Consider the following 70,304-nt stretch of genomic DNA (forward strand, 5'->3'; position numbering starts at 1 on the left):
TCTGCACTTTCCTTTGAACCCCGGATTTATTTTTTCTCTTTATCCTGTTTTCCCTTTGGTTTGAGATGCTAGGAAATTGAACTCCAGTGATCTACAGTGGTAACCTAAGGTGGTACTTGTCAAATATGATTTGGTAGGTGAGAAACCAAGAACAAAAGCAAAAAAAAAAACTTTAGTAGAAAGAGCAATGAACCAGAGGGCAGGTGACCTAAACACCAGATATAACCAGTAACTAACTGTGGGTTTTAAGAATAATCTTTTATTCTCACCATGCTGTAAGAATTTTACCCCCAGGTAGTCCCCACATTCTGAAAGACTTGTATTCCAAAAGTTTATTTTGTCAGTGTGCATTCAAGAGCACAAACACATTTTCCCATAGCAACACCAGTCCTCAAGGAAGCTGGCAGTGTCTTAGATATGTGTATTTTTTCTTGGAGCCACCTGATTGTATTATGTGTATTTTAGGAATTGCCTTCTATTCTGTTAAGTCGGTGATGGCAAGTAAGTATCAAGCTAGCTAGAATGTGATTAACTTTACCAATATACACCTATTTATAAGGATGTGTGCCAACACATACGCACAGAATGAGTTATCTTACACCAATTTTGGAAAAAGGCAGACTCAGAATTTTCATTAGTAAATCAATGACACTCTTAGAGACTTTACCAAATGCTTTAATCAGCATAACATATAATCTACATAACCTCCCTATAACCGATGTAAAGTGAAAAAATAAGGATTATGCTTACTGAGGACAGCAAGAGAGATGCTTTTTAACGAAAACATATTCTCCAAGACCTAAATGCAATAAGAAATATCTAAAGTATTTTTTTTTTCACAGTGATGTCGATAATCAGGTGATTTAGTACATTTTTATAGACACTCGGGAAGTCAGAAAATATAGAGCCAGCTTAGTATAAACTACAGACCCTTTCTACTTCCTTTCCCATGAGATTCCCCATCTGTGTACTAACTTTGATCTGAAGTCACAAACAAAGACTATCTGTTTATTCAAGAGATCAAATGTTACTTTTGGTATAGACCCTGGGGAAGCTCAGAAGAGGGACATAAGCTTTGGGAATACATTGATTTTCAAAGTGTTGATCTGAATAATCCATGACATATTTAGTTCCTTCCCTGTTAGAAGATATAAACAAAGGTGACGAACTCACAGGGCTTTGTTCTCTGAGAGTAAATCCCCTCTTTCCATTTGCAGTAGTCTTTTTTATGTTAACACAGAAAATACTCTAAGTGGAAAAGTCTGAGTTATACATCTTCTTGCCACTAATCTGGTAAATGTTCCTAGAGTTTTTCTGATTTCTCTTTTTTAGATTACCGCCCCCCCCCCCAAAATTAGATATGTATCCTTAGATAGTTGCTTATCCTTGTATGCCATGCTTCGAGCTAATTCTCTTCCAAAGGTTCTTAATAAAATGCACTTATTTTTTAAACAAGCTTTATTTTTTTTAGAGATGATTCAGATTTTCAGAACCATTAAGCAGAAAGTTCAGAGTTCTCATAATCCCTCTCTCTCTTATACAGTTTTCCCTATCATTAATTTTTTTTTTGCATTTGCATGGTACATCTATTATAATTGATGAACAAATATTGATACATTATTATTAAATAAAGCTCATAGTTTATATGAAGTTTCACTCTTTGTATTTCTATGAGTTTGGACAAATGCATAATGTCATGTACTCAACATTATAGTATGTAGAATAGTTTCACTGCACTAAAAATTCTTGGTACTTCACCTATTCATCCCTCATTCCCCTCCTTTGAATCCCCCTGGCAACCACTGGTCTTTTTACTGTCTTTATCATTTTTCCTTTTTCCAAAATATAATATAATTGGAATCATATAATAAATAGATAGCCATTTTAGACAGGTTTCCATAGCTTAGCAATATGCATTTAAGTTTTTCTATGTATTTTTGTATCTTGAGAGCTCATTTATTTTTTCTCTAAATAATATTTCATTGTATGGATGCATCATAGTTTGCTAACCATTCATCTTCATCTTGGTAACTTCAAGTTTAAGGAAATTATGAATATATTTGCTATAAACAATCTGTGTGCAGGTTTTTGTGTGGACATAAGTTTACAGCCTATTTGGGTAAATACCTAGGACTACAGTTACTGGGCTGTATGGTAAAACTATGTCTAGCTCTGTAAGAAATTGTCAAACCATCCTCCAAAATGGCTGTACCATTTCGCATTCCCACCAGGAATGAATGAGAGTTCATGTTGCTCCACATCCTGGCCAGAATTTAGTGTTCTCACAGTTTTGGATTTTATCAGATATGCATCTTGAAAATTTTTTCTCCAGGTCTGTAATTTGTCTTTTCAATCTCTTAATAGTATCATTTGCAGGACAAAAGTTTTCATTATAGCAAAGTCCAAGTTAATATTTTCTCTCAAGAATCACCACCATGTATCTAAAAAAATCATAACCAAGCATGAAGGCACCTAGATTTTCTCCTATCTAATCTTCTAGAAGTTTTATACTTTTACATTTATATTAGGCCTGTGCAGCCATTTTGAATTAAATTTTGTGAAAGATGTAAGGTCTGTGTCCAGGTTAATTTTTTTTTACATGTGGATGTCCCGTTGCCCCAAAACAATTTGTTGAAAAGACGATCATTTCTTCATTTAATTACTTTTTATTCCTATGCCAAGGATCAGTTAACTATATATGTATAGTTCTATTTCTATTTCTGGACCCTTTATTTTGCCACATTTATCTATGTGCCTATTTTTTCAACAATACTATACCATACTGTCTTGATCATTGTAGTTCATAGTAAGTTTTGAGGTAGTTTGTAGTAAGTTTGTAGTAGTGTCAATCCTCAGACTTTGTTCTTTTTCTTTAATAATATTGGCAATGCTGGGTCTTTTATTCTTCTATATAAACATTAGAATCAGTTTATCACTATCAACAAAATAACTTTCTGGGATTTTGATTTGAATCATGTTGACTTTATGAATTGACTTGGAACATCCTAACAATATTGAGTCTTTTTACCATAAACACGGACTAGCTTTCCATTACTTAGATTTTACTTTTTTAATATTTTAAATCAGAATATTATAGTTTTCCTCATATAGAGCATGTACATATTTTGTTGAATTTATGCTTAAGTAAAGTTTTTATTATTAATTATTTTGTTTTCTTTTGATGCTAATGAAAATTATACATATTATTCCTTAGTCCTTTGATTTTTATAAGTTATGGATTTATTTAGTCTTAATAACATAAAAATTAAGAGAGTTTTGCTTGTTTGCTTGTTCGTTTACTTACTGTAAATGAGTTAAAGACTGTCAGTTTTCTTTTGTGTCTTGAACTTGTATTTTATCAATTCTGTATCTGTTCAAATCTGCATTTATGACAATTTCTGCCTGAAAAGCTGAATTTACTTATGTGTAATGAGAATGTCCTCTTCAGCTTTGTCTTGTGACAGTGTAGGATAGTAAAGATAGATTATTTAATAAATTATTTTATTTTAGTGAATTTCCAAACCTTAAACACTTTGAAAGATTTTTTGTAATATTTAACCTAAGTGTAGTCTTTGCCATTATTTGAGTCAATAGAATTGGATCCTTATCAAAATATCTATACTCATAGAGTTATGTTAAAAGTAGCTTATCAGAGATAGAAGAAACCTGAAAAATGATTGATATTTAGATAAATACGACTGAGAAACTAGAACTAGAAATTAAAGGATTGTTACACAGCCACATATAAAGTCATGCTGTGGAATGGTATAGAACTCAGTTTTCTTCTAAACGCATTGTCTCTTCACAACACAGTGATACCCTCACATTTTTCATATTTTCTTGTCCCTTTGCTCAGGAACTAATTCAAAATCTTTCTGGGTTGCTGAGAAAGCTATCTCTGAAAAATAATCACCACACTTTCTATATGCCTTTTGGAGTAACTTTTCATCTCCCATTGACTCTGTTTCAAATACTCTGTGATTTGCATTTGCATATATAGTTTAAAAATACAAGAATATAAATTTAATGTAAAAGTAGTAAGTAGACATTATAATTATACACTCTTCATTTTGGTATCTTTGAGATTACAAATGGTTGTTCTTCTTAACATATCTGAAAACAATTTATGAGGACTTTGTCATATATTTATTTAGAGCTTTCATTTATTCTGTACAATCTCCTTAAATAAATTAATTCGTGGGAGTAACTAATTAGGTAGAAGGACTCAGAACAAGAACTTAAACTAAAAATATTGAAGTCTCAGACTCTGTCAGTGAATACAGAAGTACCTATTCCCATTGGAAAGAGGTTCTGGTTTAATCCTAGAGAACTGACTTACTAGAATACGACGTGGGCGTCAGTCATATTATACCATTAGATCTATTGTTAGGGATTCGCACTTTACATATCTGGCAGCACATGCATTGCATAAATTACTAGGTTTTGAGATGACTTCTCTATTTGCTTTTGTGGTGTTTTGAAATACTGTGCTAATTTAATACACTGCTTTGTCTGTTCAGCTCTGTTTAAAGCTTTATTTGATCAGATTCTGAGAGAAATGCCTTGCGTGAAATCATGTGTGTGTCTCCCAAGTAAAGTGCTTACATTTGTACCTGCACATTTCTTATTCACTTCTTTTTGTATGTCATTGACATACTTCAGAAAAAGAGAGTTTATAGTGTATTTGATTACACAGTTAGGCATAATAGTTTAGCACAATATGTTGTAATCAAGACTACTCAGAAAATCAATTTAGTTCTGATCTTTTCCAATTAAGTGTGTATTGAATATAAAACTTACCCTCACCCAAAAGAGCTATTCTGAAGCAGTAGTGTGCAAAATACAACCACTTGTTGTCATTTTCTTTTAAGGACTAGACTGGTGGAATCAATTTGAACTGTCATGGAACTAATCTTTCAATAATCTATTTTTTTTTGTGAGAATATAGAGAGGGTGAGTTTTGTGGGCAAAATTATCAAAGGAAGATGAAATAAATTTGAAATAAAACAAGTAGGAATAACAGAGATACTGTATAAAAATAGACAGTTATGTGTTGAGCAGGGAGAAATATTAAAGGAATAAAAGGCAGAACAATCATTGAGAAGAAGACACCCACATCCTTTGCTTATCAGGTGCTGCCGTATAAATGACAGCTGTTCTAACATTTGAGCTCATATATATCTGTGTTCTCAAAAGTAGAGCTTATCTTCTTTGAGCTTCATGTAGGACTTTCAGGGGATACCTGATCTGTGAATTCCATCTCTCAATGAAATAATCTGGCTATGATTACAGGTAGCTTTGGATATTTGTGCATTGGATTGACTGTGTGAGTTTCAACTGGGTTTCTCTTTTTTTTCCTATTATTTTTTCTGTTACTACTTCTTAATAATGACAGATGATAAAAAATAAAGTGTTTACTGGGTAGTCTGTTTCTGAAATCATGTCAGAAGTTTCTTGGGGAAGAAGCGAATAACAATGTACTTAGGGATTTTTCAATTCAAGCTAAATTAATTTTGGCAATCACTAATATTTCCAAGAGTGTGGGGAAACAGGCATTCTAATATAATATTAAAAGATGTATAAAAAAGTGTGAAGTTTATTGAGGATAATTTATCAATATGTACCCAAACTGAAAAATATATCAACCCCTCAATAAAACAGCCACATGAAATTTACTTAAAAATAAACTTCTAAATATTTGCTGAATATATGTACAAGGATACTCATTATCAATACTGCTTAAAATAATACAAAAATAATAAGCAATTTGATACAACCAAACCATCTATCAAGTGTGTATCGATTAATTATGGCACATTACTCTGCTATTTTCAGAATAAATTAGGTAGATCTATAAGAGCTGTTAGGAAAATTATCTTAAAATACATTATTCAGTGAAAAACAAAGGCACAATTTAATGTGAAAAGTTATTTTTTTATAATTATGTGGCATCTCTTTAGGGATGTCTTGATAATAATCATATCTGAGTTTTAATCATATATTTCAACTTTATCTGGTATCTTGCCAAAAATCATAATTCAATATGCTAAGTTTAATCTGTTTATTTTCATAAATATGTAAATAGATCAATAGATATACTGCAAAAAACATCAAATAGCTGAGGAGAAGCCTGAACAATGCATAATCTGTAAATTGTTCAGTCTGTCCACAGATTGTAGAGACGTAATTATAGGAATTGGGAAGTACAATTTCTTTTGTTCTATATCAAACCCTAATATAAGGTACATGTCTTATTCCAACTGAGAAAATTTAACATCTGTTAATCAGTGGTAAAATCTTCTACAAAACTTTGTGTATTATTTGCCTAGAAAGTTTTTCTTGTTATTAGAAATCAAAATAGTCATTTTTTTTTCTTGGTAATAAAATCAATGCTATTTTGAAAAGAGTAGATATAGAGAGTAGGATAACCCATGTGGGTCCCAAATGTATACCATGCCTCTTGATAATAAAATAATAATCACTTTTAGCGTTTTTATCTTATATTTATAAATGTAAGAGCTTCATCTTCTCTCCTAGACAGGAAGATTCTCTAGGGCAGAACATATGTCTCTTTTCTTTGCAGCTGTGATATCACTTTGAACATTATTGAATCTCAATAAATATTTTGAGAAAGAATATTTTGATGATTGAAAATAATGCCCTGTGCAATTGAAGGGCAAATAACTCTCAGAATAATCAACTATTAGTTTGTGTTTTAGAAATTCTTGCCTAATATAAATATGTTACAAACCTATTTGTTCAAAGATTTAAATTAAATTGTGTTGCTTGCAGTATTGAAAAATTCTCAATATATTCTATGTAATATTTCCTATCATTATAAGTGAGTGACTCTTTTCAAATTTGACTCTTTGGAGTCACCTGAGCCTGGCTGAACTTAAATATCTTTCATTTTCATCATGTTCCTGAAAGTAACTGTTGCCCTGTATCAACAAGTTACTGCATAGCCCATGCGAGAACCTCCATCTGATTTCTGTCCTTAGTTCTATACACATACTTGCACATCTTGTCTTCATGGAGTTAAATGGCATTCTGCTTTCTTTGGCAGAGATGTATATTTACTATTTGTATGGAGACTCCAGGTAGCCTACCATGAATTCCCTCAGCTCCTACCAAGGAGAGATAGTACTGAGTCAATGGCAAGTAATAATGTTCCATGAAATATGCTATTCGTTCTCAAAGTCAGCCTCTCAGCAGTAAGCAATTTTTGGAGAGCAAGTTGGACTATTTTAGAAGCTGCATAAACTATTTCAGGTGACAAAGGGACCATTTGGTGCACTGAAATAGTAATTTGCTAGTAGCCTAAAAGAATTAATGAAGCTTTCAAAGGCATATGACACTTGAAAGGATTATGTACCAAAAAATTGTTTTAACATAAATGAAAACATCAACTAAAAAAGACATATGGTCTGTTCAGGGGATGCAAATTAAAAGAAAAAATCCCAATGGGTAAGAAGAGACTTGAGAAGAAATGAAAACACAAAAAACAAACTTATAAAGATTAGCAGAATTGATATGCAAATTATATAATAAATAATATAATACGTAATATAACAACATAATATAAATGTACATATATCATACATATTAAATTCACATAAATTCATTGACATATGTGAGGAAATAAGAGTGTGGCATAAGTTATTTAAATTTAATGTAAGGTTTCAATTAAATTTACATTACAAATTTTAGAAATCATGGCAAACTGTCATTTTTAATACTGTGTAGATGTTATCACTATATATAATAGAGCTAAATTATGGCACATAGAATTATATATGTAACAAGATATTTTTCCTAACTAAATGAATTCATTTAGTCAGTAGTCAAGTTAATATTATTCGAAAGTTGTCAAAACACGTAAAAGTGATATGCTGCACAGAAACACTATTTCTAGTATATTAAAAAGAATATTCCTATTTAAGTTAAAAGAGAGAGGTTTTCTGCGTACAGGGATTTCTTGCAATATAGATCTGCGGCTTCACTCTTTTCCCAGCTCTGTGCCTGACAGTGCGATATGATGGGTAAAGTCCACAGCCGCCTTCACTTTTTGTATCCAGCAGAAGACCCAAGGAAGGGAGAGTCAGGTCAAGGGGTTTAACATTGCTTCTTCCTCCCTGTGCAATTGACTCTTTCCATGAAGGTGACCCTCTCTATTCAGGGAACCCTCTCCGCTCAGGGTGCCCTCTCCCCAGAGCAAACTCTCTCTACACATTCTGTCTTTCTGGGTTCTGGTAAACACTTGGCCCCTTGCCCACCCTCTTCAGATTCGACACAGTCGCTGCAACAATTTCACCAGATCACAAGCACAGCATTCTTCTTTGTTGTATGCTTTTATCTTGCTTATACTTTAAAAGATAGTTTTATTTGTTAATCTCTTTAAATAATAGTCTTTTGAATATGCCATTTATTTTCCTCCAGGACCCTTACTGATATGTTTCTATTAACCCTTGTGGTAGAAGGATTTACAGTGGAGGTAATTAAGACTTTGTGGAGAAAATAGAAAAAAAAAAATGAGTAACCAATGAAAATAATCATCTTCAAATTAGATTCACTTGATGAAAAAAGCACTCTAAAAGGAACATTAATGAATGTTCATTAAATGTCTCCAATGTGGAATAATGGGCTTCCATTATTTTGCATTTATAATCCTAATATATAGAAATATGTCTGTAGTCCTTCCCCCTCATATATCACTTCTCTCATCCTTCATTTTGTTATTTTTATAGTTTTTACTTCTTTGCTGAGATTTCCTTTGTCATCATTATGGCAATACTTAACATTTTATTTAGTTCAGATATAGTACCCTCTAAGACGCTAATTCCAAATATGAATTATATCCCGGTCAATCTCCATTTGAAGATATTTTCCCTTTGTATGGCTCATGTTCTTTATTTTTTATTATTCATATCTTTTAAATTCAGATTTTATTCTCAATTTTATAAATAATATTATGTAGAGACTGGATGTTTTTTTGTTTGTTTCTTTGAAAAATATTCAATTTTCCTTTTGTAGGAAGTTACCTTGGCGAGAATCAAACTACAAACTCTGTGCTCCTTCGAAGGGTAGGAGCTAGAATGTGTCCTCAGTTATTTTAGTCTTAGTTAGGCTGCTTATCATCTCTCCAGTATATGTCTACCTCAGGATTCAGCTAAATCATTTTTTCGAAATATCCCGTTTAGTTTTCCACTGCTGCTATAACAGCTTACCATGAGTTTTAGAGGCTTAAAGCAGTACAAATTTATTATCTTACAGTTCTGTAGGTCAGAAGTCTGACAAGGGAATCGCTGGGTAAAATCAAGATGTTGGCAGGACTGAGTTCCTTTCTAGAGGCTCTAGAAGGAGGATCAGTCTTTGAGCCTTTTCCAGTTTCTAGAAGATTTTTCATTTTTTAATATATTCTTACTGTTTTTAATTAATACTGTTTATAATTTTAAAATTTTTTTATTAATTTATTTACCTAAAAATAATTGTTTACCCATTTCTCCCAATCGCAGCACCCTCTAACGCTTTCTCATTGTCCTTTTTTTTTTTTTTTTTTTTTAGATCATGCATGTAAAAGAAGTCACACAGTGCTTTTCTTTGTCTGACTTATTTCACTTAACATAATGCCCTTGAGTTTCATCCATGTTGTTGCAAATGGCAAGATTTCATTCTGAACAATATTCCATTGGGTACATGTATATAGACAAATAGATATATAGAGATCACAAATTCTTTATCCATTTATGAAAGAATTTTTCATTTTTTATAGTGAATTTGAATCTTTTTCTATCTTCCATCTCCCTCTTTATTATCTTCACATATTTCTTTAAAATCTTGATTTTATTTTAATACCTATTTTATTATATTTGTTTATTCTACCATCTCTATTATTTTGGGGATTCCTTCTAGTCTACTAGTTATTTTTCACATTTTTCTTAAAATGTCTTAGAATGTCTTGCAACTTAGTGTTATTTTTATTAAATGTCTCTAAATTTTTTAGACTTTGTTTCATCAGTGATTGGCTCTTTTTTTTCTGTTTTGGCTGTTAAGTTCTTTCAGTTCTCTGTGATCATTACGAGGATTATTTTAATATTTTTAAGATCGTGTAAAATAGTATTTACTCTCTGAGTGTTTATCTCATTTACTTAGGCATGACCCTCTAGGGTTTCTAGTAAATGTTGCATTTGATTACTGAAGGCTCTAATCAGGTGGAGATAGAAATAATTACAGCCTTTTGTGACTTTTGGGAACAGTTCAGCTCCTAGCTGGTCACCCTATTGCATCACCTTCTGGAGTTAGTCCCTATATATTAATATCTTAGTATTGAATAAAGATTCAAAGGAATGCAGATTTTTGAAACTCTTCTCTTGTCTACATTCCTCTGTTCACAGATCTGTTCCACCACCTGCAGCTCTATCTATGAACTTTGATCTATGTCGTCTCAATTTAGTAAGACTGACACACTCTATTGATCTTCTTTTCTATACTCAGGTTAAGAATGTGCCTTCTGGCATGAAGCCTGGACAATGTTAGGGTTCACTTCATTTTTTCCTTTTTCTCAGTATCACAGCCTTGTGTTCTCTGTTGTCCATTGTCTAGATATAGTTCTTAAATATATTTTGTCCACTAGATACTTAAGACAGGAGGCCAAATTCAGTACCTCTTATACCATCATTGCCAAGATGGGAAAGAGTAGAGGTACACATATTTTTCAGTCTACTAACATAACTGAGAAATCTTAGTTTTTATTAGCTTCAAAATATAAAACCAATGAATATAATAAATGGTCATGACAAATTTTTGCAAATAAATACTGTATATTAATATAAAATATGCATTTTAAAATCAGGATATCTATGCATCTGAATATTTCATCTACTAGATCAATACAAGCACGCCAATGTAAACATATGCTTGTGAACTTCATGGTTTATTCTGTTAGTCTAAATATGCAAGTCAGCTTCAGGCTACTTAGAAAAATAGTCAGTGAGTTGTAGCCAAAGTTTGATTTCTTCTTTCAGACAGTTTTAGAGATTTACATCAGCTGATAATGTTCATATTGTATAAACATAATCCAATTATTTAAAAAAGGTAGCAAAATTAAACAAAATGTTTTACCTCCACAGCTTCATTTGAGAATTCAACAATTTCAGAATTTTATCTGTCAAATAAGATACAGCATGTCATACTCCTTACAAAATTCTTGTGCCTGTAAAATAATTAACTGTGAAGTTTAACATAGTATTGACCACACAAAATTAATTTACCCATTAACACATACATGTAATTACTTTTATTTTGTTCTAAGAGAGCACGTTTTCAAACATTTAAACTGCACTCTTGCCACTGTATAATAAAGATAGGTTAATTTAGATAGTTTAATTTAGATAGGTTAATTTTTCTTCATTAATAGATAATTGCGATAATTAAAAACCCATAACTGAAGCTGTTTTAAGATATCTATCAAATGCTAACATCTTACATATGAATGATGTTTGGATTATACAAAATGAGGCTATACTTTTCAACATACCTTCAAATGTTTAAAGAGTACCATTTTGATACAAATTTAACATATAATTCTGATATTCATTTGATGATCAAGGAAAAGCACACTCTCAGCTCTTGTTTCATTAAACGATATAATCATTTTATTGTATTATAAGAACAAATAGTGCAGGACCAGTTACCATAATTTTGTCCTCATTCCTCCAGCTTTTTATGGAGGGATTTATCATTTCCCCTCACAGCTTGTCTTTCCATGTGGTCTTATCCCTTACATACTCCCACTCTTCTAAGAAATACACCTTACTGTTCATCTTGCTTCAGTCTTATTATAAAAATCTATTTCAATTAGGAAGCATTCCAATGCAAATAATAACCTTCAAACAATAGGTTTTTTGTTTTTGTTTTTGTTTTTTTAAAATTAACCTTAGAATTGGCGGTTCATTAAAAGGCAGACGTTAGGGTTTATTGACTTAGAATTTCCACCTACTATCGTTATTAGTTGATTAGTTGTTTACTTTTCTCCACATTGATGAAAGATGGCTGCAGCATTTGCAGATATAATCACATACAATGCCTTTCTCTTTCTTGGATCTCTTTGGAGGAAATGGGAAGCTTTTCTCAGAAGCATCCAGAAACTCCTGCTATCTGTGTCCAGACACTTTACAAGTCCATTGCTAATTCAGTCTTTGTCTTTAGGGCTTGAATTATGGTTGCAGATCCAATTAATCACTAGATAGTAAATGGATAGTGCAAAAACTCCCATGGCTGCCACTGCGCTCATCATTAAATGAAAAGGCATGGAAAGTGAAAATGCATAGAGGCTCAACTTTAAGAGGATGAAATCATGCATGGGAGAATACTGGAGTGAGAGTGGGAGAAAGAGAGGAGAGAGGAAAAGAGAAAAGAGAAAAAGGATTTGGATTCGCATTTTGGCTGAGTTTATTGGAATATTTTTTGGTATTTGGAAGAAGAGAAAATTATTGAGCAGTATAGTGTGAGAGAGCCAGAAAAGATAGTATAAAAAGGATATTATAAGAAGTTTGGCTATGATTTGAATTTGGCTGTGGTTTATATTTGGAATGTTTTATTCATTTGTTGAGTTGGATCTCTATAAAATATGCCTTCAATTTGATTGTCACCCAAAGTTTCTTTTTTTAAAAAAAAATTGATTAGTAAAAAAATAAATAATTGATAAACAAGTTATATCTGAAAAAGTTTTGTACTTCAACTTAAAGATGTCTTTAAATATATATGTGTATGTATATGTATATACACATATATACATAGATAAATAAACAGATAAAATTTATATTCCTGAGTTTGTAAATTAAATTGATATAGAAGAAAGTTTAGTAGAAAGGAGCTTTAAAAAGTATAAAGCTTTGCAACCAGATGTGCCACTAATGTCTATGACAATGTAAGAGAATAAAATTATCTTATATACCAGAAGTAACATTCCTGCGTCAAGGAGTAGGCATGTGTTCAATTTATTAGAAACTATCAAACAATTTTTTTCAAATAATTAAACAAATTTTCATTTTCACTGAGGATTGCTCCACATTCTCATCAACTTTTGGTATCATTAGTTTTTCAAGTTTTAGCCATCCTGATGTTCTTTGCACTTCTCATTGCATTTCACTGATTTAATGATGTGAAAAAACAACTTAATGTACTCATAGGCCATTCAATATCTTTTTTTATGAAGTACTTGTTCAAGTATTTGCTCATTTTTTAATTAGGTTATTTGTCGTCTTACCGATTTTGTCTGTAGGAAGATTGTGAAGATACTTTCTTAAGCTTGCTTCTTGAAGCGTTTTTACAGTTTGACGTTTATATTTCGGTCTCTGTTCTATTAATTTTATACATTGTTTAAAGTAAGTATAAAAGTTCATGTTTTTCTATACCCTTCTTCAAGAATTTTTCCAGCACCATCTGTGTAAAACATTCCATTCCCAATATTAAACATATGATTAAAAATTACTAAACTCGTTAAAAAAAAAGTACAGGTTAAGGTGATCTATGATTTAGAGCAACAAACGCTGAGATGATCCAAATTTTGGAATTAGCAGACAAAGCTTTAAAACAGCTATATTAAATATATGCAAACATTTCAAGAAGAGATTAATTATGACAAATGATAATGTGAAGAATATTAGGTAGAAATGGAAGCTTAAGAACTGAAATATATAATATGGGAAGTGAAATGTTTCTAGCATGGTCTTACTAGCATATTGATGATAGCAGAAAAAAGCTTCAGTAAACTTCAAAGCAGATTAATAAATATGCTTCAATCTTCAGAAGACTGAGTAAAAAATTTTTTTAAAAAAATAAAAGAGCATCAGTGAGGGAAAATATTTGGGCATAAAGACAAGAAGATGGAGAAAACATTTTTGAAGAAATAATGACCTCAATTACATACTTAACAAAGTACAAAACATACAGAGCCATGAATCTTGGTAAACTCAAAAGAGCAAAAATTTAAAGAAAACCAAAAGACATCATAGTCAAATTGATAAAAGGCAAAGAAAAAAATAGAAAATATTGAATGGAGCCAGAGAAAAATAAATTTTCAGTCAGGGAAACATTGATATGCTTGCTGTCTAAGGTGTCGTCATAAATCATGGAGACCAGAAGACAGTGGGTTAACATCTTTGGAGTGTTAGTCAACAATTTCACAAACCTTATCAACCCAGAATTCTATATCTGATGAAAATGTATTTAAAAATTATGGCAAAATAAAGACATGCTTAGATAGTTGTGTGTGTGTGTGTGTGTGTTTTTTTTTTTTTTAATGACGAGATTCAACATGATTCAACTCCATGTCCTAACCATGGAAACTTTAAACATGTTGCCTTATGTGGAAAAAGGGAATTTGGCTGATTTTAAAATTAGGGACTATTTTGGATTATATAGGTGCTCCCAGTGTAAAGACATGTTCTTTTAAAAGTGAGAAGAAGGCAGAAGGGAAAGCCAGAGAATTTCAAACAAGAGAATTCAAGACAAGATTGCTGCTTTAACAATGGAGAAGGTCAGGTGCAAGCATAGGAGCTAAAAGGAAGATAGTCTCAGGGAACTGGATTCTGCTTGAGTCTGGAAGTAGATTCTTCCATTGAACTTCCAGATAAAAAGTACAGACTGGTGTACACTTGGATTTGAGACTCTAGCAGAGAATCTATACAAGCCTACTTTGTCTTCTGACCACCAGAAGAATGAAATAATAACTGTTGTTCAAAACAACTAAGTTTTTGGCAATTTGTTATGACAGCAGTAAAAAAAACAATATATTTCCAGAGTTGCACTACAAGGAATACTAAATTTAGTTCTTCAAGCTGAAAATGTAACTGATCTGGACCTAGATTTGCAGAAAGTAATAAAGAGCCCTGGAAATAGTAAATATATGGGAAAACACAAGGAACTATTTTTTAAAGTTTATAAAGAATGTATATGTAAAATATGACATAAATTACACTAAAGATGGAGTGGAATATGTCATTATTCTGTTGCAATAGGAATTCAATCTCCTTTTATTTCTTTAATAATTTGTAGGATTGTATTTCTTTGTCTACTTCACTTAAAGATCTTTTCTATTTATCGTTAGTGTTCAGCAGTTTTACAATGACATTCCTATGCGTGGCTTTATTTGTATTTAGGAAGCTTTGATCTGTAGGATTTATTGAAGTCAAAGATAGATGTTTTTCACCACTTTTGAAAAACTGACATACATTCATTATCTTATCACATATTCTCATTTTCTTTCTCCTTTTTCTGAGATTCCAACTGCATACAATTATTGAAACTATTCTCCTTTTTTTATATTGTTCATGTTTGATATTCACTGTTTTCTACTTTTTTCCTCTTCATGTTTAAATCTGGATCTTTCCTTTTAATATATATTCAAGATTATTATTGTTTTTATTTTTTCAGCAGTATTGTCTCCAGCCATTAAATATTTAATCTAAGGCTTTTTCAGTTTATAAATTTTGTTACTTATTTTTTATACTTTCCAGTTATTTTATCTTTTCTTTTAAGTTTGTAAGCATTGCCCTTTAAAGTCTATGTCTGATACCATCATTATCTGGAGGCCCAGAAAAAAAACTTTTTAAATTACTTTTACATTAGTTCAAGTATTGAGTACATTGGTTAGACATCTATATAGTTCATAAAACGATCTCGCCAATTGCTCCCTCCCTCCCCTCCACCTAGCCATCATATTAATGCTAACTGCATTCCCTCTGCCATGCTTTCCATCCCTGTGACCAACTATCTTTATAGTTCTTTAACCCTTCACCCTATTCTCCCAGTCCCTCAACACCCTCCCCTCTCTCTGTTATCAAATCATCCACTATATTTGTGAGTCTGTTTTTGATTAGTTTGTTCTTTTTGTTCCTTAGATTCCACATATAAGTGAAATTATATGGCATTCATCTTTCTCTGTCTGACTTAATTCACTCAGCATAATAACCTCTATCTAGATCCATCCATGTCATTGCAAATGATTTCACTTTTTTAAATGGCTGAGTAATATTCCATTGTTTATATGAACCATAATTCTTTTATTCAATCATCTGTTGATGGGCATTTGTCTTCCATATCTTGGCTATTGTAAATTGTGCTGCCATGAATATTGAGGTGCATAGATCTTTACAAATTATTGTTTCGGTTTTTTTTGGATAAATACCTAGAAGTGTAATTGCTGGGTCAAAAGGCATATCCATTTTTAATTTTTTGAGAAACCGTCATACTGTTTTCCAAAGTGATTGTACTAATTTGCAATCCCACCAAAAGGCAACAAAGTTTCCCTTTTCTCTGCATCCTCATCAACACTTGTCGTTTTTTGACTTATTGATAATAGCCATCCTGATAAGTGTGAGGTCATATCTCATTGTGGTTTTAATTTACGTTTCTCTGATGATTAATGACCTTGAGCATCTTTTCATGTTTCTATTAGCCATCTGTATTTTCTCTTTGGAGAAGTATCTGTTCAGATCTTCTGTGATGGAAGGCCTAGCAAATTTTTTAAAATAGTTTTTATTTTCACTTTCTTGGCTTTCAGTCATTTTTGTTTATTCTCATTTCTCTGTGTGCTTCTCATTTTACCTGAGAAATTATTCTGATAATTTGTGTCTTTTGATAACACTTACTGCAGAAAGGATTTACTTGTTTTCTGACAGGTAGCCAGTCTAGTGAAACGAGCACTTTTGCATCATCTTTAACTAATATAGGACTTAGATGGGTCAGAAGTTAGGATTCAGTTCTTGACTCCGAATATGATCCAAAATCTAAGTATTTTCTGGGGACCATCCCCCTTGTTGGGCCCTGAACTTGAATATTTGTCCTATCCTTCTGGTGAGTACACAGAAAACTTCACTCACCGTAGCCTCTCAGTTAAGCTATTGAAATAAGTAGATACCTATGGTGTTCAGCAGCTCTATATACTGTACTCACCTTCCTGCATGATTCTCCTATAGATTGTGGCAGTTTTCTTGTGCCCTTAATAAATATATTTTTTATATTTAAGTCCAACTCTTCTGATTGTTCTCAGCAAAAGAGTTGACACAAGCCACTTATTCCATCATTTCTGTAATGACCAATTGATTTTTACATGTGTTAATATTTGTAACATGTTACTATCAACAACTATTTACTCCTAAAATTTTCAGACACACACTTTGGTGACAGTATGTTACATGGTTAGAAAGAACACAGATTTAAAATCTTTCTTTCCCTGCAATTAATAATTTGATGTAGAATATTGAAAAAAATAAAGTGACTTGAAGGTGTAAACAGGTTTTGATAATTTATTTTCATATAATCAACCCACTGACATTACTAATATATTTGTAGTTCTCTATGCACGGGTAACAACATGACATAGAATTGAATCATTGTTCAGTAAATTTTATTTTTGTAGAAGCCAATAACCACTGTAAACCATCTTGATCTTTAGCTTAGTTTTTTTCAGTAATTTATACCATTTATATAAACATATTTATATGTAATAAGTCCATTACATAAAAAATAATCTGAAATATTATTACACTTGTTATCTCACAGGTCAAATTTCCCATTATTGGAATCTCATATCTTACACCTGTGACTTGAGAATTTATAATGATAATTTCAGAGCATCTGTAAATATGATAACTTCCAGAACCTTATGGGTCTCTGAGAGCCCCTACAGGAGAAGTTGAGAGTGACGAGGCCCTCATCTGTTCCAAGGTTGTGTGTATTTTGTACCATGAACTACAGATTTAAGAGAATGTGCAAAATGCTTAAATATAATTTCCTTTTACAAGCAAAAAAAGAAAGAAAAATAAAAAGAAAGAAAACAATTTTGGCAGAAAGAGAAGTGAACCTTTAAATCTGTTCTGTCAAAACTTATGTATATTGGGTTGTAGTTTATATAGAAAAAAAAGTCAGTACTAATTTTGCATTATTAATTTGTAATAGATTACCAAGGAAATAGTTTTTAAAAATTAAATATGCCTTGTGTTTTATGTTTATAATAGTTTTATTTTCAGAACCTAGTGTCTGATTCTATGTAGTCAAATGCAACATCTTTTCATTTCAGGTTTTATTCTTTTACCACTGAGTTTGGAAAAATATTCTCCTCTATTTTTTAATACCAGAATAGTAATACAGTAGACTTTATTATTTATATATTTAGATGGTTGTGTGTCCTGAAATGTTTTTCAACTAAACAAATTCTGTAATTCAAAAGTGATACATGTGGAGAAGCCACAAAACCTATTTTCAACAATATTCAACATTCATTCACCCTGACAATGAAAGTACTAATGAAGTATAAACATTTTCCTCATTTTAAATACATTTTTGTTGATTAACTGCAGAACACCTTGTATTTTTTTCAGAAAAAAATTTTTTTTAGCAGTGCTTAGAACTGATTTGATGAAAGTGGACAAGCTCTTGAATAAGGGAGACATAACTGATTACATTAATATGTGTCATTTGGTTAAAAGACAGCAATAATCATGAGGATATAAACTATGCAAAACAGAATAATTTAAAATCGCATGGGAGAACAGAAAACATTCCCAGGGATTTTTAATTCATATAACTGAAAACTCATAAAAATGTTAATAGTAAGCTAGAGCAATATTATTTGTACACAGTTAACATCTACAATTAAAAATATCTGTTGATGCCAGCCTCATCCTAGTGATTACTTTTTTTGTAAGTACCCATGTGGTGTGTATTTACTGCAGCCTCTGGTTAGAAACCTGTGTTTGCAGATATCTGACTGTGAGCACAAAGATAGCATATCATTTCTACACACTCAGTGCAAACAAGATGCCAAGAAAAGAACTCTTGCATATGCAGTTCCATTCAGATTCAAAGGATTCAAATCTATTTACTTTTTCAGCTGTGATCTAAATGATAAATTCAATGCAAACCTCTCAACTGTGATTTAACTGAATGATGAAAACTTTTCTTGGGAGGAATTCATGTATTTTAGAGCTTAAGTACCAAATAAATTTGGGGGGAAACTTGAGAATTTAATCATTTTTGATAGGGTTTTTTTTTTTTGGTGGGGGGGAGGGTATAAAAATATGTACTTCTTTTCCCCTACACTACCCCGAGGCAACCTCTCATTTCTAACCATTATGGCTGTGTACAGGTGCCTCCTGGCTTAAGCTCTTTTCACATTATTGGTCATAGAAATGGTAAATATTCAATGACTTGACAGAATGTGATGGTGAAAAGCTGACTAGAGTTGATATAGTGGAGTGGGCATCATTGGAGTATATCATTTTTTGCCATTTTATAGTTCAAGGAACAATTTTTCTGTGGTGGAAGAAGCTTTCACATTTAAATCTAAAGCGAAGGAAATTTGTCTTAGAACACAAGACTTCCTCTATTTCTAGCTAATGTAACAAATCAAACAATTGAAGTGGTAGATTTAGTAGATGTTTTTTCTTCATGGGGTTTGGTATTTTCAGTAGATATCATCTTTAACATGGCATAAATAACAAATCATATATGGGCCTTGGGTTACCAGAGTAGGCTGGTTTATTAAACCAGATGAATTGTGGGGTGTCAGGAGAGCCGCGTGATCAAAATATCTCTTGTACTTTTTATTAGGCCTATGGTCTTAAAGATAAGTGACATCCTCAAGGCTATATAGAAATTATTTGCTCCAGTACTTCCATTGCAGATTAAGAAATTATACAGATTAAAACAGTTTGAAGAGATTAAGTAAGAAGTCAGCAGATAAAAGGAGGGCCAAGTAAGAGTCAGGAAAACCAGATTGGAGTCCATGTAGCAGTCAAGGTAAGCCCTGATGTTGGCCTGAACAAGATATGACAGTAGAATAGAAAGATGTGTTATATTTAAGAAATTTAAAGTAGGAAAAAGTATAGGAAATGTTTAATTAGGTATAGAGAAGGAGGGAGCAAGAGTGGAATTATAAATGACTCCCTTGTTCTCATATTTCTGGCTTAAATAGTAGATATTGAAATTGTTCACTGAATAGAAGAGCAAGGTGCAGGATTCAATTAGAGATAAAATAATGTGTACTGTTTGAGATGTGTTGGTCCGTCACCTTATTTGGACAATACAAGTAGAGATGGTATAAAAACATTGAATATTGCTATGGAGTTTTGAAGAGATCTTTGGCCTCTAATGCATTGGATTCATTAGGTTTGGGGGTTGCAATTAAAACTATCTATATTAGTTTTCTATGCTGAATAGAAATTGCCAAAAATTTAGTAGCTTAAAACATATCCATTTATTATCTCAGTTCTGTAAATCAGAAGTTTATGCAGGGCTCAGCTGGCATTCTGTCAGGGTCTCCATCAAATCTCTATCGAGGACAAAATCAAGATGTTGTCCAGGCCTGCAATCACACCTGAGTCTCAGGGATCTCCTCTAATCTCACTGGTTGGCATAATTTAGTTTCTCAAGGTTATAGGACTGAGGTTTCCACTATTTTCCCAAGTTATCACCTGGGCCTGCTCTCAGTTTTAAGAAGTCATCTATCATTTCATCTGTATGATCTTCTTTATACCAGGACAGTTCTTCCTTCTAAGCTAGAGAGAGAATCTCTTCATTTTGATGAACTCAAAGTCAACTGATGAGGGACCTTAAATATATCTTCAAAATCTCACTGGCTATGGAATATACTCAGAGGAGTGATATCTTATTACTTCACAGGTCTGGCTATCAATCAAGAGGAAGGGTTTATATTAGAGTATATACACAAGGAGGCAAGAGCCTTGGGGGCCTACCACAATATAGGTGTGGACAATTTCTCTAAGGGGCAGAGAGCAGAGCCAGAAAGAAGAGGGTTAGGAAGAAGCCTAAGAACAATGATACTTATGGAAGCTTGATAAGGAAAAGATTTTGCAAAATAGATTGTGGTCTGAGAGTACAATATGACAAAGGTAGATGTGCAATTATTAGAACCTCTGGCTCTACATTCTTAAGGCTATCGATCACTCTTGCTGTATGACTTCCTGCTTTACTTTACTGCACATTCTTTAGAATACCCATGGTCTTGTCACAAAATCATGATCAATACATGATGTGTGTACAAAATAATAATTTGACTGGTTATAGTTTATAAAACAACTTTTAGAATTCAAAAGAATATTGTCATACCAAATAATGACTTAAGCTTTTTCAGACCATGAAAAGCCTGGGTCTTTTATAATTTACATCATAGGAGTTCCCTAAAGAGGAGATATTTGACTGTCTGCTAAAAGTATACAGAGTAAAACTCAAGCAATACTCAAAAACTGAGAAGTATAAGAAAGATATTGATCTCTATTATTTGTGAATCAGTTCTCAAAGGTAATATATGTTATTCTCTATGTCATATGACCTTCTATATCGCATGTTTGTGAATATATTTAATCTCACCTATTAAACAAAGATCTAAGAAGGAGTGCATTTCACTTTTTCATCTTTTTGTGCCTATACTCAACAGTGTCATTAAATATTAAGTATTTATATACTTGTTGGATATATAAATGAAGGAAAAAGTTGCTACATAAAATAACACAGATATAAAAGTGAAGTATTTTTTTACGGACTGTTTCCAATGACAATATGTGGACTTTTTGAAATATAAGATGAATTTTGAGGACATTTAACAGAATTGGTCTCTGAGAAAAGACTGACCTGAAAAAATTCATAGAAGCCAGTATCTGCTCAGAGCCACTCCACCTGGGAAAGAAAAGGTCCATTTAAGCTGACAGAAATGGATGCAATGACCCAAATTAGTGAAATAAGGCCAACTTTAAATTAGGTTAAAAAAAAAAGATTCTTAAAAAATATAAAACATGTATTTTAGAAGTGAGAGGGAAGAACAAAAAGAAGTTTAAGCAATAGGAACCCAAATACAATTAAATGTATGTCTAAGGGTTCACAAGAAGTCAGGAAAAAAAATTCTATGTCTCTAGAAAATACAAAATATCAGACATAGTGCAATGGAAATATGCAGATAGACATTTTATAAAAGCTCTATATCTTAAATTCACAGAAACTAATATCATATTTATAGCTAAATAACCAAAATGATTCTGCAAACCTGAGCAAAGTGAAACAAAGTGTATTTGCTGTTTAAACAGTCCTAAAATGTTAACTGAATTTACTTAAGCATAGTGTTAATATATTTTTAATGATTACATTGTGTTATAATTAATTTTAAAATTGCATAGTTTTATAATTAAAATAATGATAAAACAGATAAAAATGATTAGTGTTACACATTCTGCTTCATATGTACGTGCCCTATATATATTAAAATATATGAAGAATTTAAATATATTAAATATAACTAGGTTATGGTTCAATTAGCACATTAAACTGCTTTTGCAATTATTAGTCAGTTGTATTCTGGGTAAGATCTCTGATTCTTGAGACTCTGATTTGACAGTTCTCCATTTTTCTATATCAATATGAAAGAACATAAAATTATTAATTACCTCACATAACAGTTGTCTTTAATTTATCTATTTATTTTGTTTAGCACAAAATTTACTTGTTTTTGTTTCTTCTTATCATTACTACAATAATTTGCAAAAATATTACATTCAAATGGCTACTTAGGTTTCATCGGTTCTCTTTTCTTTGAATAATAGATACTGTTTAAAAAACAACCGTTCTCTACTCTACTCTCTACATTTAGAATTATGTGTGGAAAGAAATGAAAAATTATAGTTTATAATTTTTCCATAAAGCATATATTTTTTAAAATTTTTGAACAGTATTTAAAATAAAAGCTACAAATTCTGATATAGATATTTGTTTAAAGTTCTGTAGGTAAAAGTTTTATCTTCATTGAAAAAGCAAATATGGAGATGTTTATTAATTTTTTTAATTTTGTAGTTATTTATTTCTTCATAATTAAGCGTGCATACATACTTAAAGGAAGGATGTTGTTCTACTATATTCACTAAATGTAGTTACCTATTATCCTCTATTAAAGATAGTCGCACCAAATTTTCATTTAGTTAGAAATACTACAAATTGTCTTGAAAAACTGTGAAAAATCATAATTTGCATGTGATTCTGAAGTTTTGTAGCTTTCTCAATAGTTAAAAAAATACTTTGATTTCAAAAATTAGTCTTACGATCAGGTCTTGCCCTGCATCAATTCTTGTGTTGCTTCAAAATGTTCTGTATGCATCATCTATATAACTAATGGGTTTGCACTTCATAATAGAACAAATTCTACATAATCTATGATACATGTATACATTGTGAATATTTATAATGTGCCTGTGAACACTAACTGGTTTCTCTTTGAACATGCCTAGGAAATCAACAGCAGATTTTTAATTTTAAGGCTATTAAAATGACATGTTATTATGTTATTTGGTTAGGTACTACTATGTTATACTGCTACATTATAATATAATTTCATTTATATATCTCTAAAGAGATAAAAAATTTCCACTGAATTTTAATAAATTTCAAAGAAATTATGACCTTCTATATGTTTTGAGTGTTTTTAAAAAATAATCCTCTCCCTGTATATATTATTTCAGAAATTTCAGTGATTACAAACATATTTATGGTAATTAAAATGGTGATGACACCTTATCTTTGATGTTTACTTTTTCATAATTGTATATATTATGAATTTTATCTAAGGACACTTTGGCATTTAGTTTTACAGTTCTTTACTAATACTTTCTGCACAATTTACTATAAAATATAGCACTTACTAATTAATACTATAGATAGATGGTTTTTATTGATAATACTTTATAAAATATGATCTTAAATAGCTATTTCTAGGTTAAAAGGTGGCAATTTGATTTAAAAAATCCTCCTAGATAAAAATTACTTTTATAATATTTATTCTCAGTACATTAACATAGCTTTATGTTAATAAAATTATATGAAAAGTAAACTATAAATTCAGTTTAAGAAATTATCATAACAAGCATATAACATAAAATATAGTAACATTTTTAGTCATTATTTAGTCATAAAAAATGTTACAGCAGAATTATGTTTTAAAAGATAATGGATGTTAGAATTTAGATTCGTGTGAACTCTGAAGACACGAGTTCTATTGCATTTATCTTTCAATGGAGAAAATGAAACTACATATTGTATATTTGGTATAGACTATATAGTTGTTTAAAATGAGTTTACAAGGCTTTAAAAGTGAATCACAAGAATAGTGCAGATTCTTTATGACAAAATATTTATAATTCCTCCCTCTTGCCCTTGGTGACATCATTTAAGTTTTACATTTACTGTAAATAATAAACACTTTTGATATTATTTTTCTGGACAAAATTACCTTATATCAATTAAAAAATAAATAATACATAAAAATAGGAGTATACTTTACTCTTTTTCCAACACTCATCTTTTCTGTGTGTAGTACAGTTTAATTTTTCAACTTTCTATCTGGTAATTCCATCTAAGATATCATCTATTCCAGAATATAGCTGTGACTTTACAAAAGTTGCTTAGAGAAGAGTAGTAAGTCATCTGCTCTCTGCACTTCTTCACTATGCAATTATCTGAATCTCCTCACAGAATTGTTGGATCCTCCAGGCCAGGTGATATTTGATGGCAAAGGCGCTACAGAATTTGCATATAGATATCATTCAATTAACATAGCAGTTGAAATGTGAGTATATGAGCTATTATGTCCAATCTGCTATCAGCAACTATAGTCCGATTATTACTTTTTTCTTGCTCAAGAAGCCTCTTTCTCTATTTCCTGAAGTTCCTGTTGTATTATTCTGTACCTTTTTACTTAAACTTTCCTTCAAACTATTTGTCATAAACAAGTCATTACCTTCCCATTTATGGGAAAACTCTATGCTTAGAGAATCCTTCACCATCTCTAACTACTAAAGAGTAAGACCCATGCTTTACTAATTGGTTCACCATTTGATATCCATCATGCAGATCGTGTAGTTCATGTAGCACACAACATGATTAAATATTCTGCTTTCTCCTGCTCCATCTACCATTTCTTAAGATGATGGATAGGATTTGACAAATTCAAAGCTCTCCATTTGTTCTTCAAAATTATTGTTAACCCTCTTAACATTTCAGCACCTTTTTTTTAAAGTTCATACCAACCACTATAACTATCATACAAATATAATATAATATAATATAATATAATATAATATAATATAATATAAAAAGAAATATAATATAAATATAAATATAAAAACTATAATATAAATATAGTTTTATTTTTAAAACTATATTTAAAATCTAGCCATCTCCTTCCATTATATTAGGTTATTAACACACTTGATTATAATTTCCCACTCTACTCTGGCAGTATTTCAGATACTTCAGTTAAATTGTTGATGATATTTTTAATTCTTTGATCTTGCAGGTCCTTGTACACCTCAATTAGCTTTGGTATCTTTGGTACTTGAAATATTTATAGTTAGATCTAACCCTATATCTCATCATTGTTTGAAAACACTCTAACTCCAAGCTCTTTGACCTTCCAAGTATAACTACAATCTCCTAGTATATAATTATCTCCCTCTCTTGACTACTTTTCTTTATTCACCCTTCATATATTCTTAGCATCTATTTGATTTTAACTGTCTTTTAGAGAGTTTTTACTTTTGAGAAGGGTCAGTCACTTGTTTTGGGTAAAACGCTAATGGTTTATTTTATTCTTAGGTTAAGGGAGAAAAAGTGAAGGCTGAACAGATTAAATGAAAAATGTATTCTCTCAAATGTAATTTAACTCTTGTTGCCTCGCAGAAATCCTTTTATTAACCTCAAAGTAGTGGCTAACATTCCCAAAATAGTTACTTCTAATTTTTGTACTGTCCTAAATCCCAAAAATCCATCTGCTCCCTAACCCTCTATAAAAATTACTGAATTTTGCAAAAAATAAATTGTTTGCAAAAAGTACTTTGGTAAAGTATTCTCAAACTCTACTTTTTGTACCTTACTAGTACCTAGAACTTTCACTTATCATCTCTCCCATTAGCTCTTTTCCTTGGGAAAGTAGTGGTTAAATTGTCTTCCACATAAATCATAGTGATAGTTCTCTGTTACTATTTCCAGTGAAATTGCTATTTTTCAATTATGATTTATACCTTATTAGATTATCCATGTTTTCCTCTTCAAATGGAACGTTCTTTCTTAGTGTCTAATTATGCAAATTATACTGTCTTAAAATTCTTAACAAATGCCATTTCTTTCTTGAAACCTTCTGTGATTCTTACAATTGGAAAATGCCTCTTTAGTCTCTGAACACAGATTTAATATTTTTGTTTTTAGTTTATTCTATTTTACATTTAAACATTCTCATAATGCTTATATATACAATTACATTTCAAAGCCTGATTATGCTTAACTATCAAGTATCCTTCATTAGCTGACACAGTAATTTCCCTTTAGCATGCGAAATATTTTTATCAATAATGTGTGAATGAATATTATTGTGAAAATTGTTTCTGGATTACTTTTCACACACAGAAAAATCTTAAATATTTACAGTTATATGGACAAAGTAATGGCCTACAAATGTTACATGCCGTAAGTGTGGCTTCAAATTCTAAATGTACAATGAAATTAATCCAAATAAAATTAAACATGTGGATGTAAATTGACCTGAGATTAATCTTTCATCCTGCAATGTTTAATAACTATTCCTTTCATGAATGCGAGGAAACACCTGCTTGTTTTTCAATTAGTAAAAAAAAAAAAAAAAAAAAAAATGTGACTATAATTCCTTATCTTTAATGAATATTTTTTGGGCGGTTTAGCTCCAGGGATTTTTCCAAGAGCCAAAGGTTATTATTTTGGGTCAAATACTGGCTTGACCACAGTCTTTTAGTATGTGGAGGAAGACCCCTAATGCTACTGCACATGCTGTGTTATGAAATTAATGGGAAAGGAGCAAATTAATGTGTCTATTATGTGTTAGATTTGTACATACGTGGTTTTCATACTGTGATCAGCAGAATTCTAAGATGCTCCGCTCCAATGAAACACATATCATCTCTATATAATTCTCTCTCTTTGAGTGAGGCATCTGACAATATGATAGGACTTTATTCCTGTTATTAAATTACCTAATATGGAAAAGATAAGGGATTTTGCATATGCAATTAAGGTAAACAGTTTTATGCTTGGACCTGGGCATGTATTCTGTTTGGCTTTTAATATGTGTGGTGAGGAGAATTAATGTAATTAAGAGTTGGGCTGGATTTGAGATATGTAGTTGATATGATTACTCTAAGATTATCACAATCTTCAAGTTCTTTAGTGACATTATATTCAAGGTGCAAGCTAGGAGATGATTTGCCAATGTTATTGTATTTTTTTTTCTTTAATTTTTACTCTCCCCTTTCGGCTTTAGTCTCTCCTTTATATTTACCTCCGATTAAGCCTTCATCGTAGATTGCAGCGTGGCCCTGGCCTATGTGGTGTGGCCTGTTTAGAGCTCCTGCCCTTTCTTGGAGTAGCTCAGAGTCCAGCACCTGTGTCTGCTCCATCCCCAGAAATAGGATGTTTGTTTCTTATTTTCTTCAACTGCAATTGGTTTTCATCCATGTCTTAAGGATGACAGTGTCATTTCCCCTCCCCACCCAAGAGTTGAAGGCTTTCAGTTTGCTTGTGTTTTAATAAATTGTAAATATAAATTTTGTGAGCAATTGATAAGAGTAACAATGATCCTACCACTCAGAAGCTGATAAAATGACTTCCAGTAAATTGGATAACCGGCACTGTCCTCTCCTAATGTGATTTATTTGTAATTTCAGTGTTTATGCTGAAGGGAATACTTTACATGTGCTTCACCTGACATTCTGTTTTTCCTCTTAAGCAGAACTCTAAGAAATGTCATCTCTTTGAGTGCCTTTCTTCCTAATAGGCTTTATCTTTATTCTAAATCCAGATATACCATGGAAGTCAGCAATGAGCTGTTCATAATTACCTAATTGTGATAAATTTCTTCATACAATTGTCAGCTTTTATGGAAGCAATACCACCCCCCCACCATGTTTAAGGAAAATATTGATAACTTTTTCTTTCAAAATCTTTCTACCCCTACCTCAATCTTGAATGCATAAATGAAACAATGCATTCTCCTGAGATTTTTGTTCTTTGAATTTTAGGTCAATGAAAATGTTCTTAGGGCTACTGCAGCCCACAGCAATGAATCAAATGATATCTTACTACCTCAGGATTTATGCTGGTGGCAGTCTGTGACATACTATGGCATAAGATGAATACTATCAGTATATTAAAATATTAATGATTGCATATAAAGTTGCATCATTAATTGATTTCCCCATGCCACCAAGAAATAAAAATAAAGGAAGGACCTCCTTTCTTTCTAATTCTGCATTAACTCAACCTAGAAACATTTTTTTGAAACAATTTAGATGGCCGAGAAACATACTGTTGCCATATTTACCTAACAGTTGAAATTAAGATATGTACTAGAAACTGTTTAAGATGTGTCATTATCTTGATTCAAGATTCTAGCTCTAGTGATGATTTCTACAATACTGAATAAGCTCCTTACACTCTTGTTCAGTGGCTGTTGAGGCAGGCAGTTACTAAAGATGGCCAGTCACCTGGACATTATGTTCAGAGAAGGCAGGGAGACATTAGACAAACCTATCAAGTAGGTCACAGCATAGCTTCCTCTCTTGTTGCCCTTAACCAGTGAGTCATTTAAGAAAATTGAGGGTAGTGTATGTTTTCTCTGACTTTATTTCCACATTAAAAATGGTGCCGTTCCTCTTGTAACTCTATAATGGATGTTCTTCAGATTTTAAGAGGGTGGCGAGCAATGAGGTATGGGGAGTGAGACATAAATAATGATATTTATATTGCTTTCATTTAAAAATAACTTACTTTCCCTTTTAAATTGCTTTCTACACAGTAAAAATGAGCTGTCCATATGATTCTCCTCATGGTTATTAGTAAATAATATTGTCTTTATTTATATTTATTTATCCTTTACTCTATGTATTCATAAGGAGCTCAAGAAGACCATTTTGAAAGAACATGATGGTTTTATTTTTATAAATTAAATCCAAATTTTCCTTGATTCTTATTTATCTTGGGAATAAATTGGTTCAAGTTATGCAGATTGCCCTATTCCTATTATCGTGTCTCTCAATATCTTGCTTTTTTTTTTATATCCAAGGTTATTGCCACCTTTATGGTTCAATAAGTGACTTCAGCCTTATTGGGAATTTCAATAAGAACATCAAGGGAACATAGACTCACTTGAAACCATAGTTGCATTTATCTCAGAGTAATAGCCAATTCATCATAGAGGCTTGTCCTACCTGACCTAATATATGTCTTGTCTTGGGAATTCTAGATTGGCCTGGTAGTTTGTCTGAGTCACTTGCCATTCTTAGGCAAAACTATGAGGACTGTTAGAATTATTGTCAAATCAGGATTTTTTTTTATGAGACGTGTAATTAATCTTTATCTACTTCTATAACCTTTCCTATGTTGTGATTTTAGAAATGAAAACAGTGGCAAGGAATATAAATACCTATCATAGAAGAAAAAATATAAAATAAAGTTTATATGTCTTTGTTGAATCCAAACTGTATTTTAGTTATATGTTAGTTATCATGTTACTAAATTTAATCAAATTATTTTCTTCAAATGGACACGTGTATAGTCAGCTTCAGTAAAAAACTGGAATAATTATCAAGGTTAAATAAATAGACAAGTACTGTGAGGTAAAATAGAGTTTGAATGTCTAAATTACTTGGTGTGATCACACTCACTGAAAACAAAGGTTTTTCTTTGCATGAGTGATTAGGCAGAATACTGTCAAAACTACACAGTGCTTAGTGAAGCGGACTTTTAGTTTTCTTTCCGGCAAATGTTTTAAGTAAGGTGATTTAGTAACGAATGAAAAAAGATAAAAATAACAATAATAATTCTTCACTGCCTACCTTAAAATTTGCAGTGGTTCCATTCATTATAATGTCATTAAAGGTATCAGAATATCACTTCATTTTGTGCCATGAGAACTGAGGCTAATTTCCTTTAGACGGAACAACTATTAGAGGAGCATGCCATGCTAATCTCTGCTCCAGGATAATTGGAAGACACTCAGAAGCAATAGGAAGAAACTCCACTCGATAAGGTGGTTCTTTGTTGGCAGGCAGACAATTCAATTGATTTACTCAATGTTGTAAAAAAAAAAAAAAAGTTTATTAGGGGGACTGGGAGACTATGTCTCTTCTAACAAAAGAATAGTATAGGATTGACTCTTTTAATGTCCCAGACAGGAGCAGGTCATCCCATCCTAAGAGAAATGTTTTCACCAAACACATTTAGCATATGTTTAATGTATTTACAAACACTGGTAAGGTTAAGCAGTTAAAAATTTAAAAAAAAAAATTCAATTAACCAAAGTGATGCTTCTCAGTAGTCAGGTTTCTGATGTTTTGCAACACTTTATAAATTACTAGAAATCATTAGTTCTAAAACTGGGTTCCATATGATATTACAATTGCATGAGCTTTTTATAAATTCATTTAAATAAATTTTAGCCAAAACTCCAAAGTTATGCATTGAATGCTTTCATTTCATTAGCTTTAGAAGGTGATTTCACACACACAAAAAAAGAATATGATTTCACTAGAAATATTATTGTCAGTATACACTTTCAAATAGCATATATGCTTAAAATTTCATTTTGGTATGTTAACAGCTCTCAAACTGTAGGGGGTATAGTTTATATCTTTGAGATCTTTTTTGGAAATTAAGGTTTTCTAAGTCAAAAGAGGTTAAAAATAACTATGTAAATAGGATCCAGCTGAATGTTATACATTCTCTCCTTATTATTCTCAAGGGTCATGTTCATGACATACCACTGAATTTGTTAAAATATTGTTCTGAGAAGAGTGTTGACATAAGATAATGTGATTTATGCTTCCTATCCATCATATTGACAGATTTTAGACAGATGTCGCTGTTTGTCAAACATGGTACAAAACAAGGCAAAACTCCATAATATCATAAAAACTATTTGCTTTTATCACCATCTCATTCATCTTTCATTCCTATGAAAATTTTAGTGTTAGAAATCATGACTGATTCAATAGGAAATTTCAAAATATGTTTTTGTTAAACAATTTTCCCCTGAAGACACTTAGCACATGTCATTCAGTTGTCATTCAAATAAAATGTGGTGTTTTAATTTCAGTCAAATAATATATGAAATGTATTACATTGGAGCAGAATGAACATGGTTTGAGGGATTTTGTTTTAAATAAATAAAACAAAATAAATACCAGAGACATAATGTCAATCAAATAATTTTTTTCTTGACAAAACTTAAACACTGGTGATGAAATAGTAACCCTTCCACTTGCTAAAATTCTTTTCAGTATGTTCAGACTGAGTTGAATATACATTTTTTTGTGTGTGCGATATGGACAAATGTACACTAATAAATCACTAAATATACAGTATCAGCCCTTGAGGCAAGTGAGAGAACATTTGAAACCACCTTCTATGAACAGCGAATATCTATGTTATTTGTTATGCAAGATAACATAATAAAGGTCGTACATGGGATACTTATTAGAAACCATTACCTTATATTCATCTTTTTTTTCCTACCTCTATATGTTTAGGGCACATGTACAAACCCTTATATATCTCTTACTGAAAGTTTTAGATTAGATATTTAACATAGAGAAGTTTCATTATGCTAACTGTGTGTTCAGGAATTTATCAGATAAAACTCATGGGGGCAGACTATTTTCCTCCTTTCCAAGAGGGTTAGCAATCTTGGAATCCTTTATCAATTACTGCTTTTATGCAGTCCATAGTATAAATTGCACTTCATTGGTCTCTATAGATTATACAAAAAAGGCTTAAGACTGTGACCCAACATTCCATTTTGTCTTGGTTGAAAAAAATATGTGAAAAATGTAATCATCTAAAACTTCTAAATAAAAATTCAAGATGCTATGTTATCAGATAGTTAATATAGAGAATGACATTAAAGCATTACTTCCAAGTATGATCCATAGAAAGCTCTATGAATTTTTGATTATTAAAATTCAGATTTCTTAGAAACTGAATCAAATTACTCTAAATGGCTGGTAGGAAATCACTGATTAAGGATTGAAGAAAAGAAAAAAATATAAACCCTAATATGATTTAGTATTGAGTTTTCTGCAAATAGAAAATTAGAACAGTTAGACTCTAAGGTTCAATCCCAGAGGTTTTCTTTTATATATAGAAGTGTGACCTCAGGTATCCTCATTTCAGACTAACACTACAGGGGTCTTGGTGCATAAGTACCTGGAATAAGACTTTAGGAAATATTGAAGTAAAATGTAGATAAGAATGTCCAATAGAATATGATATCTAAATGAGTCTCAGAAGGAACAGCGACTGCGGACTATGTTTAGAAGGCAGAGATGTGCCTAACTGCCTTAATTAATGGAGACTTATTGTGTGCATACATGGAAAGTATTGAAAAAATAGAAATGTATCAAGACACACAGCAAATTATTATGGTTACAGAATGTAGATCAGGACAGAACAGACATCAGACAAAATGGTCAGGATGTCTTTCATTTTTGCAAAAGATAAGGTGCTCCCGATTCTCTAAGTTAACCATTATGTATGGGCCTACCAAAATCATGAGTCTTCCACTGTTTCTAATACCTACAGATAACTTTCTCTAACCCAAGTCTTGGTTTACTCGTGGCTTCTGCTGCCTCAAACTGTTGCTCCCCAGTATCTGCTTCCTTTCCAGTAATATTGTATGTATTAAGAAAATGTGTAGCATATATTGAAACAAATCTACATAATGGTCTCATTCACTTACCACAGCAACCTTGTGCAATTATTATTACTATCATTCACGTTTCAGAATCTGACAACTGAAGCTTAATGAAGTTAATTAACATGCCACAAATCACAAATGTAGTATTGCTAAAGTTAGGCTCTTGACTCCAGATTTAGTTCTTAACTTCAGTCAGCTTTTTCCCAACACAGCATATTATTTGATTATCTGGCATAAAAAAGAATAGACTCTTCTTTTTGGACGTTACTCAGAACAGAGATGGCTATTAAAGAGATTTTGTTAACTGAACTATTTTTATTAGCCAGCGATAATGTATAGATAGATGGCTTCTTCCAGTGCTGTCAGTTGTCATCCGCAGAGTAGGTTCACATAGTTAAAGACATGGTTTTTCATCTGTAAAGTGAACCTTCATAAAGCTGTTGATGTAACACACACTCAAAATAAAATCCGTGAGACTTTGATTAGAATTGTGGTAATTTAGACATTAAAGGAAAGACTATAACTCATAACAACCAAAAAGATAATCATCATGTACATTTTAGTTAATTTCTTCTAATGTTTTAAAATTTATGTAATAAATTTTATATTACATAGTTAGAATTTTACTGTGCATACAGTATTGTAGCATAATTTCAGTGAACATCCAGGGGTAATTTTATATAATCTTCCCAACACTTTTGCAAAAATGTAGAAATAATGCATAAAACATTTAAAATTTTTATTAAACTAAAGGACAAGATGTTTTGCTCCAGAAACAAAAAACAAATATATGTATATATTTTAGCATTTTCCTTTTTGAGGGGGCCTCAAAATGATTCAGCCTCTCATTCAACATGAAACCTCACTCTTTCTCATTCAGAAGTTTTACTTTGGCATTGCTCAATATATGATCCCTTTTCATTATGATTTATGCCTTTTGGGTCTAGTTTTAAAATATTTTTCTATAGGTTCTTTATTCTCATGCATTTTCTTCTAATAATATTTTCTTTTTGCATGTGGATTTTTAGTTCCTTCAGCACATATTCTGCACATGGCATTAAGCCTTTTTTTCAATATGATTTTATTTCTTTAATATCAGGAAAGTTTTCTTATATATTTGAGTATATTTTCTTTGTTATGTTTATTATGAACTAAATTTTTGTCTATGTTTGTCTTCAATTTATCCTTTATGCTTCTATCTTCTGTCCATTCTGTGTGTATTTTCATCAGATCTAGCTAATATTTACCTATATTTTCAGATTATTCATTTTATTTTTCTTGTTTTTAATATCTCTTTATTTCATTTTTTTTTTTTTCTTTTCTAGTTACCCTTTCAGCTCTACTAGCTAAGTTATCAACATCTTTGGCTTATAATCTTTTCAGTTCTATTTTGAATCTTCCAATCACTTCTTTCAGGGTTTTCTTTTAGTTGTTCACTTTGTCTGTAATATATTTTAGAACATAAAAACTGCAATTGTTATGTGGTTTTTAATCTGATTTTTTATTTTATTCTTTGATTCTTTTTCTGTTTAAGCATTTTGTAAAAAATTTTTTTGGTCTTTTTTCTGAATAGAACTACAATTGAATCCTTGTTAATTTTTTTTTTTTTTTGAAAATGTCTTTCCACAATACCTTCTCAATAATCATAGTATGTGTGTGCATGCACGTGTCTTCCTGTCTTTTTTTCCTCTATCCAGCTTTGTTTGGAGAGTTCTTTCTGTATAAATAGGTTAGTTTATAGAGATCTGTATTTCTTTAACCGTGAGCCCTAAAATCAAGCATATTGTTATTACTTAGACATTTTTAGAAATGTACATTTGTGGCCCCCACAGTTTAGCTATTGAATCAGAAACACTGTGTTTGGGATCCAGAAGTCTATGTTTCAATAAGTCCTACAAGTGATTTTAATGCACAGTAAAATTTGAGAAACACTAATGGTGAACACTTAAAATTTCACTGCAACCTTTTACTTCTCTCTTCTCTAATTCTACTTGTGTTCTAGAACGTTTAACATCTTTTCTGTTCTTGAATTCTTTTAAGGACCTAATCATCACCCTTATATTTTATGGTTATATTCAAAGATCAATGGCTATATCTTTCAAGTCTATGTAACTTTCTTTGGGGAAAATATAGAGCCTGCTCAAGGTCTAAGGAGTAATGTGTCAACCTTCATTAGCAATGTCATCAAGGTCTAGGTTATCCTACAAAGTTTGTATTTGGGAATTGTAGCATTCATATTGTTTTATATACGATGATGGTTTTTTTTGTTGTTTGTGTGTGTATGTGTTTCTTTTATTTCTTACTCCCCTCTAATTCCCCCGTACATTAACCTTAAAGCAAAAAAATACAATGAAAACAAAACAAAAGAAAATAAAAACCTAAACTTTAAATACTTGCCATTCAAATTCAAAGGTACAAAGAAAGAAAAATGCCAAGACATATTTTTTTTGCTCGAAAAATTGAAATAAGTAATACTATACTTTAAGCTTAATGTAGAACATTAGAAGGAGGAATTCATTAATTTTTGTATGAACAAAACATTTGTAATTAATCAACTTGTTGTAAGATTTGTTTAATTTAGTCAGGAATAGTAATTTAAAAGTATATTTAAAATAAAAACATGACCATAATATATAGGTATATATTTTTATATGTCACATAACTCAATGTCTTAGAGTCTCACAATAGTTAAGAAAATGCTAATACATTTTCTAAATGAAAGCATAAAAAAGCCATGCAATAACCTTTATTTAGCAGAAACGAAATTTCTATAGGTTACTTTCTTGTGCACAGAAGCAAAAATTGTCAAACAAATGTTGTTGCAGGAATAAAATTTTCTTGACTAAGATAATAAATGAAATTAACAACTGGCAACAACATTTATTTAATAACTATTTGAGGCTGGATAGATTGGGTATTATTTTGAATTCCTATGCACACACACAATTGTACACACACACACACACACACACACACACACACACACACATGAATATGTATGAAATTACCAGAAGGTAATTTTAAAAATTCGTCAAAGGCCTGATTTTCATGATAATAAAGTAACTTTGATGTTAAAATGCTTTTCTTTGTTTTTGAACTAAAGTAAAAATGAACTTTCACAATGCTGTAAATACTCTTTATTAAATAATCATCATCACAAACTTCTTAGCAGTTTATCCTTTTAAAGCTAAATTTTTTGGTAGAGAAATCTTCATAGTCCTTTAATCACTGATTAATTTCAATAATTAGTAGCAACTTTGGTAGTTAATCCTCAAAGCATGCGTTTCATATTAATATTCTAATTCTTTTAAGCCGAAAACTATCAATTTTTGTAATCCAAGGGAAGAATGAATTCATAATTATTTGGCTAACAAAATGTCTTTCCAGTAAAATATTCATGAACTTACCTCTAGGTCAAAATCTTTTGTTGGCCATTTATCATTACTATCTTACTAAAATTTTTTTTTGGCCTCCATATTCATATTCTCTCTCTCTCTCTCTCTCTTTCTCTCTTCTCTTCTCTTCTCTTCTCTTCTCTTCTCTTCTCTTCTCTTCTCTTCTCTTCTCTTCTCTTCTCTTCTTCTCTCATCATTGTATGACAGGTTACTTTTCACATGTGACACTGCTCAAATCATTAGAAAAAATGCAACTACATTTTGTAGAAAAAGGTCATTTCTTCCAAAATTCCTCCTCTAAAAAAATTATTTTTTAAATCTTTTACAATAATAAGGTGCCTCTTATTGACTGTAGTATGTGCTAGACTCTGTGCTAAGGACTTAAAAAGCCTATCTAATCCTATGATCTCTTTTTTAAGAAATGCATTATTTTATCCAATTAATAGTGAAGACATTCATAGTGATTAAGTCACATAACTGAATGTCTTAGAAGTAGTAAATACATATTGGGAATTTATTTGGTTCTATGTAAAAAACCCTCACAAAACTCAAGAAATAGTTTTCACAAAGGAAGTCATGTGCATTTTTCTAATAACATGCAGAAACATTTTCTTTTTTAAAAAAATATTATTATTATTATTATTATTATTATTATTATTATTATGCCTACAGCATCTGGTCTTCCTAGGTGGTCTGCCATACCAGTACTAACCAGGCCTGACCCTGCTTAGCTTCCGAGGTCACATGGGATCAGGTGTGTTCAGGGTGATATGGCTATAGACAGAAACATTTTCAAGTCAGCTACCTTCCCCATTTTTGCCAAGAATTTTTTTGGGGGGAGACAGCATCATTTGCCTTTGAGGTAGTTTCTTAAAGCATTTTCTACCCTGAAAGAAGACAAATTCTTCTTTAAAGCTTTCTGATTTTCATATTTCTGATCAGGGATCTAAACTGTGAGCCTGTCTTTTATAAGAATGTATTGTACTGTATTAGAAAGGTTACATTCACTTAAGAATGTCTTATTCCATTTTAGTGATTTTGCATTTTTCTTAAGTTAATACAACTTTGTGTGTGTGTGTGTGTGTGTGTGTGTGTGTGTGTGTGTTCACAGAAGATATTCCACACTTAAAACATTAAGCTTTTGTTCATTTAAAAATGTGTAGGGCTATTATTGATTGAAATGAGAGGCTTAATTGAATTTTTCAACTAAAATAAGTCTTTTATTTCTTTTTTACTTTACTAGTTAAAGCAAATTCAGCAGTAAAAAAGCCAGAGTAACTATAGTGCATTTAAACTGGACAAATAATTACCTCTATTTTGTGGACATCATCAAATCTGAATATTTCATGACATCGTTATTGCTATTTTCTATTTTACTTAGGTCCACTTACACTATATTTGTAGCAATTTTTGTGGCTATATAAGTTCACAGTGGTTCACTATTTAAATAGCTTTTGGAAACATAAACCAAGTGAGTGGAAGGAAGTACAAAGGGGAAGAACATGCAACAGAAGAGGAGGTCATTGATGCAATGGGATGAAGATGCAAGAGTGTTAATGCATAGACTATTTGGAAGAGATATAGATTATGTCGAAGACATGCCATGTTATTATTGGCTGGCATTGTTATGGAAAGTCTTGAATGTTTAGTTTTAAATTGAGGGCAAAGGTCTTTCTCATCCTCAGCAGATGATTTGGAAAATAAAACAATCTGATCTTTCCATTGGTTCTCTGTATTAACTTCCTCTCTGCTCCGCTTGTCAGTTGGATGCAGCATATTTGTCTCTATATCAGTTTACAATTAGACAGGGCTTCTGCTTTTGGAGATTAGATAGGTTGATAGATAGATTATAGGTGATGGGTAGATAGATAGACAAATAGAGAGATAGATGATATATAATCGATCCATAGATAGATGATAGAATAAATGTCTAATTGCTAAATTATTTTGTTGATATTAAAAAAATTAAAGAAATAAAACATTCATAGCTATCAAAAAAGACATCTATGTCTGAAAAAGGAAGTTTTAATATAAAATAATTATTTTTGTTGATAGGAATAGACATTTTTTGATACATATCAGTGCCTCATGAGTTCCCTCAGAATGAGGCTTTTTTCAGCTTCCTTGATTATACAAATATACATATTTTCATTTTAGAAGCTGTTCATCAGCATAACTATAGATATGGAGTCAGTTGAAATTTTCAGAGATCCCCAAATGAAAGACAAAATGAGTTTTCTTAATATGTGGTGTTGCAAAAATAATATGACTAAAATCTTACAGAAATTTGCTGGGTGATACTCTTGCTTTTTAGTAAGTGTGGATGTAGGAAAAAAGAGAAATGTAAGGAGGTTTTATAGCATTTCTCTAGGTTTTCTAATGCATGCCAACATTCTCTTTCTCTCATTTCAGATTTCCCAAAGGGGATTTAGTGTGAGCTTCCATAACCATTCAGGGTTCCACCTGTATTACTTAACGAGTAGGAAGCAATAAGCAATTATATGTTGTTATAATATTTTATTTTTAGAGGTTTTTTATTTTATTTTTTTTACCTCAGAATACAGTACTTTCTTGGTGCATGTGTAAAAGAAATATTGAATGTAAATAAATGAACCTATTCAGAGATGTGTTTAATAGTAAAGGAACCTGGATTTTCTCAGAACCTGGATTTATAACTAAGGACTTGGTTGAAGAAGATAGTGCTGTTTCGAAAGCAGGACTAAAGCCTGATTTTTTACTCTTTCAGACTGCTATAACAAGTACTATAGAATGGGTGGCCTAAACACAAACATTTATTTCTCACAGTTCTGGAGACTGGGGAGACCAGATCGAGGTGCCAGCAGTATCTTGTGTCTGGTGAAGGCCCACTTCCTGGTTCATCAATGTCCCTTTTCTCATTGTCTCTCCACATAGCAGAAGGTCGAGAGAGCTCTTTGGGGTTTTATCAGGGCACTAATCCCATTCATGAGGGTCCCACCCTTATGACCTAACCACCTCCCAAAGGTCCACCTCTAAATACCAAGACATTGGGAGTCGGGATTTCAAAATATGAATTCGGGGAGGATATAAACATTGAGTCCATAACACTAGTCAAAGGCCATGCTTAGTTTATAAAGATGTTGCTTCTTCAAGAAAGGTTGGATCATCATCAGTGACCACAGTACTATGAAAAATAATATCAGGCAACAACAACAACAATAAAACACTAAAGAAGATTATTAACATTCACTGAATGTCTAGTGTCCCAAAATTTGCCATTGACATTTTTTTCACACTGTGATCTTATGTAACAGGTAGTACTTTATTCATTTTGGAGGGTGAAAATGAAGGCTTAGGGAGGTCCACTGCTTGTTCAGTTTAGCAAGCCCGCTGCTAGGAGGTGGAAGCAGCATGGTTCTATATATTGTGGGGACTGCCCTCTTTTTACACACTGTAAGGCCTCCTTTAAAAATACATAAATTGTCTCCAGAAAAAGATACTTGTGAGGAAGAATGCACATTGGTAGACAATCAAAGTGAGTGATAGTAATTTATTAACTTATCAAATGTTTATTGAGCATATGGTGGCCAAGAGCATGGTCCCTGCTTGTGAGGGGCTTGCAGCTATATCAGAACTAGATCCAGTCTGACATCAGGTGCTCTCATCACCAGTATACATTTTTATTTGTTTAAAAAAATTATGTTAATGGGCACTTATTACATTTAGTTTTAATGGAGAGACATTATTTTATTGAACATGAGGTCCACACAATAAAATGTAATAGTGATCTCTATTGGCGGTAAAAGCACTACGCTATTTAATGTTATTTGGTAAGGTGACCTCATTGATCATAAACTTGAGTTTCTCACAGGAAAGAGCCAAATAATCAAAAAAGAGGGACTTAACATTTGTAAAAATATTGTGGTAGCTCTTTGTATCCAATCTATTCCTCAGAGAAAGAAATGACATTATTTCCTACTATTGATATTATGGATATTATTTGAAATTTGCTTGGAATCTGAATGTTCTTTTGACTTTCAGGCAAAATTTACATTCTCTTCCCCTCTTTTTGGAAATTGAAACATTTATATTTTTATATTATTTAATTATGGCATATTACTCACCTGATTGAACAAGAAAAGAATATTCTTGTTCAACTAAAAACCAATGTACCCAACTTATAATTCTTCTAATTTAAAATAATTATACTACACAAAGTGTGAAGCCATTTATCATATTTGATTCATAATGTCAATTTTTCTTTAGTTTCAGATATAATATGCTTTGTAAGAGTCATCTTTACAGTATGTGATAAAATTTCAAGAAAATAAACAAAAATGTACATCATTAACTCTGGGCAAATATCCCAAATGATTTAATTAGAAGAAAGTCCTGTACATTTATATATGGAAAAATTAAATAAGAGATAAAAAGAAAATTGAAAAAGGAAGAAATATGAATCTGTTAGGTGTATTGCACATAGAAAAATTGGTTATTCTTCTATCTTCTTTACAGTTACTTCTATATACCTTTCAAATGCTAGTAACAAAAAGTCACACTTAGAATGACTAATTTGGCTTTATTAGCCAAAATTGCAGCTCACAAGAAAATTACTGAGTCGGAGAATTACAAAGCTTCTGGTATCTTAGGAAATTCACATTGTCTGATTCTGAAAGGAACATGTGAACAGAACAACCAAAATGTTTCTCTGGTAACAACTTATGCTTGAAAGACATTTATCTAGATTCATTAAATATTTTAACAAAAATCTGATTTTGTGACATGAACTAAGTACCATAAGTAACACAACTGGACAAGAGGTCCTTGAATACTGTTGTTTTGTTATAATGTGGATGAGATGCCCTAGAAACATAACTCTTATTTATATCAATTCTGCAGTAAAATTGGTTTTGTTATTTGTCATTTAGCCACAGTTTCAAAAACCTATTATGACATTGAGTACTTGCTGTATTAACAAATGCTAGCTAATCTTAAATATTTTATATCATTAAAGTTAGAGAAAAAACATATATATGAGCCCAATTTTACTGGACCTTCTTTAAATGATTTCACTGTCATCCTTAGAAAATTAGCACTATAGCACACTGCCAGGAAATGGTGGCTACAGCGCAACCATACTGGCTTTGTTCGTATACTTATCAGCTGTACTCTCTTAGGGGCATTCTTAATTTCCTTTACATAAAATAATCATAATAATGGTACCCATCTCCTAGGATTTGGGGGAGGACAGATACTGAGTTTTGAACAGCATAGTAAACACCCAAGAAGTATTAGCTATCATCGCCCATTTGCTTATATGTTCCTAAAAATGGAAATCTGAGACATCTAAACCTATAGGCAAAGAGTATAATAAATTACCATTTTCAAAACCTACTGTAATTTAGTCCAATTTGATTATTGTAAACTAGACTAACATGTAATTTAGGTTTACTGTGTAGAATTTAAGTACTGGCCAGAGATTCAGGACATTTGTGCCAAGGTCCAGGCTCTGATATTATAGATTTTACACAGTGACATTTCTCCATCTTTAAACTGAAATATCTCTAAGAAAACTTAATGTGTATAAAATCAGGTGAATTTATGATTCTAAGCAAAGATATCAGTATATTGAATTATATAATGGTTTTGGCAGCAATGCAGGTAGGTTATTATAAGTTTAAAGAAGATATATTCAAGTAATTAAGAGTTTTAAAAATCTTTTCTAGAATCAAAATAAAATGAAGGAAAAATGATAATTCTTTTCAGGAAAAATATATGAGATAGAAATGTGAAAAATTAAATATCTTTTTGAATATATTTTTCTTCCTTCCTATTTGATTTAAATTGGAAGTTAATCAGTAGAACAAGTACACTTTTATTATAAAAATAAGGATGGTTCAGGAATAGGAATGACCACAGGATATAATTAGAGAAATATATTTTGGAAAAATTAAGTAGCAAACATATTGCAATCTTGACCAGACTAAGAAGTGACAGACTATAATCTAGCAGCCCATTCGTGTGAGTTAGTCTTCACATTTTTTCAAATAATACAATTTCTTTTTTAAGTTAAAAAATTATTGCGAAAGAACAATGAAAAATTTCCTTCAACCATGTAATTGATTGAAATGCAAAGTAAGTTTTGAAAAGTCTTCAGTAGAGAACTATATAATTATATTATTTTCAGCTTTAAAAACTTCAGTCCTGTAGTTTTGGGTTATATGAAATAATCAGTATGATCTTCTCTACCTGACAAATATTTCAACTCTCATTAATTTTTGCTTTGGAATTTATTCAGAGACACCCATGCAGCGAATAAACACTATGAAGCATCTTTTTTTAACTATAGAGGTAGAAAGTCGAAGATTTTTCTATATACTCCGATATTCTTCTTTTGTCCTCATTTGATTAAATAAAAAAGAATTTGGGGGCACAAAAGTCTGAAGGGTGACTAGTTTTGCTCTTCATCTTCAAACATCTGTTTTATCCAACACAAAATGGAAAAATATAAAAATCAGTAAAATGAATTAGTACTGTATCTTATCCCATAGATATTATAAGAAATAGTTACATTTTTTGTCCTATTATTTTGTCTATTATTTATATCAATAGTAAATGCTGAATTTATACATATGAGGAGGTACTATTTTCCTCCAAATGTTTGCAATTAAATCAGTATCATTTATTGAATAATGTATCCTTTTTGAACTAATTTAAAATGTCATGATTTTGATGTATAACTCAGTTGTTATTTATGTAGGAATAACATACCTATACATGTTTGTGGCTTGTCTTATGAAAGTTCGTTCTTAAACCTATATCTCACTCTGTGTATTATTTGAGATTTCTGTGGTAGATGTCCATGAGTAACTCTTTACTCTTCATTAATTTTTGTCATGTTTTTGTTTTGGGTCTTCTCATCAATTTTTCTTATTGACCTAGATGCAATATAACTAATTTCATTTAAAATTCTCATATTTTTAAACACATTACATTGAATTTATTAATAGAACTGTCACTTTTAAATATCGTTCTCCATTCAGAAAGAGTATTACTGTTGATTGATTGATTTGAGCACTTCTTGTGAACTAGAGCAAACATTGTACATTTTTATTCATACATAAGTCCTGAATATTCATTTAATTTATTCCTATATATTTATTAATGAATATTCTTATATATTTTATAATCTTGTAAATGAGATATTTCTATTAAATTTTTAGTTTGGCATCACTGATGCATGTGAAAGTTCTCATCTTTTTAAAGTTAAATTTTTTCCTAGGTACTTATTGAACTTATACAGTGTAATGGTTAAAAGTATAGACTGAACGACTAGAAATATGTTCAGATCCCAGATTTATCACTCTCTAGCTATGTGACTTTAGACAAACTGTGTCTCAGTTTATTCATCTGTAAAATGGAATAACAAGAGATAATTGCTTCACTTTGTTGCTATTATAATCAAATGGCAACTTATGTACACCAGCTGGCATATCAATGTTACTTATTGTTTTTGGATAAATGTTAGAGCTTTGAATTTCTAGAGTAAGAGCATAAATGAGTAAAAGCAGAATTGTCTTACTCTTTCAAATCATAACTATCATTCATTGTTTCTTATTATTGGTTTTCTGAAAGGGCCCATGAAGTGACTGTGTTTCTTACAAGTCAAAATCATTATTTGTTTTGCTTCATTATTTGCAATAGAATAATCAGAAGAAGTGCCAAATTTGAGTAACATATGGATCTATATTAATAGCATCTCTAGACATTTCTACCTGGATTTCCTGGGGAAATATAGTCATTATTTTCAAAGGATGCCCAAACTGGACTAAAGTAACATTATTCTTCAGAAAAGTCAGTCCTCTGTTGATGGATGAAGTGGGTCTTTTTTTCAGAATATTCAGGACTCTCTTTTACCTAATGAGAATGGCATGTCCCTTAGCTTCATTCTTCAGTCTCCTTAGCAGAAGGAACATGCTACACACTAGTTTTAATTGAGTATTATAACCAACTACAAATTTCCAGCAAGCTACAGTCATTCTGGCTTCTACAGTTTATTGCCTTTGAAATGCATACTGGTTTTGCTTGTGGTATCTTTGAATTCTCACTGTATCTTATAATCAAGAGCATCTTGGTTTTAAAAACAATACCATATAGCTTGAACTTTTTCTTCTTTGTTTTTATTATAATGCCAATGCTAATATTGTAACTTCATTCCACTTGATTTTCCCTGAAGAGGATCACATGCAACAAAGCAAGTTTTATCTCCAAGATGGCAGGCCTGATATTAAGATTCCTTTCGGTTTAATTTTAGGACACTTCATTTCTTTGTACCCTAGAGTTCTTAAATGGGAGCAAATTATCTGGTCATCCCAGAGGTCACAGAAGAGCTGTTATAATCCCTCCATTCTGATACAATGGTTCTCATTCTCTGCTGCAATGTAGGCTGTTAGGGTGAATATATGATAAGCTGTGGTTAACTGTACTGAGAGAATTTTCTTCTATGCCAAGAAAGTTTAAGTTTTATAATTTTCCACTCTCATAGATTTAGGTTTTAAGCATTTCATAATATAAATTTCATTTGTCTTTCAGAATGTATACTTAAATGTCTAAGTTTTAGAAGAAAATTCAATGCTACTTTTTAACGTAAGTAAAAAGCAGACTAAGTTAAAGTGTATCAACTTCTGGATATTCAAACATATATGAGGTCTTCCATGTAGGGAGATTGTATGGCAATTCATCAGGCAGAATATGTCATCTCTACTTATGTCAATGATTTTGTCAGGGTTATTGATTTTGGTGAGTTTTTCCCCCAAAAAAACTTGGATCATGCTATAAAGGGCAGCAATCAATTGGTGTGTGTTGTGAGTGACTGGTTTCTTCCTACCAGTTGTGAGGGGCCTCAGGCTCCATGAATTTGTGATATTGGCTGGGAAGGTGAGAGTAATGGAATTACACCATAATCCCAGTTGTTATTGACCTATATTAACTGGAAGCTTATTGATCTATATTGCCTAGCCTTAGGTTAGACAACTTTTGACAACTTTCTATGCATGGAGCAAGACTTTATCATGTGTCTATAGAAGAAAGATTAATACAGAGAAGTTGATCATTGCACACCATAGTGGTGCACTAGAGGAACCATATAGATTATGTGCCCAATGCAGTCTTTTCTTTTGTATGTCCCATCATATATCTTGGTTAAGTAGCTGTTATTCCAAGTTTGCTCTAATTTTGGTCATGCTTTTGGCCCAAAGACAAGGTTATAATTGTAGCAGTTGTGGATTTCATTATATGTTAGTTTATCTTCCCCAAGGACATTGCCAACATTATAGAAGATAAATAACCAATTTGAGGGGGGGGGGGGTTACTGTAATATTAGCAGACTTCTAGAAGTACAGAGCAACCATACAAATACCCTATACTTCCTAAGGACAGTGTATGTATATCGGCATATAGATAGAGAACTTTTTCTCTAAATATTATTTACTGTTCATAATCATATTTAAATCGATCCCTTCTTCAATTCAAACAGCGAGATGTTCACAAAGATAGTTTAAAGAACACTTTTATAAATAATCTCAGTCCCTTATGTAATGAACTGGTTGCACTATAGTTATGAGAGCTCCTGTTAACTGCTTATTCATACTCAAAAACTTAGCAAAGGTCACACATAGATCTAAAACACTGTTGGGCAGCTGGTGAAAGAACAAGACACTACCGTGTAGGCATTAACAGGTCAAAGAGAAGTGGCCAGATGAGATGCCCTCAGGCATGGAGTGCCTTCTGTTGTCCTTGCTGACACTGGAATCCAACTCAGTCAAGAAAATAATTTACCAGATGTAGGACCTCAGGATAGAACGTAGATCTAATTATCACCACAATCAAAGATAATGCTAATGTCACTCAAGTGGGAACATTTCCAGCGCTCATTTCTACTAAAAGGTGAATTGTGTTAGCTGACCTACTTAAAAAATTATTTGGTCTTCCAACGATTTAACAGTATTTTTTCAATACTTATTTAATAGAATTTAATAGTATTTTTTCAATACTTCAACCTCCATTTCAGTTCTGTGGAAGTAGCAACTAATATAATATAAAAGAGGGCGTAAACAATGTTGCTAATATGGTGGGGTGATGGGATACGGTCCTGTGAGACAACCACAGCAATATCAAGGATAATGATGCTTGATATTAAGGAATATTAGGTGGTCCATAATTTTTCATTTTTGATAATTCATGTGGCAGGTGACATTGTTTAAACTGATCTGTTCTTTGGCTCCTTGAATGTGATTCTAGTGAGTAAGCTGAGAGGTCAAAGTAGAAAAAGACTGTAGAATTCAACTATTCCAAATAAAATAATTTACATTTGGAAGTTTTATAAAATTAAATGGATGCATGAACACATTGCCAGGTCCCATCCAAGGTGGGGGAAAGGGGCTTTAAAAGGGAGGGTTGCTGAAGCTTGTATTTTATTATGTGCATAGTAAATCCTTCATTAGTTAATAGTGCCTTATTAAGGGACCTGAGTTATGGAAGATTGCAAAATGTTGCAATAAATTTTTCTTTCACGTTTTTAAATATAAATTTATCATACTGTATTTTTACAACAAAGCGATAGATGATCTATACTCTAGATTTTGGGGTACTTATCCAATCATACTGACAATGTAAAAAAAAAAAAATCTCTTAATTTTCTATGAACCATACTGGCTGCTGACCTCCAGAAAAGGGATTCCAACTGTCTCTGTGATCCTATTATTTATATGGACGATATCATCTCATTTCTAAGTTTTGACTGTGTAACTGTTTCCTATCTGTATTTAAACTGAGGTACCCAAGATCATTCAGAAATATGAAACATCAAAATTTTAATTAACACAGACCCCCCACTTGGACAGGGAGTTGCCAAGAATAGAAATTTTGATTAAAAGAGAAAGTTCATGTTTGAGAGAGAATATTTGGTTCTATATTATAACATTCTAGTTATTAATAAAACATCTGATTATACTTTTAAAAGATTTCCACCTGAATTATGTATTTTATTGCATCATCAAGGAAATAGCTCACCCTTATACTTGAAACAGGAGAAGGTAAACACATATGGAAAATGAATTTATTCAAGCTTAAGTTTGTAAATGAAACCCTAAAATCTGGACTTATTTCTGTGTGTGTCATGAAATAAATTATTTTATCATTCTGCCAGTATAACCCCACCTTGACAAAAGTAAATTAAGCTTTCTAAATCTCTAACCAGATATTGTAACTTAGTAGTAGTATCTGTCATATGTGTACGTTTTAGATTTTGGAAACAATCTTGCTATGATTTTTTTTTAAATGTTTTCATTGTTGGTTTGAGGACATTGTTTTGGATAATTCTTATTAAAGAAAATGGCATTAAAGTTCCACGAGTTAGGTTTTATTATTTATTTACTTTTCAATACAAAATATTGCTTCCGACCTGCAATTTTGGTATGTCAAAACACTGTCATTTCTTCTCAGTCATCTATCACAAGGACTGCTGTATGTCAATTTGCTGAGACTTCAAACATTTCACATCCTTACATACCCATGAGATATTTAATTTATATAATTTATTTGTTAAGAGTTTTCCCTAGAATACCAATATTTATATATAAGTACTATAAACTTACTAAATAGAGGACCAGGAAAAAACTTTAAAATAAACAAATAAATACTTTTAGAGGACTCTATTTAGCCTAGGCCATTTGAGAAGTGATATAAAGAAAAACCTGTTAAAATAGAGAAGGTCAAACCAGCCTCAAGTAGGTTTAAATACATATTGTAATGCATAAGAATGAAGGTTATACCTGCTCAAAATGTGTAATCTATTATTATTTTAGCCAGGTAGAAGATACTTTCAGTCTGGAAATTCTGACTTTCATAAAAGCAGAGTAACGTTTATTACACTAATTTTACCTCAAATAACCATTATAAACTCCAGAAAAATTATTGTGAACGATAGCTTGAAAGCCTTGCAGAGGCTTAATTATAATGAACAACAGACAGAATGGAATTAGACTCTTAAAAGAAGCATATCTCACTGGGTGAGGTTTATGTTTATAAAACTTTTGTTCTGAGAGAACCTTACAGATTCTGTGGTATAAGGTGGCTAGAAATCAAGCAGAAATTTGCAGTCTTTTGGGCATAAAGAGTCAGAGGATGGCACTTGGGGACACTAATATGGAAAAATTGAAGCAAGATAATTCAGAAATGAGTGGACCACAGAGGGACAAACTCCAAAACCTTTATATAAACTTTTCTCAAATCCAAGAATCATGAATGAGCAAACAGGTCTTCAAAGAATCAAGGGAAAAGACCATTGCAAAGTGAAAGAGTTGACCAGAAATTTCAGCCCCTGCTCATTTCAGTGGATTGTGAAGTTCATACCCTGTCAAGTTAGAGAAATGTGGCAAACACTTACTATAAGTATTTACCAAGTGCTGGGGCATTGAACTAGCTCAATAAATTTAAAAGGATTGAAGTAAGGAATATTTATCTGTCTGCAGTAGAATTGAGATAGAAATAAACAAGTTATGTGAAAGTAATAAAATATTTGGAAATTAAGAAAAACCATGGATGTTAGAAGAAACTACAAAGATAAAATACAAAATTTAAAGTATTTTAACTACATGAAAATGAACACAAATGTTCAGATTTGTAGAATGTATCTAATACAGTCCTTACAGAGTATCTTTAACTACTTATATTATAAAAAAATAAGTGTTTAAAAACTAATGTTCTGAGATTATACCTAAAGAAGTTAGAAAATAAGAGCAATTAAACCCAAGAAAAATAAAAGAATATATTTTTTAAAAAAGGAAGAAATCAACTAAACTGAAAAATATAAATGGAGTAAACAAGGAAAAAAATAAGTTTAAAATGATTTAAAAATAACAAATATTTAGTTATTTTAAAAAATAAAGTATTTAACAAATTATCAAAATCAGGAATTGTAGAAGGGATACCATTATGGAATCTTCAGATACCATCATAATAAAGAATATCATCTACAGCTTAATGACAATAAATTAAACAACTTAGATAAAATAGACTAATCCCTTGAAAGGTAAAACTCACCAAAGCTTGGACAGAATAATTACATTATTTGAATGGCCACATAGTTCTTAAAGAAATTGAATATATTATCAAAAATCTTCCTACAAAAATACCTCAGGCAGAATTTATTTCACTAGTTGAATCAATGACATATTTAATGAAGAAGTAATGTCAATCTAAAATAAATGCTTTTAGAAAATAGAAGAGAAAAAAACACTTTTCAAATTATTTATGTGGCTAGCATATTTTTGATACTAAAACCTCATGACAATATTATGAAGACAAAACAGACTAAAAACTGACCACTTTTTTTTATCATAGACTAATATTCTCATTAATCTTGATGTAAAAACTCTCAGTAAAATATTAGTATTTGAATTTTGAATCCAGAAATATAAATAAATACATATATATAAACACAGAATGGTCAAGGAGCTTTATCTCAAAAAGGCAAAATTTATTTTTAACATTCAAAAATCAATTAATGCAATTGAACATGTTAACAGAAAAAAAATTAGATGGTAATATTAATGAATGTAAAAAAACGTGTTTGACAAAAGTTCATGATAAAAACTTTCACAACATTGGCAATTAAAAGACCTTAGCTGATCTGATAAAGGCCATCTATGAAAAACTTAAAGCTAACATTATATTTAATGGTGAAATATTGAACATTATTCTTCTAAGATCCAGAAGCTGGTAGAGATGTCAACCATCATAACTTAGTTGGCCTTGTACCAGAGACCGAAGCAAATGACTAAGGCAAGAAAAAGAAATTAAAGTTATAAAAATTAGGAAAGAGCAAGTCTTTTTATTCACAACAGACATGCTACATTAAACAATAATAAAGAATCTACAAAAATCCACTCAAAGTAATAAATAACTTTGGGGCCAAAACATCTGAAAAAAAAAATATTGAGGAACTTAAACTAATCTGATTTCTTAACTTGCTCTACCAATCAAGACAATGTGACTATCAAATACAGAAAGACAGATCAATAGAACAAATTTTATACAGAAATAAAGTAAATGATAAATGATAGGTTTTATAGTATATGATGCTGGAAAAAATCAGAAATCCATCTTGAAAGCAAAGAAACCATGAGCCTTTTCTCATACCATAGAGAAAAGTTAACTTGAGATAGATAATAAATAGACTTAATGCAAGAGTTAAAACTATAAACAATTTAGAAAAAAAGGAAAAAACCTTAAGATTTTGAGACTGTGGGGTAGGCAAAGAAAAACAATAATATGAATTAGATATTCAAAAAAAACATACCTTAAAAATACAGGCAATATTAGAAATATGAAAAGGTAAACCACAGACTGGGAAGAAATATTATAATACAGATATCTGGCCAAGGATTTAAATCCAGAAGCTGTAAAGAATTCATATAATTCAATAATAAGAATGCGAAAAATTTAAAACATAGGCAAAATACTATAATAATATACAAAAGGAGAAATCCAAATGCACCACAAGCAAATGAAATGATGCTTAATATCATTAAACTGATGGAAGTATCAAGTGAAACAGTCGTTTGGGAAAACAATTTGGCAGTTTTTTATAAAATTATACACACTTACCATTGCATTCTGCAATCTCCTATTTACCCAAGAAAGAAAAATATGTCTGCACTAAAATCTTCTCTCTGAATTTGAAAATGACTGTACCTATAAAGCCACAATTGGTAAAACAAAACAAAACAAAAAACAAATACTCATCAGTACATGAATGGGTAAATATTGTGATATACCATTTAGCAATAAAAAGGAGTCAATTACTATTACATTCAAGATATCAATTAATCTCAAATCATGATACTGAGCAAAAGAATCAGGTACAGAAAAATTGACTATAATTTATATGAAGTTCTGTAGCAAATAAAACGTGACGGTAGTAGCAATCAGAATAGTAACTAAATGTGTTGAGGTGTGGCTGGATGACAATGAAGTGAGTATGAGAAAACGTTTGGAGATAAAAGAAATGTGATATTTCTTAATTGAGGCGATGGCCCCAAAACTCATCAAACAATATATTTAGAATGTGCATTTTAATTTATGTGAACTTATGCATTGAAGTTCATTATTTTCATCTTACGGGAAAAGGATAGAAAGACATGCAGGGGGACTTCTAGATAATCACACACAGATAAAGTTTCAAGTCTATGTGTACACTATAAGAAGGAAGGGCTATTTACAAGCTGTCATATTACTGTGAAGGTCTAACATTACAGTCATATTACAAAATGTAATGAAAACATTTCAGAGACAAGCAGGCCAGTGCTTTCACTGATAAACAAATGGTTTTATCCATGGATTTTTGCTTCCAAACTAAGAAGAGCTGTTGATGTTAGCAGATGATCTTCAGTTTAACTGTGTTTTGAGATTTCCTCCTGTCAGATGAGTATAAATCTTTTAGGATTTAATGTACTAATGTAGTAGGAGTTGGAAATCATTTAGAGAATATTAGGTGGTTAACACATTTTACAAAGTTTGTCTAAGTTTTTTTAAATATGAAACGTTCAGAAAACATCATATTTTGTCCAGTAGCTAGCTGCATTGTCAAAATAAATCAATTTGTCATAAAATTTAATTATCCCTTCTCCAAAATAGAATTATTCTCCACAAAATCCAGTCTTTTGAGTTTCTTTGAGGCCTCAGTGAAATTGTTCTGAAAGCTACCCAATAGTAGTGCTATATAAATACGTGAAAAGATAGATTTGGCTGAGAGGATAATTGTTTGAATAGGGTATAAATAGCCAATAAGTATTAGAATTTTTTTTATTTTTTCCCAAGTTTTGTGGACAGAACAGTATCCTTGGGTGGTTGAAAATGCTCTGAGAAATTAAGACCAAAGAATAAATTTTGAGATTGAATCCTATAAAACATCTTATCTGTCTCTTACTCTCACAGAGCTGAACACAAGAAGCAGAGTATTTGTTCCTGTTCATCAAGGTGGAAATCACAGGCAGTGACAGCCCACACTCTACTAAGTATTCTCAACTGCAGAGACAAGCTCTCAGTCAATAGCTACCAAATCACTGAGGTGTGTGCCGGGGCCTTCAGAGGCCACAAATTGTTAGGTCCAAGGAAAATTGAAATATCCAATGGATATTAAAAATAAGTTCAATAAATTTGTTGAGAGATTTAAATAAGGATGCCATTTTTATAAAGAAAACAATTGGTAGTTAAGTGAAGGATTTATTGGAAATTTTGGAAATGAAAAATATGATTACTAAAATTTTTTTGAAAATCAGTGGTTTAAGTAGTGGAATATATATAGCTAAACAGAAATGAATGATGTGGAAAATCAGAGAGAGAAATTTTCCCAGCACAGAGCACACCACAATGACATGAAAGTAAATAAGAATAAGAAAGAGAGGTGAAGAATAGCAGAGGTGCTAACCTCTCTCTGGCAGTTTCAGAGTAGAGAATAAAGATAAAGGTAGTGATGCAATTATTGAAGTCATGAAATCTTCTGGTTTCCCCACAATGCAAGGAAAATAAGATTACGAGACCTCAGTGAGCACCAATCAGGTTTCAAAAAGAAAGAATGAAACAAAAACAACTACACATTTAAAAATATTATGATAACTTATTTTTTCAAGACAGGGAGAAAATCCTAAAAGCTAGGAGAGGGTAAAGACATTAATTACCTGTAGAACAATAAGAATCCGATTGACTTCAGAATTAGTTTCACCAGTATGAGGATTCTAAAAAATATTAAAGAAAAAGAAAGTCGATTGTATAAAATTCTATTCCAAGACAAATTGTCTTGTATCTCACAATTTGAATGATGAAATAAGATGCTAAGTAAAATATTTATCACATTTATCTCTACTAGATGCTCCTTGAAAGGTTAGAAAATATTCTCCACTGAGGATGAATAGATGAATACAGAAGAAAAAATGGATACCAAAAGCAATGCCAAGCAAATAAATTAATAAATTCACTTTTATACAAATAAGAATTTAAAAGAATTCACGTTTTCATACTAATCTAGAAACAAAATGTAGAAATGATGAATTGAGAGGTAGAAGGAAGTAAAATTGTGATGAAGTGCTTGCCTTGTGAGGGTAATGTTCATATGTTCTGAGTTGTGCTAACATGATTAGGTTTGCCTGAGTAAAAGAAATTCAAATTAGCAATGGCTTACACGAGGGAGATATTTATTTTTTTCTCTCATGAAAGTCTGCAGTTAGACAACCGAGAGCTGTTGTGATGGCTCCGCATACTACTTCCCCAGAGAGCTGGTTTTCTTCTCTCCTGTCCCCACCCCATCCCCAGAATTCCTGATTCACCTCATCACTTAAGATGTTTGTTCCAGTTCCAAAAATCCACCTATAATCCATCCAGCAAGAATTTGAAAAGGACTAACAAAAAGGAATTGGAATGTAGGGCACTTGCCAGTTTCCTTTTTAACGAAGCCAATAGGAGTTGCTCAGCTTCTATCTGGCAAGACTTTAGTCAAATGGCTCAGCAACATAGATTTGCACTGTATAGTCTTTGGATGACTATTCACCCTCCTAAAAAAATCAAAGGATTTATTATTGTGGAAGAGAAGAATAGTTACTGCAACAACTCGTGCTGCATAATGTAAATGCCAAACAAGAGAAGGAAAAAACAGAATGAAGAAAACTCAGTCCAGTGGAAGACTAGAAGACAGGGACAGGAAACAAAGAGAAAGCATGATAAGTAAATAAAAACCCAGACAGACTGAAAATAGTCCCCATCGACATGTCTTAAGTTTTTAATACTACTTGTTTTCCTTTCAGCATTTAGCATTCTTTGTTTTCCCTTATTTATACCTTCCCATGAATCCTGGGACTATATATATTCAATTCTTCCCACTGAACTGTGATAAACTGGAGATAGTGTTAATATTTTATTCTTCTTGTCATCATTTCTTTAATATAGTAGACACTCAATATATATTTGGTTAATGATTATTAGACAGGATAAGTGCCTACGACTGTGGGCTTAAGAAGGACTACTCTCATCAATTTCTTGGAAATTGACAGAGAAGTGAGTCATGTCATTTAAGCTTCTTTAGCATCAATAGTGCCTGTTCCTCAAAAGACAAATTTAAAAAGATTTGGAGTCCAGTAGGTACACAAATTCTTTGATCTAGATTATAAAGTAGATGCTGACCAGTTGAGAGGAATAAAAACTGTTGCATTCTTTTGTCTTTAGGGATATAGATAAATCACTGATTGTTCTCTAATATACCCAAACCGCGGGAGCTTATGACTTTTATTATTAGACACTGCCAATTTGATTTAATCTTTTGGAAGGGAAATTTTAGAGGAAAAATGCAAAATAACTTTTGGATAAATACAGTTTATAGTGAATGAAATAAAAATAATTAATTATGAAAAGGATCCTTCCTTATATTTTTACAGTAAATCCCTATAATGTATGTGTGTGTGAGAGAGTTAATGTGTGTGTGTATGTATTTCCATGGATATGTAATTTCTGCTCTGGAGAAAAAATATGTCACAGATTTTTGTGAAAATGTAAAGCCTTATTCATTTTTATTTCTTGCAGAGTACTAATAAAATTTCTAATAAACACAGGGTATGTTCTTCAGTAATAATGCTAAAGGTACTACGTATGCTCTTTCCAATTAGGGAAGAGGCTGAAGAAGAGCTTTAAGTAATCCTTATGTTACCAGAGACGTATAGAAACCTTGAAAAGTACAAGGGCGGCCTAGGCTCAGTTGTATTAATAGAAAGTTCAAGTAGTGATAGCATGCAAGAAATAGAAGGAAAAGAAAAACACAGAGTTTATGATGGAGGTTGTGACTTTGCCATAATCGTGTCAATGATATCAAGTGTGATATCTGTCAAACTCAGTGAATTGTACAATTTAAATGGGTGCAATTTCTTTCTAATTATTTCTCAATAATGTTTTAAAAAGTAAAATAAGCCTTTTACTATCCCGCCAAGGACCTTCTCCTTGGATTACATAGTAAAAGTACAGAAAAACTAGAAACTTTTCACTCACTCTTCCCCCTCAGGTGGTAATAAAGTGGGAAGAGGGACATGGCACTGCTATTGGTAGGGGCAGCAAGAAGGAGCCAGCATGTCACTTATATGATAATACAGGGATTTAAATCTACCATTATCGAGGCTACTTTTCTTATTTTGTATAACACGAATAGAAAATGCTCTGCTTAAACATGTACTTGCCATCTTAATAAAGCTTATTTCTCTTTAAATTTTTTTTAAGTTCAAGCGGTTGTTTCCACTCTTCTATTTTTCCTTGTCTCCTCCCCTTCCTTTCCCGTAATTGCTTCCCGTATGTCCTTGTCTTCTCTTTCATTCCATTCAGATTTACTTTTTAACATACATACACACATACAGATGTAGAAATAATTATGACTATAATTATGATTATGATGAGTGTATAATGTTCAGTTTTCCCAACACCATTTATTGAAGAGACTGTCTTTACCCTATCATATATTCTTGCCTCCTTTGTCGTAGATAAATTGACCATGTAGGTGTGGGTTTATTCCGGGCTCTTTATTCTGTTCCATTGATCTATGGGTCTGTTTTTATGTCAGTAAGATGCTTTTTTGGTTACTATCATAAGTATAGTTTGATATCGGGTAGTGTGATACCTCCAACTTCCATCTACTTTAGCACTGCTCTTATGTTTTAAATTCACCAGTAAAAAGTGAGTTCCCTAAACCCTAGGTCTCTACCCCCAACACAATAAATATGCTCAAGGGCCTATAAGTAATAAACTCTTTTTATCTTCAAAGTTTTGTAATGATTATGCTGCAAGATGTCTTGTAATCGTAAAACTGCAAGAGTCAGTCTAGTCTTAACATTGGTTTAAAAAGGGGAGATGTCCTTGGGAACTCACTGGTGCCCAGGTGGTGCTCCCAGATATTTCTAGCCAATAGCGTTGCTATTGATAGACTGATACTAGCACACAGCAGTAATGTATTGCACAGCTGTGAATCACTAGGCAATAGGAATATTTCAGCTCCATTATAAACTTATAGAATCACTTTGTATATTTGGCAGCCATCATTGACCTAAACGTCATTATGCAGTACATGACTGGTATCATATTGACCAACACTGCAAAGCCCTAGTATTTTATTTTCCTCTCGTATAAATTCAGAATGATTGCCTTTGACAGATTTAGAAATATAAGTTCTACCTAATGCTCACATCAAGGTTTTAAGTTAGTCTGATATTCTAAGGAATTAGGTTAATACCTATTTGTGAAAGTAAAGTGATGCTTATTCAGTTTGTACCTTTAGTATTTGTGATGGTTTCATAGTATTAACAGAATGCAAAGATTTGTAGAAATAAAAAAATAAAAATAAAACTGTTAGAATTCTGTATAAATGAGATAAAAAATGAGTGATAATTATTTCTTTAATTTTCTCTGAATCAAGATTGTCTTCATCTTCTCATATTCTGTAAGATAAAGGCAATCAAACTACTGATTGAGAGAAATTTTAATGAGATATCTGTTTATAGATGGTTTCTCATAAAATTATCATTGTTATAATATCACAATCTGGATAGAGAATATACAACCAAAAATAAATGTTCCATTTATTTCTCATCTATTTGACATTCACAATGAGCAAGCTATCTGCTATAGCTGTTGTTTTATTTTTCATGGATAATCTCATTGAGTTTCCACTGTGATAGAATGAGGTATTCATTATTATTATTTTAATTTTAAAGATGAGGAAATAGAGGATCAAAGAGGTATTGAAATCTGCTTGTTGTCACACAGCTAAAGTGAGGGGGAGCCATTATTAACTTCTAACAACTTAATAATATGTAATTTTAATTATTTTGATTGATTTTATTCAAAATGTTTAAGAATCCTTATTAATTGAATAAACACCTTAATGATTAACTTGATTAGTTTGATTGATAATTCATGTAGATATCTCTAAAAGTAGAACTAGAGAAACTTTTTGGTAATCTTTGTAATATCAAGGAAGAGTCAATATTTTTACTATTAACCATGTCCTAAAAATCAAAATTAAATACTGTTAGGTCATTTATTCTTTATTTTTAATGTTCTCCTTATTATTAGTATTAATTTGAGAATGAATAAGGAAATGAATGTGCATTTTAACATATGCAAAGTATTATAAAACATCTATGTACTTTCTATGAGAATTTTTGACACTTCCCCAAACCATAATTGATTATTCTATGTTTACCTAAGTATTAATAATTTTAAGTTTTAAAAAATAGCATATATACAGGAACACCAATGAGAACACAAATCATAAGTGAGAACTAGAAGCTTCTCCTGCATTCTCTGAATCATTACCTCCTTTATCTCCAAAGATAGTCTTCACACCTGGACTTGTAATAGCTTACATCACAAAATATTTGCCTGTTTTTGGAATGTAATTAAATGTAATGATACATTTTATAGTTTACCAAGTCTAGTTTATTTCACACAGAATGTTTATGAGATTTATCAGTTTTAAAGCTCAATCAGTGCATTTTAGTGCCTTAACAATATAAAAGGACAATAAAGAAATGATAAAATAATAGATTCAGGAACAACATTTGATAAAATTTAAGCAATAGTGTATTATAAAAATTTAACAAACTAGAAATAGAACGAGAGAAATCTTAGTCTGTTATAATGCACACAGATGTTCACAATTTTACAATGAATCTTCATTTTCAAAACTGACATCACATATTGTGTTGTTAAATGATAAGTTGCTAAATTGAATCAGTACCATCATTGTTATGCTGTATTGCTACATTCCTAATGTACAAAGTTGATATATTTTAATTACCTTTATTTATTGATTTTAATTAAGTTTACGGGAATGACATTGGTTAACAAAGTTATACAGGTTTCAAGTGTGTGTACAATTCAATAATATATCATCTGTATATTGTAGTTTGTGTTTACTACCTAAAGTCAAAATTTATTTAAGAAACAATTCATAGTTTCTTAACATTATTTGAAGACTATTAATTTCTTAGTACTGCCATAACAAATTTTCACAAACTAGGTGATTTCTATTAGAAATTTATTATCTTACAGTTCTACAATCTAGGAGGCTGATACCAAGGTGTTGGAGGGTTATGCTCACTCTTTAAGCTCTAAGAAAGAATCCTTTCTTATCTATTTCTAGCTTTTGGCAATTCCTAGAATCCTTTGGCTTGTAGACACATCACTCCAATTTCTGACTATGTTCTCAACATAGCCTTCTACCTGTGTGCTACTTTGTGTCTTCACAAGGTCTTATAAAGACACCAGTCATATGCTAATCCAGTATGGACTCATATTAATTATATCTGCAAAGACCCTATTTCCAAATAAAGTCACATTTGAGATTCTAAGTGGATATGAATTTTTAGAGGACACTATCTAACTCAGTAAAAGGACTTCCATTGAAATTCAGGACTATAACTTTAATATTGACTTTGCTTATTTTCAAAACTATAGACAGTATTTTTTTAATTAAAGGTAATAGTGATGGCTTTATTTAAAAAATATTAATAACTTGCTAAATTTTATATGCTAATAATCTGTAGAGAAATAATTATTTCTGTGATTCTGCAATGATTTTTTTATGTTTTATATATTTATAAAGTGCTTTCAAATTTCTATGTATTCCTATGGTCCTTGATCTTAATGTCCTCTATACAATGATGAGTTATTATTACCAGATTTTTACATTCTCTTATTACTCTTGATCTGATTGCTTTAGGCCAAGGTGATCATAACACCTTGTTTATATAAAATGGTATAGATTGTTGTTTTTTTATATAAGTTCTGCAGTCTTCTTTGTATGATAATATGCACTATCTGAATCTAAAATTTGTCATTAATTTTAAAATAATGTCAACTCTCTTTCTATGATTCATTATTTTAGAAGCGTATTTATACGCTTTTAAATATGCCATTGTTGTGCTTAGTTCTGGCACAATGGTAAAGAAGAGAGCAAAATTCAGTGCAAAGAACAGATTCCAACTTGAGTATAGTGTAATAAGGGATTGAGCCTGAGCAAAATAAGGTATGGACTTGCAGGTGTGAGTGAAATGTTGGGAGAGGGAAAGCTAAATTCCCACAGGTTGTGTTGTGGGCCTTCCTGATTGGTTCTTCCTAAGAAACCACTTCTCCTGAAGGGAAATAGAATAGTTTCTTTGTAGGATGAATTAGGAGGAGAGGATCGGGTACTTCAGTCAACAGCAGCAAAGTTAAAAAAAAAAATTAAAAAATTAAAAAATCAAAACCAATAAAATAAAAGTTTTAAAATCATATGTAATAGCTTTAAGATTTGAAAGCTTAATGGTTCATATAAAATTGAATGAAAATCTTGTCCTGTGTAAGAAATTTCTGCTTTTATACCACCACCCCCATTCACACTAGCATAGTATTTTCTAGATATCTTATGAAACTGAGATTTAATGTTTTGAGGAAGAGAGTGCCACAAACTGCAATTTCCAGACTTAATCATAGAGGGGATACTTGATTTCTAAGATCTGGAAACATATTTATTCTTATTCCTAGATTATCAGTTTTCTCAAGGAACTTTAAAGAATGCACTGCTTTGAAAGATAAGTATAGAATACACTGCATATTTTAAATATTTAGCTAATAGTATAGCTGATAATAACCTTCAACTTTTTGTCATTAATTTTAAATTGTCTTTTAGACAAAAAAAAAAATGCATAATCAGCACTGGTAGGACATCACTGCTTTATTTACATAGACTTTGAAGTAATATGGAAAAGTCCACTCAAGCTCTTTTTAAAGCTAGTTAAGAGAAATGGCATAATAGATAGGATCATATGGAAAGAGAATACAAATTAAAAGTGGTGAAATATTCCATACTAATAAGCAATACATCCTAATAAACATTATTTCTACATCTAATTCTTATAAATTGTAAACCAGTCTTGGACAAAATGGTAAGATAAAGCTGTCAGAGACCCTTCTATTCAGAAAACTTAGTAAAGGTAATTTAATTCTAGTAGACTTTGGCAACCTACACAGCATTTAGTTAGTCTTAAATATGGGGCAATGTAAATTTTTTTTTTGACATGATACAATTTTTTTTAATCTGTAGAAATGTAGAAGTAAAGTTGATAAATATAGTAATTGGATTAATAGAAAACTATATGAAACTAAAAGAAAACATTGATTTTTCTATATCAAATGCCTCTGAATTCTTTCCACAAGTAATAAAATTTAACAAAACGTTTACTTTAGATGATTATTAAAACTATAATTTACTTTGTTGCTCTTCCCATCATTCCCTTACTTCTAAATCCCAAATCGAAATTATTTTATTGTGAATTCTTTTCTATTTTTTGCTAAATATATATATATAACTAAGTATAATATATTTCATTGTATTTGCTTGTTTTTAAATGATAAGCTGGGCTCTATTTACCAGGTCCCAGGACAGAGGAATGTCCTGTGGGATGGTGGCTGACCTGCAGCCCTATGTGTGACTCGAGCGACAAAATAAACTTTGTTGTCGCAGTGACACTGAGACTGAGGGCTTTGTTATCTCAGTATAACATAGGAAAAGATGACGAGTACACCTGTTTTTCTCAGCCTCCTTAATTTCAGTCAGGATAATGTTTTTTGAGTATATGTTGATTCTTAATGGCTTCAGTTCAGGGGCTGACAAACTAAGGCCCAAACAACAAATCTGGTCTCCTCGGGTTTTTGTACAGCCTAGTTTTTACATTTTTGAATGGTTAAAAAGCAGTCAAAGGAAGAATGATGTGTCAGTACATAAAGTTTTGTTGGAACACAGCCGCACCCATTATTTATGTGCTGTCTGTGGCTGCTCTCGTGCTGCCGTGGCAGAGTTCAATCGTAGAAGAGACGAGGGTGTGTCTTCATGCCCCTCAAACCTAGTCTTCTAACACACGTGCTTTGTTTTAACTAGACACTCCTCACCACACTCACTGACCATAAACATTCTGGAATCTACCTTCAGTGTCCAAACACAGCACAACCCCTGGGAATGGGGTCCTGGGGGGAGTGCTCTCTGCGGTCTCGTCTACTTCCTCTTCTAAAGAGTCGCTGTGCTTCAGCATTCTTCTGCTGGCCACAACTTTGCTGCCTGCCCTCTGCTTCCTCCCTGATCTAGCCCAGTTATATTACAAAATTATACTCAATTATTATTATTACTGTTTTTGACTTCGCTAATAAAAAATGTGGATATTTGTTTTATTTTTATGTAAGTGTCTACATAGCATACTTGATTTTACTTTTTGAAATTCAAAATCTAAAATATTTATTATCTGATTATTTATCGAAAAATAAAAATTGCCAATCTCAAGTCTAATTTATTCAACTTTAACTATTGTGTATTTTTCCATTGTATAAATATGCCTCTAGGTTTATATTTTTCCATTGATGGGCTTTAAAATTTTTCTAATGCTTTGCTTTTTAAAATAATCCTGTAATAAATGTCTTTACTCTCTTAATAGACATATACATCTTTTTCCCTTTATATGTGAATTTCAAATAAAATTAAGTATTAAAAGTGAAAAGAATCGCAGAAGTCATTTAACAGTACTGTCATATTACATTTTGCAAAATGATTTCCAAATTGTCCTTTGTGTATGATATCGTACCTAAAAAATACATGAGTTACATTCTAAATTCTTGCTGTTGCAACTAAGTCCAAAGTGTTTCTTTTCCCTTAGTTTGGCATGCTTTTGCTGACATGCACAGGTCTTTATATTTAAAATGTGTATGCCCATACACACGCATACACACACAGTTAGATATATATTTATGCATTTGAAAAAGCCATTCAACTTTTTTTAGTAGCCCGTCATTACTATTAATAAATCATATAATTTTAATGTGACCTTACCGCTTAATTCTTACAAATTGTACCATAAAAGGATTTTGAAAAGATCATTTCCTCTTTTGTCTTAAAATGTATATAATTATCAAAATTAAATTTGGGGGAAAAATTTACTAAATATTTATAATTAAGATCTTATACTTAAAATATGGTACTTGTTTTCTTTTCCTCTAATTCTGTTTTTGGTGCAAAAAACTTCAGATTTTACTTTATCTTGATTTGAACTTGCAACTTAATGAAATGAATAAATACATAAGCTCAGCCTACTTTTTTTAAAAAAAAAATTGATAGTTCTAATTATTTCAGAAATAAGAAAGTATAATCAGAAAGCATCCCCTAAAGGAAAAAAAAAGAAGAAATGTTCAGAAGAAAATTAAGGATTAAAAAATCTGGAGTGTGCTCTGTTTCTCTCTCTCTTACTCTCTCTGACTCACAATCTTTATTTAAATAATTCCGAAGTCCCGAGATTAATATCCCTAGTCATTGGCATTCCAGATATGGAAATGAATACCTGACATAAATGTTAGAGTAGAATTTGTTTTTGAGTTCTGAGTGTTAAGTATGACAGCAGTTCTAGAAATTGGGACAAACTAGCCAGCATTTTTCTAAAGAAAGAGTCAGAACTTTTCTATAAGTCAAGAGATATAACCTCATTATCTATAATACTTGATACTCAAAAGAGAAGACAGTTCTATTTTATTGATATAAATTACATAAAATGCAAAGAATCTCAAAACGTTACATTCTGCTACAGAATAATCTGATAGTTCAAAATCTAGGACAGGTCTCAGCAAACTTTTTAAGGAACCAAACTTCAGAGACTAAATATTTTAGGCTTTGCAGGCCAAGAGGGAAAATTGAGGACATTGCATATTCTCTTTAGCAACTGCTCAGATCTTCCGCTGAAGTGTGAGAACAGTCATAGAAAATGCACCAAAGAATTGGTATGGATGGGTTCTAATAAAATTTTGTTTATGAACATCAAAACTGAATTATTCTTCTTTTGATTTTTTACAACTATTTAAAAATCTGAAAGCAGTCTTTGTCTACGCACTATATATACAAAAAGAGGTAGAAGGCTGCATTTGACATGTGAGTTTTATTTTGCAAACACCTGATTGAGACTCTCAACCAATGAGTAATTCTTCAATGGGGATAAAATTTAGAGCTATAAAATTAAATATTATTTCAAAACCTGTTGATGATGCAGGCTAGGCATGAGCTTTGAGACTTGCTTTCTCACATGGGTACCCAAGGCTCATGGCTCGCTCCCTGTTTCCCCAAATTTGGCATTTAGTGCTGAATTTTTGACAACTACTTGGAACACATCTTAGTCTAGCTACCATAAGAGAAGAGAGTGCATGCCCATCCCTAGCAAGTCAAACTCTCTACTCAAGGAAACAATCTGTTAGAATTTTCAGGAAGGGTAGTCATTTCAGAAGTGAATCTATTTCGGTCTTCCTAGAAGATGCTGTCAATGAACTAGACCGCTCTCATTTTCTTTACTTCTGTGGTAAATTAAATGCTGGCTCCCACATCCTAATTCCTGGAATCTGTGAGTATTAAATTATTTGGAAAAAAGGATTTTTTTTTTTTTTGTGATGAAAAGTTAAGGATCTTGAAATAAAAAAGATTCTCCTAGATTATAAAGGTGGATCCTGTGTTCACAGACAAGTGTGCTTACACATCTTCTGACAGAGGAGAGTATCCGAAGGTGGAGACAGAAACTGAAGTGATGCAGGCATGAGCCAAGGAACTGATAATGGTCGCCAGAAGCTGGGACAGGCAAGGGACAAATCTTCCTTAGAACCTATGGAGAGGGTGTGGCCCTGTCAACTCCTTGGTGTTGGACTTTTGACTGCCAAAACTGAGAGAACAAATTTTTGTTGTTCAAAGCTATGAGGTTTGTTTCGGCAGCCTCAGGAACTTCTAAAATGACTTCTTCATTTACTTCTTAAATAGGTACTAAGACAGAATTTGACTCCACAACTCTAAAATACCATATCCTAGATTCTGTATCAGTGAAATTAAAGGAGAATTAATGCAACTCTTTTAAACCACTCAATGAAGACAGTTAAGACATTTTAAAGGGACACAGATGAATCATATTTTTTAAAAGCCAACTTTTGACATCTGGAATTCTTCTAAATATTGTAGAATAAACGTTTCTAAATTATCAAACAATGAAAGTTTATTAAGTTAGTAAAATTGACATCTTCTATACTTATATGTAAGCACCTTGAGAGAAGATTCTGTGATGTATTCATTTTTTAATATCCACAAAGCCAAAGATAGTGCCTTCGTGCACCAGAAGGTCAATTTGTGCTTGGAATCAATGAGTGAATCCTGGGAGCCACCACAGTTATGACATTTTTATTACTCTTGTGTTTTCGCTTAAGGTGAGTATTACAGTGACTTATTTGTCAGAGCTTATCAAAACTTTTTCTTTTGACCAGAACTGACATTCTGAGTTTTTGGAGTATATAAAAATGACCTTGAAACCTAAAATAGACTTAGAAATAGAGGAAAGCTACTAATTATCTCAAAGGCCATAAGACCTTTCCATGAAATTTTCTAAGAACAAAAAACTTTCAAAAGTCCCTCAAATACTTGCTTTATTTTAAAACTGTTAATAAATTCTAGCTAAGATACTAAGAGCTTTCAAATAATCAAGAAGTTAACCTAAGCTTATAGTTTTTATTTTAACAACTACCTTTTCTGTTATACACTAAAAGAAAAATTGACTGCCCCTTTTATTATTGCTGTTGCTATTGTCAATGTATTCATGATGAAATAAACAGTTAAATGTTAAGTGGCCAAGGACTTCTTAGGGTCATTATTTTTCAAAGAAAAAGAAACCTTGCATAGACAATTGAGAATCCCCATTTGGCCTATGCTATTGTTGTAAAAAAATTAAATTTTTCTTTAATGCCAAATTTTACAGTTGATGGTATAGATTAATATTATTTTATATGGTCTTAATATTACATTCTTTTCAAGTTTTGTTTTTAATTATTAAAAAAATGTTTCCTGTGTAATTCATTTGTCCAGGGAAAAGTAAGAAACTTGCTTGAGGAAATATTTTGCCTTGAAAATTGAGATATATTTAATTTGTTCATCAGTTGATTTCTAGGCAAAAAAAAAAAGAATTCTAAATAATGAAAGAGAATTTTACCGAAATTGCTAATGTGCTCTGTATCTCCTCTCTCCCTCTTTCTCTCCCTCTTGCTCTCTCTCTCCTCTCTCTTATTTAGAAAAAAAAAAATTGTTTCTTTTTTTATGAACAACCAACTACTAAGTGAAGTATTAAAATGGACAAAAATCTCAAATATGTAATAAAGCAAATTCGTTCTTAGTAAAACAATTGATAATTTAAATAGATTATGGCTATATAGAAGAAAAGAATTTTCAAATTTTCTAAAATTTTAGCAAGATACTTTCATTCTGGAAGAGAAGATAATAACTTCTGAGATAAGGGGTAGACACATGTTGCTAATACGTACAGCTGGATTAGACAATTTCCTTGAAATCTGAGAATTTTAGACTGTCTCCTCTCTGCACATTAGCTGGAAAGCAATTTTCAAAATAAATAATAACTACATAGAGCTCTACAGATAAAATCCTATGATCATTAGACATATATTGTCGAAATATATTTATCTAATTTGTGATTGCATTTACAATATGTATCTGATCTGAATGGAGAGGCATTTTTACTCCTGGAGTCAAACATTGTATGATTCTTTCTACTATAAAACCAGAATGACATTACTATAACAATATTGCTTGAGACAGTGCAGGCCTAGGATATCTAACTACATGCTCATGTGGGCATTTGAACTCCAGATTCTGCAATTAGGAAGTGATTCGCCAGCATCTGGGATATGTAGACTATATGTTGTATTCACAGCCTTGGAGATAAGCTGTGTGAACAGGATGTTGAACGAATATCTAAATTGGAGTCACTTGATCATTGCTGTGGAGTGAATGTGATCTCTGTTGAAGTGAAGTAAGCAGAAGCACATAAACACACTGTGACCAACAATGAGAGGCTGGAGATTTTTGAGGAAACAGTTTACTTGAATTTCCAAAATACATTTAAATAATAGGTAACATGTTTGCCTAGGCAGGAATCAGGAAAATTTCAACCGTTATTTAGCTTCATGATCTTGGGGTAATCTATTATTTCTAGATCTTCTCTTACTTTTATAAATTTCTTGAAGTTTGAGGTAAATGGTTTATAAATTCCTTCCACATCTAATATTATGTGATTTCATAGGAAGAATGTTGTATATTTTAGTAATTTCAGACATTAATATCTGTAATCAATTTATATTTTATTGACATTAGAAATCTTATTTTTCTCAACTTTGTTCAAGTTAATACCACAGTAATTTAGAGGAACAAAATGATAGACATGAGAATAGACCCAGAAAACTACTGATACTTATATAATAGGGGCGACAACAACAAAAGCTCAGATCTACAAACTCATATGAGGAAGAACAGTAAAACATTTTTATTTCTAAGCTTTTCTCTGAAGCTGGCAAGATGCCATTGCTTTTGGTGGGAAGACAAATTTTTACTTCCTGGGGAAGGTCAGGCATATCATTGGTAATAGTTGCATTTGAGTTAGGCCTCTTCAAATTAGAAGTACTAATAATTTTTAAACACTTCCTATGTACCAGAAAACTCAGGAGTAACAATGGGAAAAAGATGAATGTCTTTCCATTTTATGGACTTGTTAACTGCATGTTGAATTATACAAATTTCCATTTTGGAGGTTGAAAATTATCAATTCCACCCAGTTCATAGATACCTATTTATTATACATACATGTGAATGTACATGCACACGTGTTGCACTTAACCAGTGAACTTTAATTATTTCATAAGTAATCCTAGGACAGAAAAATATAATCTCAGGGTCAAAACCTGTACAAAAAATTGTAACTTATTGAAGAAAGAAAAAAAGTTAAAATCCCTTTTTTAAAAGAGAAAAAAATTTTGACTCATTTTCAGAGTCAAAACATACTTTTCCTGGACTTTTTATTATTTGGGTTAATACCTATGACTGTAATATCAGTTCTGGTGCATCTCCTCTTGCAGTCTGTTGAGAATTAGGGAGAGTTAATTAATAATATACACTCATTAAGTGTATCATCCCTTGACATACTTCAACAATGACCAGATAAGAAGAATCCTAGTGAAACAGACAAAAGGACCTTGAACTAGACGTTTGTGGCAACTGATTTTTATGAAATTACTCTTTTGAATGTCTTTAGTTTATGTAAATTAATACAATGGCTTATCTTGATAAGGAAACTAAAACCACTCTACCCAATTTATAGTTTCCCTGATCTCCTATATGATCTTAGAACTCTTGTCATCATTTGCCTCAGACATACCTCTGACCAACCCGTCATAGAAAAAAATCACTTTGTCCAGTAAAGTTATAGGAATTATGCAGACACTTCGTTCCTTGGTGTTGAAAGCCACGAATTTTTTATCTAGGGAATGGAGGGTGGGGAGCAGTGTATGGGAACTGGAAGGCTTAATACCTCCTAGCCATATGCCATATGACATTTTTACCTCACAGATTGATGTATCAAAATTTTCTTGTCTATTGTTTTACACCATTCTCTCTGGGGTCTCTAAGGTATGCACCATCTTCCCTAACTCAGAATGAGCTATTACAGTAGTAGGTCTTAGGATTTTCTTAGTCTTTTTATTTCTGTCGTACTTTCCTCAATATTGATCTCCCAAAAGCGTTATTACCAATATCAACATTATAATATTTAAACAAGATCATACCTGTTAAAAATTATATGGGCCTATGTATATAATTATTGGTAAAGAAAAATCTTAGGTCTTGCTGTTCTACTTTCTTTTTGTATTCATTGAGGATTATACATCTATTCTCCAGTGAGCTGTAGTACTTTGGAAACCGCCAGTCAGGCCATCTGCCATTTATTTATGGATCAATATAATTGTGTAGTACAATTGTTCTAAAGTTCCTAGCAAACAAGGAAGTGGTGATGAGCCTAGTATCGATTGACTTATGTCACAAGCTGTCATGGAAGAAAAGAGTGCTAAAATTATATGTATGGAGTAAAAGTAGAAGGGGCTGGAAGGAAAATAAATCCATAATATTTATCATTTTTTCCTGAGTTATTTTCCAATAACTTTCTGAAAAACAGTCATTGTCTTGGCTACAAAAACCAACTTACTGAGGCAAAAACAAGATGGAGATGTGTTTGTGTCGCTAGGCATTTTATTAACACTTTGTAAACTGCAAGTGGGTAGTTATATACAACGTGTAAGTAAGGAAATCATGGGAAATATAAAAAAGCTATAATAGCTTTTTAAAAATCTATGTAAATAGTGATATAAAATGACAGACTCGTATAAAAAGAAAGTTTCATACTTCTTTCCATCAAGCCACAAGAATTATGAAAAAAATTGATTTCTTTAAGCTGAGGAAATATTGACATTAATTTCATATCTGACCATTGTGTTTCCAGTTTGAAAGATTCTTGATATAATCAGGCCTCAAGGAGATACTGCAGGCAGGGCTCGATAGATTTTCTCGTCCATCTTGGTTATCTCGCATAGCTACAGAAAGCCTCGAGTTTTCTTTAGTTGGAAATGTTGCACGCTCATCTTTCCCCCCTCTCTAACCCCCGAACTTCCAAATAAGTCACAGTGTGGTGTGTCCAGTTCCCCAGGGTTACCTCATTCCTGATCCTTCACATCCTGGGTGGATCTGTGCAAAGATAAAACACTGTGGACTTGTAAAAAGATTGTGCCACATCCTGTGGTTAAAAACAGAAAAAATTGGCTCTGACTAATGCTTTGTGCTCATTAGTAAGTCTTGCTTTTCCACGAGGAGATTGTTAATTTTGTTTTTCCCTCATAATTCTTCATCTTTACCAATGCAACTTCTGACTCTCAGCTGAATGTAAAATTTCCCTATGGCTCAGTCAAGACAGTGGATCTTAAAGTCCCTGAAAGACGAGCTTTCTGGATTTGATCTCTGCAGCAGTAATGTGCAGAGCAAAAATATCATATTTCTATTGCACGAATGGTGATTATACTAATTATTTAAATCTAGCCTCTAGTTGACATACACCAGTATGCTTTGGAGACTCTCCTCCAACATATTATTTGCAAACTATGCTCTCCTGTGCCAGAAAAAAAATTTGAAATGTCTCCATCAATTTGAATTCAAATAAAGAATATCACTTTCTTTCCCCGATAAATATATTTTTATCACATTTGTATTTAGATATGGATTTGGTCTCTTAGCAAGTTGGGATGTGTGATAACATGGAGGGGAGAAAAAAAGCAAAGTGCTGGGAAGGAATTTTAATTCCCTAAAGGAAACAATCTTGAGCTCATAGTGGGAAGCAGAGGAAAGAAGAGGTGCAGCTATACTATTAATACTTCCCAACCACTGAAATATCTAAACCGAAATGTTAAAAACATTGTACAATATGCATGTGTAAATATTTCATAGTCGTACACTAGACAACTTTTGACTCAGTGTTCGAAGGAAAATCTAATGATCACCTTTACCCATCGGTTTTTTTTTTTTTTTTACATTATCAGGCTTTTTGTCTAATTCTCACTCGACAACATCAAAAAGGTTTTATCTTGCTATACATTGACTAACAATTTCATGTAAACATAGTTCAGCTTGCATTTACTGCACGCAAGAGATAATATTATGGCTTTCTCTTGAGTTTAAGGTTGTGACTGTAGATACAGGGGTCAAACAACTATACTAGGCAACTTGCTGCAATACAGAGAACAGTTTTTTTTTTTTTTTTTAATTCTTAGTGAATGTATGTGTGTGTTTGATATGAGAGTAGAAATAAGCTCTGGGAGAGGGACTCAATGGTAGCATGTATAAAGATACAGCTTACTACTCGATACTGTTACCATTGTTTCACCATTATACATTAATTGTTTCAAGTACACTCAACCCATGCATTAACACATATTCCTACACATTTTCTACATGTTTGTTTAACCTTATATTGTGAACCAATATACCCCCTATCAATCATTTTATGGGCTAACATTAGAGGAAATAATAGTGAATACATGTACATTCATCGTCATAAATGCTTTTCGTTCTCTGGTAAGCACCTATCTGCCCTATTTCTCGTTTTTCCCCATATTCTGACAACTGCTATCTTCCAAGCTCT

General features: G+C 31.7%; 1 pseudogene; it reads right to left on the reverse strand.

The window, feature by feature from the left end:
• Positions 1 to 36,837: 36,837 nt before the first annotated feature.
• LOC118607213 lies at positions 36,838 to 36,956 on the reverse strand (annotated as a pseudogene).
• Between the last annotated feature and the right edge of the window lie 33,348 nt (positions 36,957 to 70,304).

Source organism: Rousettus aegyptiacus, unplaced genomic scaffold (assembly GCF_014176215.1).
Source record: "Rousettus aegyptiacus isolate mRouAeg1 unplaced genomic scaffold, mRouAeg1.p scaffold_m13_p_8, whole genome shotgun sequence".
Classification (NCBI taxonomy): Eukaryota; Metazoa; Chordata; class Mammalia; order Chiroptera; family Pteropodidae; genus Rousettus; species Rousettus aegyptiacus.